The 72,089-nt window shown below is 32.3% G+C and overlaps 8 protein-coding genes and 1 pseudogene across 8 annotated transcripts; 5 read left to right on the top strand and 4 right to left on the bottom strand.

Annotated features, from left to right (window-relative positions):
• The first annotated feature begins 7,772 nt into the window (after positions 1-7,772).
• LOC140955871 (1-aminocyclopropane-1-carboxylate oxidase homolog 1-like) lies at positions 7,773-8,417 on the top strand. The gene has a single exon (XM_073411030.1). It carries the CDS (start codon positions 7,839-7,841, stop codon positions 8,415-8,417), a length of 579 nt encoding a protein of 192 aa, XP_073267131.1. The 5' UTR covers positions 7,773-7,838.
• Positions 8,418-8,555: 138 nt separating this feature from the next.
• On the top strand, positions 8,556-11,384 carry LOC118057118 (1-aminocyclopropane-1-carboxylate oxidase homolog 1-like; annotated as a pseudogene).
• Positions 11,385-18,001: 6,617 nt separating this feature from the next.
• Positions 18,002-20,626, top strand: LOC118057126 (CASP-like protein 5B3). The gene is made up of 3 exons (XM_035069615.2): positions 18,002-18,647; positions 20,061-20,193; positions 20,312-20,626. Exons 1-3 carry the CDS (start codon positions 18,517-18,519, stop codon positions 20,504-20,506), a joined length of 459 nt encoding a protein of 152 aa, XP_034925506.1. The 5' UTR covers positions 18,002-18,516; the 3' UTR covers positions 20,507-20,626.
• A 2,916-nt stretch (positions 20,627-23,542) lies between these two features.
• Positions 23,543-28,646, top strand: LOC118057136 (WAT1-related protein At5g07050). Its single transcript, XM_035069628.2, has 8 exons — positions 23,543-23,625; positions 26,384-26,646; positions 26,729-26,791; positions 26,922-27,038; positions 27,161-27,395; positions 27,523-27,681; positions 27,781-27,932; positions 28,199-28,646. The coding sequence occupies exons 2-8, from the start codon at positions 26,441-26,443 to the stop codon at positions 28,377-28,379; spliced, it is 1,113 nt and encodes a 370-aa protein (XP_034925519.1). The 5' UTR covers positions 23,543-23,625; positions 26,384-26,440; the 3' UTR covers positions 28,380-28,646.
• Positions 28,647-28,958: 312 nt separating this feature from the next.
• Positions 28,959-32,248, bottom strand: LOC118057141 (transcription factor bHLH104). Its single transcript, XM_035069641.2, has 5 exons — positions 32,057-32,248; positions 31,699-31,773; positions 30,620-30,697; positions 30,200-30,362; positions 28,959-29,483 (listed from the first exon to the last, which is right to left on the bottom strand). Exons 1-5 carry the CDS (start codon positions 32,143-32,145, stop codon positions 29,235-29,237), a joined length of 654 nt encoding a protein of 217 aa, XP_034925532.1. The 5' UTR covers positions 32,146-32,248; the 3' UTR covers positions 28,959-29,234.
• A 554-nt stretch (positions 32,249-32,802) lies between these two features.
• Positions 32,803-36,060, bottom strand: LOC118057148 (electron transfer flavoprotein subunit beta, mitochondrial). Its single transcript, XM_035069654.2, has 5 exons — positions 35,856-36,060; positions 35,472-35,756; positions 35,298-35,378; positions 33,638-33,732; positions 32,803-33,117 (listed from the first exon to the last, which is right to left on the bottom strand). Exons 1-5 carry the CDS (start codon positions 35,922-35,924, stop codon positions 32,892-32,894), a joined length of 756 nt encoding a protein of 251 aa, XP_034925545.1. The 5' UTR covers positions 35,925-36,060; the 3' UTR covers positions 32,803-32,891.
• A 4,288-nt stretch (positions 36,061-40,348) lies between these two features.
• LOC118057154 (RING-H2 finger protein ATL16) lies at positions 40,349-41,781 on the bottom strand. Its single transcript, XM_035069665.2, has one exon. The coding sequence runs from the start codon at positions 41,540-41,542 to the stop codon at positions 40,475-40,477; it is 1,068 nt and encodes a 355-aa protein (XP_034925556.1). The 5' UTR covers positions 41,543-41,781; the 3' UTR covers positions 40,349-40,474.
• A 16,069-nt stretch (positions 41,782-57,850) lies between these two features.
• Positions 57,851-58,267, top strand: LOC118057173 (ethylene-responsive transcription factor ERF096). The gene has a single exon (XM_035069676.2). It carries the CDS (start codon positions 57,851-57,853, stop codon positions 58,265-58,267), a length of 417 nt encoding a protein of 138 aa, XP_034925567.2.
• Positions 58,268-61,519: 3,252 nt separating this feature from the next.
• Positions 61,520-62,499, bottom strand: LOC118057183 (ethylene-responsive transcription factor ERF098-like). Its single transcript, XM_035069684.1, has one exon. The coding sequence runs from the start codon at positions 62,335-62,337 to the stop codon at positions 61,891-61,893; it is 447 nt and encodes a 148-aa protein (XP_034925575.1). The 5' UTR covers positions 62,338-62,499; the 3' UTR covers positions 61,520-61,890.
• Between the last annotated feature and the right edge of the window lie 9,590 nt (positions 62,500-72,089).

A 72,089-nucleotide genomic window follows, 5' to 3' on the forward strand; every position in this document is an offset into this window, starting at 1 on the left:
GCGAATTCAAGGTATAACGGGTTAACTTGATTTGAAGGGTTAAACCAATTAATTCATATTTTTTTTCTTTTTCTTCATTAGTTTGTTTTTCTTTTTAACTAATCTATTTAATTATCATACTTTTATGACACGACTTTGCAGTCAAATTCACGTCCAATGTAATTGGGTTTGGTATTGCTGTCCAGACACTTTTATGCTAAGAGTTAACCAAAGTTTATTGTTATTATTAATATTATAAATATTACTCTTGGATTAAGTTGCAACTAAATCTAAAACTTTTGGGTATAACTTTATAAAAAAAACTAACACTTTTAGATTTTAATTATTTTTAAAATATAAAAAATAATTAACCCGTCATATGGCGTTTAATTCAATTCGAGGACGGTCAAGGTGGAGTTGACAGATCGATGTCTCAAAACTGACAGTTGCATGTGGTGACACCTGTGAATAGATGCTTCTCGATAATGCGGTGAGCATTGGCTAGCACGTGTTCTTATATCTGTATATCATATTTTATTCAGGATGGTAGTGGTTTCGGTCAACGGTTCTGATTTGTGGGGAGACATGGTTTGATTTTCTGTGATCAATGCTGATTTCTTACTTAAAACGAACATCTGATTTAAGATCGAAATAATTATTTCTCAGAAAGGAAATTTTCTCCTCTAAACTAAAAGTTCTCTTTGTCGAGCTATAAATTAAACTTTTTTTTTGCCCTTCCGTGAATATTGTAGGAACGATAGGTGTCACAAAAGATAATGCACTTGACCCTATTTGTTTTTAGTTTTACTTTTGCGATACGACTCTCAAGTTTTAAGGAAAATATCAATTTAATCTTGGAGAAATTTCTGGTGATATATTAGTATGATTTAATTTCGCTTGGAAACTAATTTCTGAACACTCAAATTATTTGAAATAATTTGTGAAAAAGGAAATGAATTTAATATTTTTTAAAATAAATGTATTTTTAAAACATATAAAATACAGGCAGCTAGCAACAACTGAATACTCGCCACTTGTGCTTTGGGAAGTGGGCGTAATTAAAACTAGTAGAATAGATTAAGGCATATCGTATGGAAATGGGCATAATTAAAAAATGTTGAATTGATTTAAGCAATATCGCTAGGAGGAAAATGAAAAGGCAGCGTCAAGGCTTGTGCTCTGGGAAATGGGCATAATAAAAAATTGCGGAATTGATTCTGACACTTGCAAATATTTTCGTCGTTATTATCCTAGAAGACTTGTTTTATTATTATTATTATTATTAATGTTATTATCTCAATTAGTTTATGGATATTTTAATTAATTTTATAAATTTTAAAAGTTAATAATTATATAAATTTTAAATAACATAAAATTTATAAAACTCAAACGGATTCATCTCTAGCCATTAATCGGGGTAAGATTGCCCTCTGTTATGTTAGGGTCTGCATATTTGTATATGAGAAACTGAGTGCATTTCCTTTCCTTTTACTTAATGGAAAGCAATAACAAGAGCCAGCTTGTTGATGCCATGGAGAAAGGGATAAATTTGCGGGAACACATGAAAATTATGGAGTTCAATTGTTCTGGAAAAGTGCTAGTAGATTGGCACTGATGCTGGTGGGCAGTGGACGGTGGCAGCATCATTAGGTCAGATCGCTCTCCATGCTGGTAGGGGCGACGGCCATGAGTTGAGCTCTAGAAATTGCGCTGGTATGGTGTTGAAGCTTCCACTAAAATTTGGCTGTCCATTCCTTTGTGTTTTTTAACTTGTGATTTACTTTGCTGTCTCATTAATTCTATGGTGTGGCAACATATGTAGCTCGTGGATGATACCTTAACATTATTGACATTATTATGCTGTTGCGAGGTAGAGGAAGGCCTGATGCTTTGGGTTCAAAATAATGCTAGCAAGGCTCGGTACATTAATTATACGATGTAAATTCTTTCAGAATTAATTCGTACTGCATGGTTGTTATAATTGCTCTGTTGGATCATTTGATGGAAGATTTTTCCAGTTATTTTTATGGAAGATTTATCGGTTTATATGGTTTTAGTTTGGGTATAAATAGCTAACGAATATCTAATTAATATCAGATAGATACTCGAAACTCATTCTAGTAGGGTTTGTTTTATACCTAATAGGGGGGGACGGAGAATGGATCAATGAGAAAGAAGACTCAACAAATCTAGCGAAATCTTTTTTGACGATTGATCTCCAGCCAATAATTTATTGAATACCTTTTATATATATATATATATATATATTATTATTAAGTAATATACTAAAAGGCGGAGAAAACTACTGTAGCTTTCCCACACCTTTTACTTATTTTATTATTAATATATTATTTTAATATAATTATTATATTATATTATATTTTTTATAACTAAAAGGATGTTTTTTACTTATTTTATTATTAATATTTTTTATAATTAAAAGGCGTGGGGAAACAAGTGTAGCTTCTCCACGCCACTACTGTAACTTCCCCATGCCTTTTACTTATTTTATTATTAATATATTATATTAATATAATTATTATATTATATCATATTATAACATATATTAACATTTTTTTTTTATTTTTTAATTTTAATATTTTTTTTGTTTGAATTAGTTTTATTAATGTTAATTTTGTTTACTTAGATATCAGATTTTTATGACATGGATCTCGGGTTTTGATGGCTTAACCTGGTTTAATGGGTTAACCCATAATTTTTTTTTAATTAATTTTTTTTGTTTAGTTTAGTTTGTTAATGTTAAATTTCTTTATATTTAATTATGACTTTCATGACACGTATCCCGGACTTGACGGGTTAAACCAATTAATTATAGGTAAACCCGTCAATTTTTTTTTTTCTATCTAGTTATCAAACTTTTATGACGTAGATCCCAGATTTGATGGCTTAACCTGGTTTGACGGGCTAACTCAAAATTATTTTTCTTTTTAATTAACTTTTTTTTTCATTTAGTATAGTTTGTTAATGTTAAATTTCTTTCTATTTAATTATCAGACTTTCATGACATGTATCCCGGGCTTGACAGGTTAACTTGGTTTGACGGGTTAACCCGCCAATTTTTTTCTATTTAGTTATCAAACTTTTATGACGCGGATCTCAGGTTTGACGAGTTAACCTGATTTAAAGGGTTAACCCAGTTAATTCAAATTTTTTTCTTTTTCTTCATTAGTTTTTTTTCTTCCTATTGGTTTTTTTTCTTTGATTTTTTTCTTTTTAATTAATCTATTTAATTATCACGCTTTTATGACACGACCTTATAGTCAAACTCACATCCAATGCTCTTGGGTTCGGTGTTGCAACCAGACTCATTTAAACTTAAGTCATGTAAGTTTAATATTTTTATTAATATTATAAATGTTATTTTATGGTCAAACGCTGCAGTTAAATTCATGATTCTTGAGTATAACTTTGAAGAAAAGACTTTAACACTTTTAATTTTTTTTTTTAATATTTTTTATGTTAAAAAAAATTAACTCGTGGCATCGTGTAGGTTTATGTAACTAGTATATATATAAAGCAAGTAGATGACTAGCAATGTTATTTTTTTTTCTCCTCCTCGGATTATTGCGTTTAAAAGTGAAGTGTCCTTTTTAGGTGATTACTAGGTTACGAGTTCACACTAAATTATGAGGTTTTATATATATATATATATATATATATATATATAGAAAATAATGTTTAAGTGATGCAAATATATATTTTTAAAATAATATCATATAATAATTTGAGTTATAACACCGACTAAAATTATTAAGTTGATTTTATTTTAATTAAGATAATAAAATAAAAGATAATGATATTAACTGGATAAATATTTTTTTTAAAAAAGATATCAATATCTTAAAAAAATAGGAGCATGAAATTGGATTAAAAGGAATAAAAAATTGGGCTGAGCCAACAAATGGTGACGAACATAACAAGAAAAAAAGAAATTAACTACACAAAAAGATCTAAAATAAAAAATGATAATTAAAATAATGAGGAAAAAGATCAAAATAAAATAAATAAATTAAAGGACATCTATTTTTTTATAGGAGTATTATATTGGAAAGAGAAATAAATAAAAGAAAAAGAAAAAAGAAAAAAAAGAATGAGTAAAAAATTAAAAAAAAAACAACACAACATAAACTTAGTTTGAAATGTGAGATTAAAAACCAATAAAACTTTTATAAAAGAATTAAGAGGAAAAAAATCCAAAGAATAAGAAACAAATAAAAAAAATAATATATATAAAAATTTAAATAAAAAAGGGCAAAGGATAAAAAAAAGAAATTAAAAGAAAAAATGATACATTTTTTTTGTTGAAGGTTAAATTGAAGAGAAAAAAAACTCCAAATAAAAAACAATCGAAGACCAAATTGAAAATAATAACTCAGGACAAACTTTGTTTGAATGGTAAAATTGAAAAAAAAAAACTTATATAAAGGATTAAGTATAAAAAGAAAAAAGAAAAAAAAAAGAACCAAATTGAAAAGCATAATGTATTATAAATTGGAATTGAATGATTAAATTGAAAAGAAACATACCGTACTAAATGGTAGGTGAAAGAAGAAGAAGAGCCCTCCCTTCTTTAATTTATTAGGGCCCGGTTGTTTCTGTATTTTAAAAAATATTTTTAAAAATTTATTTTTTTTTTATTTTTTTTATTAATTTTAAATTAATATATTTTTAATATTTTAAAATTATTTTAATATACTGATGTCAAAAATAATTTTTAAAATATAAAAAAAATTATTAACATATATTTTAATATAAAAATTTATTTAAAAAATAACTACAACGTTATGAGACAAGCTCTAAACTGCTTGAGGCCTGATCAGTGAAGTGGACAATTTGCCTGTTAAAGAATCAATAATGAGGATTTGGGTTGAGTATTGTCTCTCTCTCCTCCATTATTCCTGGCGTTTTAAATGTGGAGTTTTTGTAAGGCAGGTCTGTGTCCAAGGATCCAATCTTGTGGTTGAGATTTGAAAACATATATATTTTTTTTATTTTAACAAAAAACTCTTAAAATCTAAAAAGATACGGTTTTGCACCATATCTTTAAAGACAACCGACACTTTACTTAGGCCATGTTTGTTTCTCGGAAAGTAGTTTTCGGGAAACTATTTTACAAACTTTCCTATATTTGTTTGTTATTAAAAAAGTCGGTCAACGGAAAACACTATCCGGTCAAAGAAAAATTTGACTTGATTTTCAGGAAAGTATTTTTTCTTTAGTTGTGTTTGTTTTCCGGAAAGTGGTTTCCGGGAAATTACTTTCCAAACTTTCTTGTGTTTGTTTGCCAGTAGGAAAGTTGGTTAATGGAAAACACTTTCCAGTAAAAAGAAAATTTGGCTTGGTTTTCAGGAAAGTGTTTTCCTGAAAAATTTGGGGGGAAAACACTTTCTGGAAGTTGTGAAAAAATTAGAAATGTTATTATTTGCTGATTATATTAAATTTAATCCTCAAACTTTTGATTGGTATATATATTTTGTTTTGAATATTTATTTTTTCAATTTCATCTCTTAAAATTTTATTTTTATATTAACTTTGATCTTTATTTTTATAATTGCTATTTGCTATTTGCTTTTTCCTTATCATATTTTTATTAAAAAAATTTATCTATCAAATTTGGTCCTCAATTCTTTTGATTGTTACTTATTTTATTTGAAATAATTTATGAAATGTTGATTATTATTATTTTAATTTCTTCATCTTTCATTTTTTTTAAAAAATTTTAGATTTGATCTTTATTATTTTGATTATTATTTATTTTATTTGAGATAATTTATGAAATTATATATTTTTTTTTCAATTTCATCTCATTCAACTTTTTAATTTGTAAGATTTGTTCCTCATTATTTTAATAAGCTATGTATGAATTTAGGATATAATAAAAAAAAATTCATCATTATAAATACTTTTTAGATTTCATTTTTTTATTGTAAGTGATTAAATATTTTATATATATTAGATAAACTTGAAAAAAAATTAATTCATTAATAAATTATTTTCCAGTTCATTTTTCAATAACACAACCAAAACACTAGAAAGTGTTTTCCAGTTCATTCTCCATAATACTGCCAAACATCAAAAAAATACTTTTCTGGAATTCACTTTTTTTTTTCCGGAATTCACTTTTTTAAAAGGAAACAACTTTCCTGTAAACAAACGGAGCTTAAATTTTGTAATAGTCTCTCTCTCTGGACCCCTGTATGACTGAGTGGATCGTACCATTATAATGAATTGCAATCCCGTACACTTTGTTTTTTTTGACAGCCTTGTTTCACCTTTTTCTTTCCCCTCTTACGAGAAAAACACGGAAATTAATTTGTAGAATTAAAGTTTAGATTTAGTTGTGAAATAATATTAGTTTTATGGATTTCTAATTCTAATATCAAATGATTTAATCTCAATATTCATTTGAAAAAAAACAACAGAGGATGAACGCTGGATTTAAAATTAAAGGTGACAACACCAGTCCAATCCATATATATATATATATATATATATATATATATATATATATATATATTATATATTCGAGATGTTTCATGGTATTTGAAAAAATAAATGACATAAAACACTCGTCTGTTTTGTACAACTTAAGATCTTATTTCATGCCATTCAAGATAAGTTGATGCAGGTTCATTATATTAATTAAAGTATACGTGTTTTTTCTTAAAAAAATAAATCATTACTCTACTTATAACATTGATTATATTGGATCCAACTATTAATTATTTATGTTTATATCTTGTTGCTTAGAATTTATGAAAATTTAATTTATTAATTGAATAACACATTTTTCCTCTTTAGGTAAACTTTTTTATATATCTTTTAAGTAATTCAACTATGCATTTAACACTATATAAATATTCTAACGTTGTGTATTAATTTAATAATTACAAGTGGCAAATATTTATTTTTTAAGTAATGAAGTACTGTATACAGCTTGAGGTAATGGATTTGTCAAAGATAATTTTAATATAAAAAAATTATGTTATCTATCATAATACTAATTTCAAAACGATTTGGTATAAGAACGAAAAAGATATTTTTATTCAAAACCATCTCTTTTTAGTTTTTTTATTTATAATTCAATCACCATTTTTTAATTTCTTTTAGAATATCCAACTATGAATACTTCAAGCAAGAGTCACGATATATATATATATAACTTGTTATAATGTTAAAAAAGTATTATCTAAAAATAGACTAAAAATACTTATCTATAAATATAAATTAAATTTTTTTTCATGAATTTTTACATTGAAATAAATACATAATTATTTATACAAGATAGATAAATAAAAAATATTCAAATTTCTAATCTAATAAATAGATTTAATGAAATATCAACCCCCTTCGATGATTCAAATGAATACGTAAGATTATTGTATAATGAGATTAAATCATTTGATAATTGGAAATTCATAAAACCAAAATTTTTTCAAAAATAAATTACAACTTTAATTCTACAAACTTAACCGAAAGCACATCTGCTCAGTAATCACAACTCTCACACCATGTTGGAGTAATTAATCTCAATAAATACTATCTTCATTGCAACTCATACTTGATTTTTTTAATCATTGAGTTTACTTTTTTTTTTTTTTTCTTTACGTTAGGCATTGGATTTTCTTAATACATGAGAGTTCAGACCACGTGCTTAAAAACACCAACAAGATTCACTATTATTTATGCCCTACTCTGGCACCATTACAAGCATCCCATCTGCTTCTGCTAACGCTCAATAGTCCTGGTGGCTGTGCCTCTTCTCCATCTTCTCAAACCATTTCTACTGTACCTGCTTTCACATACAAGGAAAAAAAAGGAACGAGAGGAAAAGAGAAATGGCGGCATACCAAATTCAAGCAGAAAATGATTCTGATTATGACAGGCAACGCGAGTTCAAGGCTTTTGATGACACAAAAGCCGGCGTAAAGGGGCTTGTGGATGCTGGAGTGACAAAGATTCCCCGAATGTTCATCCACGAGCAATGCGTCAAGCTTGACGATGCCCCTGCTTTTCATGAACCCTACTTCAGCATTCCAGTCATCGACTTTGAAGGCTGGAATGACGACGAAACTCGACGACGCAACGTAATTCAGAGACTTGGAAGTGCTTGCAAGAAGTGGGGTTTCTTTCAGATGGTTAATCATGGAATTCCAAGGAGCATGCTAGAGGAGATAATTGATGGGATACATAGATTTCACCATCAGGATGTTGAAGTAAAGAAGGAGTTATATTCTCGCGATTACACCCGGAAAGTGCTATACAATTCCAATTTTGATCTGTACCAAGTACCTGCAGCTAGTTGGAGAGATACTTTGACATGTGTAATGGCACCCAGCCCTCCAAATCCTGAAGAATTGCCTCCAGTATGCAGGTATGTGGAAAGGAGAGCCGCTATACAAATTCCTGACGAGTGAAATTTAGCATTGTTTTATCTTTTCTCTGTCAGACTTTGCTGTTTTTCTTATTGCATAGTTTAAGTGATAACAAGAACAAATTAACACCAGTTAATTAATTAATACAGGGATATACTCATTGATTACTCGAAAAGAATAATGACACTGGGGAACAGCCTGTTTGAATTGTTATCCGAAGCGCTGGGGCTCGAACCCAATCATCTCAAGGACATTGGTTGTGCAGAGGGACTCTATGTTCTGGGTCATTGCTACCCAGCATGTCCTGAACCGGAACTGACCATGGGCACCACAAAACATGCTGACAGTGGTTTCCTCACCTTGCTTCTACAAGATCAGATCGGTGGCCTCCAAGTTCTCCATGAAAATCAATGGATCAACGTGACCCCCATGCCAGGAGCTCTAGTGGTGAACGTGGGAGATTTGTTTCAGGCAAGTTCATGATACAACATCGATCCATTTTTACATTATTGAACGAACGCGCTTGATATATATTCCGTGAACATAAAAATTGCAACAACTGGTTCAAATGTTATAACAGTTGTTTTTTGCAATCTTCTGTGCAGCTAATCTCCAATGACAAATTTGTTAGCGCAACTCACAGAGTGGTAGCGAGAAATGTCGGTCCAAGAACTTCGGTGGCATGCTTTTTCAGGCAACATCTTTTGCCTGAGACCTTAAGGCTGTATGGACCGATCAAGGAGTTACTTTCCGAAGAAAATCCTCCAGTCTACAGGGAAACCACTGTGAAGGACTTGCTTGCACGCAAACACTTGAATGGCAACGATGGGGTCTCCAGATTATACCATTTGAAGATACTAAGTTAGTCTCTAAAATGAGGGAAGAATATAATAATCCATGGGACCTCAGTATCGTTATAGATACGTCGTCCAATAATGAATAAAAAAGCAAAATCTCAGATGCTTTTTTGTAAGACCGAATTGGTAGCCTCCAATGGAGCGAAGCTATAATGATATTTGTCTTTCTAAACTTGGAGAACTCATGATATTCTTGACGTGGAGCTTCCAACGCTCAACAGAACATAATGGAGGATTATATATTTTGCAATGGAGCATGCTTTCGTAGCTAATTGACCGATTATGTAAATCATTGATTTTATCTATATAAAATATATTTATCATTAATATATTTTTTTAATATTTAATTAATTTGATTAATAAATATAATATTAGATTAATAAATCTAAAATAAAGATAAAATTTATAGAACAAAAATATTTTGCATAGAAAAAAAAATATTGTTCTTAAATATTCTTAGTCCATATTTTATTAAAATTAAATATTAATTAGAGTTGTTGAGACTATTATATATTATATTTTTTTTTTTTGAAAGGAGACAACAACTCTTATAAACTGAGGTATGAAGGAATACATAAAACTAATATATAAATGCTTGTTAGATGACATATATATTGTATTGATCTACTAGAGAATTTGATACGGAAAGATCATTTATGTTCATGGAAAGAATCATGTAATAGTTATGTAAGTGGTATTTAAACTTGAAATAATTAAGTTATCTTATATAAAAAGTGTTATGTCATGATCATGACCACATGCTATCATAATCAAAGATAAAAAACAAGCAAATATCATATATATAACATAAATTATATGAAGAAATTTAAATAATAAAGAGAGGATTCATCACCCTTTATGAATTAGAGAAAATATTTTATTTGTTCTCAAATAATATTAACTGTGAATTATTAATCAAGGTGGAATTAATTTTAGAAAAAATTTCAAAATCTTATTTAAAGAATTAATGTTTATAATATTAAGAACTAACATGATATGACAAAGTAGATATAATATGTAAATCAAAACATTCATGATGAAAGATAATAATTACATTAAATAACTAATTATTAAAATGTAAATCAAACTACTTCCTACTTTCTTATTATTTTAGAAATTATAATATATTATCAGACATTGCAATTGATTTATGCAATTCATGCATTCTGTCGATAATCTTAATATTCTGCAAACAAGTTCATGGCTGTACATTATGCCACCATTAACCTGAGGTTTTTCTTGTATAATCTGCTTAAATTTTGGACAATTGATTGATTGTAGTTAAAATTATCAATCAATTTGCAAAGAGAAGCAAGTATATACATAACAAATCAAATATTAATTACAAAATATTAGACAGCTATATCATGGTGAGGGATTTAATTGTGATTGCCTTTTTTTCGCAGATCCAACTACCGGCATTTCGGCAACCTACGACCGGTAACAAGAAATCTGATCGTTTGATGAATCAAAATCCAGCGTTAAAGCCCTCGTCGATGCTGGCATCACCAAAGTGCCGAGATTATTCATCGGACACCGGAGGATTTCCGTGGGCGAACTAAATTCCGGTGAAAGGACGAATACCCAGTTCATTGTCCCTGTCATATACCTTAAAACATGGAGCGCTAGAGAGCTGATGCGGTGGCCGGAGTCATGCAGGCAGCGAAGGAGGGGGTTCTCCCAGGTGGGGATCCATGGAGTGGAAATATGGTATTGGAGGGGATGTTAGAGGAGGTGCGCGGGTTCCACGAGCAACCAACGGAGGTAAAGGAGGAGCACTATAGCAGAGAGATGAAGAGGAAGGTGAAGTATGTTAGTAATCTTGATTTGTGCAAGTCAAAATATGGTAATTGGAGAGAGACTTTGTTTCGTGTTATGGGACCTGACCCACTTTTTCCTCAAGAGTTGCCTCTAGTTTGCTGGTTAGTTCATACCTGATACTGAACTAGCCAGCATGTATTTAGTGTTCGATTTTTCTTTTATTGTTGTTGTTGTTTGTGTGATTTTATTGTCCCTCTACTATTTGACTCCTGCTTTGCCTTAATGCACTGCTTGAAAGTGTTCATTTACATCTTTTGGGTTGGAATTCAAATCTTAAATCTATGTTCTGCATGATTTGATGCAATACAAAATTATCAAATCACAGAAATGGACGGACCTCATCCAAGCATTGTAATGTGTTTTTCTTTTGAATTTGCAGAGATATAACTATGGAGTACTCGAACGAAGCTTGCAGATTAGCTGCAACTTTGTTTGAGTTACAATCTGAGGCACCTGGACTCAAGCCTGACAACCTCAGAGGGATGGATTGTGCGAAAGGACATGCTCTCCTGAGCCACTATTACCCGGCATGCCCGTAGCCAGAGTTGACTATGGGCACCAGCAAGCATTCTGACCCTGATTTCCTCACCTTCCTACTTCAAGACTAAAGCTGTTGACTCCCAAGTTTTTCATAGACAAATGTTCCTCCTGTTCATGGAGCTCTTGTAGTGAACATTGTAGATCTTTTACAAGCAAGCACTGGTTAAATTTGAATTAAAATCCCTTTAATTTTGCCTCTTATCTGTATTTTGCATCAATCTGCAAATTCAAATTGGCATGAGTGAAGCATCTATGCTAACTTTTATGAAGCACTTTGCATTTTTACTTAGTTGAATCACCATGAGTGTTGCTTATAGAAGCCAACAAGCTAAGTCATATCTGCTAAGTAAACTTTATTTCAAAGGACTCTTGTGAAATAGCAGCTTATATCTACTCACAAGTTCGAAAGTGTAGAGCACAGACTATCTGTGGCTTGCTTTTGCACTCCTCTCCTCTACCCATCATCAAGAATGTATGGTCCAATCAAGGCATTGCTATCGGGAGAAAACCCCCCTATATATCTACTGTGAAAGGCTTTATTTCCTTTTATGATTCAAAAGGACTGGATGGGAATTCTGCCCTTCCACACCTCAAGCTGTGAGGGTAGCCACAAAATCACTAGAATATTGGCTTTCCTTGCGGTTCTCGTTGAATGTTCAATTACCATTTCACATAAGGTGTGGAAAAGTCCAAGGAATACAAGTATGCTGCAAGCTTTTTTATTATATCTCATTCTGTCAATAAAATTAGATATAATATTATCTTGAAAAGTCTAATATTCAATTTTATTATATCTCATTTTTGAACTGCAATAAAATTAAATAAAATATTATCAAAAATAAAATCAACAAAATGAGATATAATACAAAAGCTTTCAGCAGTATACGAAAGCTTGCAGCATACTTGTATTCCTTGGACTTCTCAATTCATATTAAATAAAATATTATCAAGAATAAAATTGATTTGATATTATAGTGCGAGTGAATTTAATTCACTCTACACTAGTTTTTCAAGAAAAAAAATATTGTTTACATGACAATGCGAGTAATTTTTTTTTATTTATTTACGTGGGTGTTCGGGCCAGCTTGCGCGTACCACGACTAATCCCATGGCCCACTGAACATCTTGCAAACCCAGTGAGCATATAAGGCACCACGGGGGTGACAGACGTGTACAATGAGGTTTAATTCACCTGGTGCAGAAAAAGAGAACAAGCCCCTTCCACCGCTAAACCAAGACCTCAAGTGCACAATGCGAGTAAATTTAATTCACTCTAAACTAGTTTTTTTTTAAAATATATACAAAAAATAAACATACTGGAAAAAAAACTGTTCACGCGAACAGTGCAAGTGAATTGCACTGTTCCCGTGAATAGTGCAAATAGTGCAATTCATTTGCATTGTTCACGTAAACTATGCAATCACTTGCACACTTCACATGAACAGTGCAAGTGAATTGCATTGTGCACGTAAACGCTAAAATTCAAAAAGCAACTAAGAGTTACTTCGTTAAAATCACGTGCAAAACTTGAATTATCATGAGCCTCATCAAAATTAAATTTTATTTTTTATATAACCAAACATGTTTGCTGTTGTTGCATTAAACGTCGAAGCAACCACGCAAACAAATGGTTTGTGAATTCACGTACTCTTTCTTTGTAAGCATCTGTGGTGTCGATTGGAATAATGCATCCCCGGTTTTGAACATTATGATACTGTGTATTCAATTCTACTAGCTTTTCATAGGGCAGGCGTTAGGATAATGACATCGAAATTCTCATTAAAGTGCCTTTGCTTTGCATCAATTGGCTGTCTTCTTGGATTTTAGCAGGCTTAGCTGGGCTTCCTTTGTATGTAATCTCCCATGTCATAGGTCTGGTCGGGCATGTTCAGCAAAGATTCATGATGGACGATACTGTTTCTCGTAATCAGCACGAGCTGTGTCGAATTTCAGATAAGAAACCCAACATTCCTCGGTAATGCTTTGTACCTATGTCATATTATCTGTTTCTCCTTGTGGCAGATCAGATTCATAAGAATCCATTGAAATAAATGCATATTCGAGGACAACATACTACATTGGTCTCTGTTTTTAGATTGAAGGCGGTATTCATTAATTCATGTAAGCCCTCGTGCGTAGATCTCCTCTCCTCAATGCTAGTTTTCCCAAGAAAATCATTTCCTTTCATGAAAAACCAGGTTTTTTTTTATGTATGCTGCAGATGGGGCAGTGGTAGAGGTTCAACCTTCTCTACGAATTGAACCTGGCGGCATCTCTTGCGTATGCAAGAGGCAGCTACCAGTACGCGCTAGCTAGTTCTTTTGGTACCTTCTGCACATTTTTGTTAATCCCTGAACAAGAGTCATAATGAAGCTGCAATCACAAATTTATTTTCAAGCAATGTATTACATAAGATAGCTAACTCTTCTTATTAACTCAATGTGTTCATGTTCTCTTTAACGTTGTTGACATGTCGATGAGATTGAAACTCATCCTTGGTTAAAAAAACTTCCAAGATTTGATTGAACCCAAGAAAAAACAAAACCCAGTGTTTAGCCTTGAAACATGAAACAATTGTCAAATATACAGGTAGCACTGCGAAAAAAAAAAAAAAAAAAGATTTAGAAGGCTGTGATCTCGACTCAGATGGCTTTTTCACTCATGCGATATTCCTCATCCACGGATCTTCGGGCTTCCAACTTTTTTTTATGTTTACACCTTTAAAACATGTTGGAACTAATTTTGAAATCAATAGTTTTTCTAAGTGCATGGAAAACTATTGAAGATATATATTTTTTTTAATTTTTTTTTGAATTATCTTAAATTAAAATAAATATATGTTTAGACTATTATAAATCTAAGTCTAGATTTATTACGTCGGGATAACTATTAAAGATATATTTATATTTTAAATCTCTTTAATTATCCTAAGCTAATATTAATATGTGTTCAGAGTAATATTTATATAAATGAGTTTGCCTTTTATGGGTCATGTCATAAAAGCCTTTCATAAAACATCTATATGACAACTAAAAAATATAATTTATTGCTTTAGCAACCTAAAATTTCTTTGATATCTTCTTGGTTTTGAACATGTTTCTCCTCATATTAAAGATTTTTTATTCTTTTTCTCCACAACGTCATTTTTTGTGGAGATCTATCATGAGTCTTCACGAAAAATCATTAAAACTCATTTGAACAAAATTCACCTTCTACCAATTCTAAGTGATTTCATAGAATAATCACTTTTTTTTTCAACTAATGCGCTTTAAACATTTTAAGATAACTAAATATATTAGACTTTTTTTTTAAGAGGCATATTCATGTTCTTCCACTATAATCATCAATAAAAAGTAGAAAATACAAAATTTTACCAAATGAGCATTATTGAATAGGATCACATATGCCTATATGCATCTCTTGTAGGGGTTGGTTTGCTCTAAATGTAAACTCTTTTGGAAAGCTTTTGCAGGATTGTTTGCCACATCATTCACAATTTGGATGTTTAATAGGTGATAGACCTTTCAACATCTTTTTTTTGTGTGTAATTATCTTTAAGCTATCAAAGTTTATATGCACAAGTCTTATATGTCAAAGTCAGGTGTCATATTTAACATATGCCTTTAAGCATTTAGGTATCCATCTCCATAATCATAGTTTCATGAGTATCAAGTAATGTCAGCGTACGATATTTCATCTTAATTTCATAATACTTCTCTAATAATTGTCCTAAATTCCATATACTACTTTTTATAATTTGAGATATAATAAACATCACCAATAAATTGATAATTGCCGTTTTTCATTTGATGGAAATCTTTGAATAATCTTCAAATATGACATTACCTCTAAATGATTCATCAAGCTTCATAAACTTGTTTTTGTCTCCACATATGTAATTAATAGCTCCATTGTCTAGATATCACATGATTTTTTTTTAGTTTTTTTTTGTTCATCATGGACTAGTAATACGATGGCTTTTTGCTCCTTTTCCACCGCTAGATTGTCATTCTCTTCAACTCTTTTGGTTATATTCTCATAATCCTTGGCATAATGACCTAGTCTTTGAGAATTATTACACTTAATTTTTGTTTTGTAAAACCTAGGTCTTGGATTGCTACCATTAGTGGAACCTATTGACCAATTGGCTTCATTTAGTTGACTGGTTGACCTTTTAAGGTTGTCTCAACCTTCTCTTTCAAATCTGTCTCTTCCTCTGCCGCGTCCACATCCTTCACCTCATTAGGTATATCCAGAGTTATCTTGTTTTTATTTCGTAAAGAATTTTGAGAAGAGTGCTTGTGCACCTATGTCTTCTTAAATTTTGTTGACTCTTTCTTTATGGGCTTGTAGTTTTCTCATGAGAATTTAAATTGTCAAAAAAATCCATATTATGTGATTCCTCTACTGCAACAATCACATAATGGAATTTCTTTTGCAATGAGTGTAGGATTTTTTCTACCACACGTGTTTCTTCCATTGTCTCCTCATATCTCTTCATTTGATTGTATATAGCCAATACTTTAGTAAAGTAATCCAAAATACTCTCTAATTTAAGTATATATAATTTTTCAAAGTCACCTTGTAACTTTTGTAAGCGTATATTTTTTACATTAACAGCTTCTTAGTTTGATTGTTGCAAAACTTATCATGCTTACCTGATAACGATTGCATTAGCTATCATCTCAAAAGTGATATCATTTAGACATTGATAAATGATTATGAATGCTTATTCATCATTTCTTTGTGTTTTTTGCATTGTTTCCCTTTGAGATGAAGTAAATATTACTCCTTTTATAAACTCTTCAAAATCTTTTTTCAATCATTTCCTACACATCTTATGAATTTAGCCAGGTTTTCACACTAATACTTCAAATTTCATAATTATTTTTTATCAAACATGAAAATTGTAGTGGGAAGTTTGTGTTGGGTTGCCAAACAATTAGAACCGTTTGCTAGGTTTCCTTCACTTGGTCGATACGTTGAACCATTTGCCTGGGATGAGTGGAAAATCGAGCTGCTTGGTATTTTTTCAGTAATTGTCATCTTCAGAATGTCGACTGACAGGGACGTGGGAAATGTTTATGAAAATGCAAACTGATCAACTAAAAAGGATGCTTAAGGACCAGCTAAGAAACTAAAAGAATGATTAATTGCCAGTTACATGATAACAGAGTTTTTACCAAACCAAATGAAGACACCTTTTCATTTTTTCTTCCTCTTTTAAACAAAACCAAACTCAGCTCCATGTAATAATTAAAACTGCTTTACAAAACCCACGCAGAAAAAAACAATATAAAATAAATAAATAAATAAATAAAGCACGTAAAATTTAACATTTAAAGTGGTTTGACAAATCTTATTTCACAAAAAAAACATTACTATAAAAAAATAAAAAATACAGGGATTACTATCACTAATTAATCACCCCTCTAAAATCTTCATGACTATACATCACTATTAATGTCCGTTTTGATGTTTTAAAAATATTTTTGAATATATTTTTTTATTTTTATTTTAAATTAATAATTTTTTGATATTTTCAGATTATTTTGATGCGCTAATATCAAAAATAATTTTTTGAAAATAAAAAGATATTATTTTAATATATTTTTAAATAAAAAATACTTTAAAAAACTACTTAACTGTACTTGTAAATAAACTTTAAGACTGCAATTAAAAAAAAAAAAAAATGAAAGAAAAGGCTGCAGGAATAAAGAGGAGAGACTATTTATGAAAGAGCCCCTCTGTCCATTGCTTCTCTTGTAATTCAAGATATGTTATCTTTATCTTCTAATGATTAAAAACAAAGTTAAACCTTGATGATAGCTTAGGTGATAATTTATTTATTTTTTTGCAATAATTTAATTTTACTTTATTCATTTTCAACAGTACTACACTTCAATCCGCTCTTCATTTAAATCAATTCACAAATCCGTTAAACGCAAATATTATGAAAAATTTGTCAAGTTTAAAATCTAAACAGAGTGAAATAAAGAAAGTTAATATTAAAAAAAATTGAATCAATTTTTAAAATTCTTGTAACTCTGACTTTACATGGGATCTAGATTTTCTTATTTTCTATTTTTCTTGAAATCTACCTTTAATTTCGATTCAATGTTTCAAAAACTTTCAGCTTAAAACAAGTTTTTTTTCTTACTGTTTTTTTTTAAAAAATAAATCTAAGTAATCTTTGTAATTGAGAGTTTTAAAAGGACACTCTTAACAAATTTGGATGAAGTATGAGTTTGGAGCTTGTGTTTTTTTAAAAAAGTTTTTTTTTTATAAAAATAATATTATTTTTAAATAAAAAATATTTTAAATATAAAATACTAATTAGAATTCCATACTCGCGCAAAGTGTAGAATTGAAAACGTTAAATAACATATTGATAATGGACAACATTGACGGGGATCCTAAAAATGGAGGGTAGTTTTTTGGTAGTTAATTCACAAAGAAAAGCGTACAATCATCCTGCTGGTAGCTGAAGCAAGCAAGCAAATCAAGTTTGACTTGGTGTGGGAATTGAGTAGCGGTTTTTTTAGTAATTAACATTTTATGACCGTGATGATCATCATCATAACATGTCAAGCCTCCATTGCCCTTTCTTCCATACCTGTTCCCATTTTAATAATCTCTTTTGTTCCATGTCCTCTGCGATCTTTCCCTCTCTCCTTTTGTTCCCCATCCGTTTCCTGCACTGTATTTTCACCGTCCTTTTTACTCCCCCACACCTAATTCTTTACTCAATTTCAGTTTCTGGGTCTCAGATATTTTACATTTTCTTTCTTGATATCCTCTCCTCTGTAAAATTTTAAAGGTCCTTTCTTTCTTTGGTTTCTTGATGGTTTGAGGAGATGGGTGTTTCCGTTTACCCGTCAAGAGGTTAGAAATTGTTGAGATTGGTGGGCAACCAAAAAATAATGAGGGATTTTGCTGGGACTCCGGGGACTTTGACTGGGCTTGCTTTGAGGCTTTCGCAGTGTGTTTTTGCAGCTGGCTCCATTACTGCCATGACCACCACTACAAGCTTCTTCGATTTCACTGCTTTCTGGTATTATATCATTATTCGCTCTTTCCCAATTCAGATCGTTCTTTCCGTGACTTTATTTCTGAGTTGCTATTTGATATATTTTCATTACGTGTAGTTTTTAATTAATTAGGATTGGAATTTACCATTTCGCATTTGAGATTTTTCTAGAAAATAGATGATTGCATTAGAAGAACTTGATGCATTCCACATGTAGCAAAAATCCAGGATTCTGTGATTTAATTAATTGCCTTTGCATCTATAATTTGGCGTTATTACAACGTTGCTCTCTTGATGATCTTTTGTTGCTAATTGTCTGCAAGATGTTTGTTCTGATAGTTATGAATTGAATATCAGACTGGCATCGAATTCATTGCTTGTTTGTTATCAATGGCTTCTGCTGGAGAGTAAACCTCCTTTCCTGTTTACCGTTAACAAAATGAATGAATTGGATGCTGCACTGAAGCTCTGGCTGAAAGTCTCAAAACTTAGTTTGAAAATTCCATGCTGGTGATTTATTTCCCTAAAGAAAAGTTCGCTGCATCTATGACTGCCTTTGGAAATTATTGAATTCTTGAAACATGCCTAAGCTACATCATTTTGCATTCTTGAACGTAAGCTTTAATGGTTCACACGGTCCTGACAATGATATGATGATGATAAGACTCTGAAGAAAAAAGTGGAAGCTACATTTCATAGGGAAATGCTTCTTTGGACTTGTTGGCTTGGCAAGCATCACATCGAACTTATGTAGCAAAAACTGAAAATGGATTGTGAAGAGTTATAATTTTTTATTTATTGAACTGTTCTGGACTTGGAGCAAAAGATTTTGATTCAAACAGTGAGTAGCCATGATTTTCAGAAATTTAAATGAATAATTTTAATGACAGATCAGTGCTCCGACTTAAAATACATACTCTACAGAGTTGAATTTTAGTCAGAGAATTGATGGTGCTCTTTGTGAAGAGGCCTTCGTTTGGACTGCATATGTTATAGTTGACTCATATTGGCACCTCTCAGTTTACCTTATATAAAACACCTTGAGAGCCCTCGTTCCTTCTCTGCTGTTCCTTTGTTCTTGCAATGCTTTCGAGTTTTACTTGCCTTGTGTTATTTCAATAACATATTTTCTGTGGTGCTTAGTTTACTTCGTACTGGTGCTGTCTTTATATAAACTTGTCACCTGCTATTTTTAAGTTCCCACAGTGAATTTGTCTCTATGCCGTACCTGTTGTTCAACAATATTTAGGCCAACCTGTGTTATGATTAGCCTTAAGCCATGGATTATTTTTGAACTCTCTGTAATAACAGCATCTTCTGTGAGGAAAATGGTTAAACAACATATTATGTATTTTTGGTTTGATAAACGGATCATTCACTTGACGCACAGGGCTTAACTTGTTGGTGATTCCCAGTGTTTTCTCCTTGTTCATGCAGCTACCTCATCGCTTCAATGGGTTTGCAAGTCATCTGGAGCTTTGGACTAGCACTATTGGATGCATATGCTTTGGTGAAAAAGAAGGCCCTCCACAACACTGTCTTGCTCAGCCTTTTTGTCGTTGGAGACTGGGTCAGCCTCTATATAACATTTTTATTGTTCTTGAAAGCTTATATCACTAATTCTAGATCAGTCCCGTCCTCATATGATTGTCATCTGACAGTGCAAATTTGTGAAATTTTGTATACAGGTGACTGCAATATTGTCTCTTGCGGCCGCTTCAGCTTCGGCAGGCATCACAGTGCTCTACTTCCATGACTTGGGGAGTTGTGGTTTTGTGGGGGAGTGCCAAAAATACCAAATGTCAGTTGCATTAGCATTTTTTAGCTGGATAACTATTGCAGTATCATCTCTAATTATGCTTTGGCTATTGGCTGCAGGTTAGACTGTAGTGTATAAACACGGATAAAATGCATTTGTTTCCTGTCTCATAGAAATTTTGATTTCTTTACCGTGTCAATACAAAAGAAAACAAGAAGAATATCGTTATGATTTTCAAAACTCACTTTGATTTTCTTTACCAAGTGAAATCGCCTGCATGCCCAGCGCAAAAAGAAATTGTAGAGAGATTGACAGTGAGTTTGAGAAACGTCTTAATTGTCAATCAACTCACTGAATTTCCTCATCTGTCCGCCCGCTCCTCGATCGCTCAGAATTATGTCCAAGTTTACTAACTATATAAGAAAAAAAACACGGTGTTTTTTAAAAATATCATTTTTATATATATTTTTTAAATTAATTTAATATATATCTTTACTGTAAAGTTAGAATCGAAGCGCCTCGTTTCAGCAACTAGTTTGCAATGGGCGACAATGGTTCTCATTGTATATTGGTGATTTAAGCATTGAAAACATGTGCAACTGTATGATTTTGCTATCCATTAGAGGGAAAACTCATCATGAAAACTAGCACGTGGGGCATAACGTGCCATGTGTATTATAAGGAGAAAGAATATGCCATATTATAATTATGTTTTGTTTCAATTATAATTTTAAAAGTGTTATAACACACTTCATAGATTTTTAGGTTCGGTCAGGTTATAGAGTTAAAATTATGTGGTTTTAATTATAATTTTAAAAGTGTTATAATACACTTTATAGTTTTGCTTAAATCTTTAAATGTCGGCTAGGCAACTAGCTAGGACAATAGAGGGGGCATATCCAAACATGAGTCTCCAGGATCTTTGACATCCCTGACTTTGGGCCATAACCTTCAGGATAGTAACGCAGAGAAGTTGGCGGCAGTAATAGTTTGTGGTCACGAGGGGCATCAACAAGGACAGTTGCGGCAGCATAATTGCCGATCATACTGATAGGATAATAGCTACCATTGATTCCGTGAACCCCACGTTCATGTATTCTTTTCTTTTTTCATCTTTTTCCTGAGAATGCCTAGTTGTTTTTAGTTGTCCTTTCTTCTTTTTTCGAGTTTCCCCCAGCTTTAAACTAATTTTAGATAGAAAAAATTGAAAAATCAATTAAATTATTTTTTTTTTAAAAAAAAAAGTTGAACCATGAAAAAAAATCAATTAAATCAATTAAAATTTAAAAAAAATGACCGATTTGGTTTGATTTTGGTTTTATAAGTCTGAAAATTGAAAAAACCAAATCAAATTAAAAAAAAAAAAAAAAACTTAGTTAAAATCGGAAAAAAAACCAAGCTAAATTGATTTTTTTTCTTAAAAAAAAAAACTGAAATCGAAATTGCAGTTTGAAACCAACCCCTGTTTTAGAATGCCCAGCCCCTGCAGGATTGTCTTTGTTTGGGATTTAACCAAAAAAATAAAGATAAAAAGATAAGATTAAACATTAAGGGTGTAATTAAACATTAAGCAATAGAGCGTTAAGAGTGTGAGAGAGAGAAAAAGTTGAAGGGTTTAATATTTCTTTTATGATACCAGAATTTTATTTTTTTTATTAAAAATATATATTCGGTAAATATTTATAGTTTAAAGATGGTCTGATAAGTATGTAAAAACCAAGCACCGTGACTATGTCAGTATTACCCATTAACATTTATTTATTTAAATAACCGAAGACGACCTAAGAATAAAAAAAGATTTTTTTTTTTTTCCAAATTAGTTACGTTGACACGTGCTTATGGTGCATGACTAGCAAGAAACCATGCCAGTGGCTTGCCTTCTCCAATATTATACCATCACACGGTTTCGATGGCCCTCTTTCTCCGGGATGAGCTGTCGATGGAAGAAGAAAGAAGAAAGGCTCTCCGACTTTTCGGAATCGATGGAACTGTTTTCAGTTACATGCATACCTCACCAAGAGCAAATCTTACTGAGAAATATATCAGTAGTCACTGTCAGTAGATAAAGATGATGCACGGGAAGCATTTGTGTTTGGTACTGTTTTAGTTGTTGTGGTTGTGGTTTAAAAAAAGTTGTTTTATAAAAAGTGTTTTTAGTTGAGTTTGGTTTGAGAAAATAGGTGTTTGGTTAAAACTGTGGTTGAAATTGAAGTTGAAAAAAAAATAATTTAATGTGTTTGGTTAAGAATACTTTTAAAATTGAGGTCATAAAATAATTTTAAAAATATATATTAGTACTTATGATTTTTAATTTAAATATTGTGGATTTAACTATTGCTATTATATTATGAAATAAATCATACTTTATATAAAATATAATTTTTATTATTCCATGAAACCATTTATAATTCCATTACGTACGAGATTCATCCAACAAAAACTACAGTTTTCATAATATTTTTAGCATGTAATAAAATTAGATAAAATATTATCATGTATAAAATTAACTCTAAACTAATTTTAAAAAAAAAATATTAAAAAATTAACACACAAAAAAAAAAAAAACACAGGCAGTGAACAGTGCAAGAGAATTGCACTGTTCACTATTTCTTGAGTGAACATTGCAACCCCCAGCACTGTTCATGTCAAAAAAATACTGTTCATGTAATTACACTGTTCATTGAACAGTATAATTACATGAACAGTAGAGAAAAAGCATGAATTAGTTGCTTTTCATTTCTCGTGTTAGAAACGCAGATTTTAAATGGAGCTCATGAACAATAAAATACTTTAATCAAACGGCTGCGCGCTGCGTTTTATTTAAAACGCAGCCGCAGCCGCATACGCATACCCATAACGTATCTTGAAATCTGAGAAACAGTGACGACAGCAACGTTTAAGCTTTTTTGCCACGTGATGGCCATCCATGGATGACACGCACTCACACAGTAACCAGCACCACCACTTTGCTTCTTGTTGCTTTTGGCACCAACTATTTTCCTATATAAATGTACAGGCTTCTTGTCTAGTTTTCACTCCTCTTTTCAACTCAATTCAAGGTAATAGTAGTCTTGATTCTTTTCAAGGTATGCAAATTTCTAGTTTTTCTCCGTTTTTGCAACTTTTACGATGTCTTTCTGATGTTATTGTTGGTTTTTTTGTAGATTTTACATCCAAGATTATAGCTGTTGAACGTCTACAAGGAGCATCATCCTCTACCCTCACACCCTGCAATAGTGTACTGTAAGTACAGTTAATTAATGGCTGGATTCGAACCTTTTTTCCAAGGGAGCCTAAGTATTAAATTGATATTTGGACAGTATTTTCTTTTGTTAGAAAGAAAAGAAAATTCTAATTAAATCGAATTGAAAAAAAAAAAGAAAAGATGAATTCTATTGATTTTGATATTAAAGAAATCATATAAAAAGAAGAAGAAGAAGCTGAAGGAATCATAACTGATTGGAGAGAGAGAGAGAGACATTCATGTTTTTTATGATGCGTTTGGAATGCGGTTTGTATCGTGTTCCCAACAAATTTGAATTTTTTTTTGTTAAAATTTAATGTGGTTTGTATTTTTTGTATTGTTTTGATGTGCTGATGTGAAAAATAATTTTTTTAAAAATAAAAAAATATCATTAACATGTATTTTAACAATGAAAAAATTATTTAAAAAATAACCATTATTATACTACCACACATGCTCTTAGAGAGACGTAGAATATGGCCTTTGAGGATGCGTTCGGGGGCTACATGGCTAGGGGGCATCCTGTCCGATTAAGGGGTTGTTGACGTGTTGGGGGTCAAATTGATGGTATCGTGCCTGGGAATATTAGGCCAGCAGGGAATCCTAGTCCAGTCTAGATCATTCGCATCAGAGAAAGCTTTGAAACCTTCTTTAGCTTATATCTATACTAGGCCAAATATGCGATAGTGTTTATGAATCCGGTCCAATAGCATTAAGCTTCAAATCCTCGGGATAAAAGAGTCTTTAAGAGAGTGATAAAGATTATTGTTTTAAATGTTTTTTATTTAAAAATATATTAAAATAATATTTATTAAAAAATTATTTTGATATCATTACATTAAAATATCTAAATATATATATAAAAAATATTAATTAAAAAAAAAGATTTTTAAAAAGATAAAATACAAAAAAAATCTAAAATAAAAAATTTGCACTTCTAATAACTAAAGGTTTTGTTTTCATGTAACCCAACTGCGAGGGTATTGACTAATATCTATCAAAGAGACCCGGGAAAAATAAAAGTAAATATATGAGCTAATTGCTTGACATCCTTGATTTTATTTTTAGATTAATATGAATATTTGGAGATTAATTTAAACGTATTTTGACTAAATCCCACAGCTTTGAAATTAACGATTGTATAAATCTCCAATAACCTAAGGTTTGTGAAACTTGAATTGATGAATCTTAAAAAACAAACTCAAGATTTAACCATTTAAGCTACACTCTTCTTGTTACATCCTCCAAGATTTTAACATAAAAAAATGGTGACAAGTGACTGTTATTTCAAATCTATTATATGACTACTTGTTAAAAGGTATGGTTACACGTACATGTCTAAAGCCTAGAAGTTAGTTTTGTTTTTAAAATAAGCCTCTATAGATGATACTTAGAACTTATATGCCATCTAGGCCTAGGACTCCTAACCAATGAAAACCCCACAGTCAAATAGGTTTTGAAGCTGCTAGAGCACTTAACCCATGTTTTAACAGACATGCCAATTGTGATGTTAGCTCAAATCCCTTATATGACTGGCCCTTCACGGATTATTGTTCAACGTTTGTACTCATAGCCCTAAGAATATGGATCTTGTCTTGAAAATGCGTCTCTTAAGAAAAGTAGGCAATTAGGTATCTTAAGAGGTGGTGGTATATTGGATTTATAAATTGCTTAGATCCTCTACTTCTAACTAATGTGGAATATAGGTAAATATCAATGAGCTTGTTGGTATTTATGCACCAGGTAATCGTAAGAAGAATTTTAGTTGATGGCATATAGTAGGCAAGAAAGAAAAAAGGCGTAAGCAAACAAGAATATTACAAATGCTATCGAGAACCAAATTAAAGCTTTCACTTTGTTCTAACATTCCACAACGTCCTTTTTTTCCCACAAGAATCATTCTATGGCGCAACCCTTCTAATTTGGTATAAAAACATGAATGATTTCCCAAGTAGCATGAAATCCGACTAGTGATGACCAAGATGCTTAATTTTAAGAGCGAAAGGAATAAGAATTGCTCCATATTTTTATCCTCTTCTCATAAAGATTTTACTTACTAGGGGCAGAGACGATTTTTTTATTGTACCACTCGTAGAAAGATAAGAACCAATATCACGCGAAGCTTTTTGTGTTTAATTTATTCTGGTTGTAAAGTTTGGATGCAAAGTGTCTTGCTATAAGATTAGTTTATTGATTAACAAGTCCAGTTCATATAGAAAATAAAAAGGGAGGTTTAATTTTAAGTGTTAATCAACATGAAGTTTATAATATTTGTCTTGCTATATAATTTTGTTTACTGACAAAATAAAGTTCCTGTAAATGTAATTGTATATCAGGATCAATGCAATATGATATACATAAAGAAGAAAACGAAAAAGAAAGGGGAAGGAAAAGCATAAATTCTGTAAAGGACTTAAAAAATGTTCTCTGGGATTAGGTTAATTACCATTACAAAAGCTAACAGAAGACTCCTCAGGATGTTTTATTAATTTCAATAAGCAACTGAAGTGACATTTAACCAACCAAAGTACCTGACACAAATCAATGAGTTCCGTGTACTAATTGCTGAAATGGGCAACCATGCAAGAGAATATTCCTTCTTTATCTTCCAAATCGAAAACATGAAATCAGGGAATCACCAGCACACCAGAGAGCATTTAATCAAGAACATGATACTAACAGCAACATGCGACAAGAATCAAATTAAAACAAACACTCCCATTATCTTCTATATCTACGTGTAATGTGTTCTTTCAGACTTCAGCGTGTGAAGAAGAAGAAGAAGAGGAAGAGGAGGGCTCGGAAAGAAAGCCAATGGCATCGACTGCAAGCAATAATGGGGGCTTCTGCACAAGGTTCAAGCCACATATTCTGATGGTTCTTGCACAGATTGGCTATACTTTCCTATACTTTATCACTGAAGCATCCTTCAACCATGGAATGAATCCTAATGTGTACATAACTTACCGACACATTGTATCCGGTGTGGTGATGTTTCCTTTTGCCTATTTCCTTGAAAGGTACTTAATTTAAATGTTGATAGTTATGATTGACTTGTATGAACGTTTCGCGTGCATGAATACTAATCTGTCTCTCCTGCAGAAAACAAAGGCCGAAGTTGACGATAGCTCTTTTCGTAGAGATATTCATTCTCTCTCTCCTGGGGTAAGAACAGACATACATGTAAGACTTATATAAGCATCTGTATAACAAATGAAGGAAGTTGAAAAAAAAAAATTAAAACAAAGAAGAAGAATTATAGAGACTTGAGCAAAGTGACTTTTGATGATTGCAGGGTGGGTTTAACTCTGAACATGTATTTTGTAAGTATGAGATACACCTCTCCAACTTTCGTTGCGTCAATGGTCAACACCATCGCTTCTTTGACATTCGTAATTGCAGTTGTACTCAGGTAAGTAGCAGTAATAATTATAATTTAGAAAGCTGAAAGTACCTGAACAGTTACTCTTCCTAAGAAATCCAGCTAGTACTATATATAGTGAGTTATTCTAAATATTAGTGAACTTTAAGCAGGTTGGAGGTTCTTGATCTTCGAAATCCTCGTGGGATAGCAAAAGTTCTTGGGACTCTGGTTTCCTTGGCTGGTGTAACGACTATGACATTATATAGAGGTCCTATCATGAAACAACTATGGCATCCTCTAATCCATATTCAAGGATCGACTGGAAATAACCATGAGAGCTGGTTAAAGGGTTCAATTCTTACTGTTGCAAGCTGCATAACATGGTCCATTTGGTATATTATGCAGGTCTGACGCAAACTCAAACTGCAGTTCACTAAGTAATTATAAGTCAGAAAAGAAACATATAATTTCGTATTGACGAATATGGGGTGTTTTATCCTGAATGAGTAGCTAATTTTCCTTAAAAACGCAGGCTTTTACTTTGAAAAGGTATCCTGCGCAACTTTCACTGACTACATGGATGAGCTTTGTGGGGGCTGCTCAATCAGCCGTCTTCACAGCGATTGTACAACATAAGAGAGCTGCTTGGACAATCGGATTTGATATCGACTTCTGGTCAATTGTCTATGGTGTAAGTGCCATGTGCATCAGAGTTGGTCAACAGTAGTTACGTGCTTATATATGTTAAGAGTATTCCTGACAGTATCTTATTGTGGATCATATACGGCAGGGAATAGTGGTCTCTGGTTTAATAATCTTCTTTCAACTGTGGTGCACGGAAGAAAAAGGACCAGTCTTTGTGACCATGTTCAATCCCCTCTCTACAATCTTAGTGGCAATTCTGGCGTACTTTGTTCTAGGTGAAAAACTTTACTTGGGCAGGTAATTATCTTGAAAGTTACATCCCTTTACATATAAAACTCAAACTGATACTATAATCCATTTGGGGTATTTATTTTTGTGTATTGTCATGTCTGACGAATTCCTGAAATGCATTATATTATTTCCCATAAACCTAACCAGCACGCAGTTATGAAGTTTCAAGTCTTAGTAATAAAAGGGGGCAAAGGAAAGCAGATTTAAATTAATGAACTGAACCATATTAAGTGACTGGAAAGATGACCTAGATGTTTATGTGGCTTGTACAGCATACTGGGCGCTGTTATTGTCATCATTGGCTTGTATTTGCTATTGTGGGGCAAAGAAGAAGATCAACAAGTTCACAGCAAAGAAGAAGAACAATCCCGGTTGGCTTACGATGAGCAAAAGGAACTTGCGATACAGGTAGTTACTTCAACTGAAAGTAAATTATCAGCAGGCGGACCTTAAGCTCCAAATTGATTATCATACACCATGACCATTGTAATGCATAGCCCCTTTCAAATTCCAGTGTTGTGGCATAAAGAGAAATGCTCAAGTGTAAGAACATGCTGGGCAATAATCGAGTCCACAAGGAAATTTTATACATGTTTCCTAGTATTTAAATGAAAAAAAAAAAAAAAAGAGTTTCCTGTACATGTACTCATTATCGACCTCTCCTTCAGATACAAGAGAAGATCTGATTGTAATGTGAATAATATTCCCATGTTAAAATGAGCATCTTATTTCCCCCTTGGAGGACAAAAAATCAACTTGAATAAAAATGGGGATAAAGGGTCAAGATCACACCACATTGAGTTCCTTATGCTTGCTGGCATGACAACAGAATATTCCCTAATTCGCTTGCGGGCAGGACAACAGAATATTCCCAAATTCGTCTACAAAAGTTCCAAACCATACAATAAATCAGTGTGCAAAGACGAGCTCCTCAGCAGGAAGCTCTTAAATACCGGTTCATTAATAGAAAGGTCGGTGCAAAAAATAAATTGTTTAGTATATCTCAAGCTTCTGTGGCAGGAGCATTACCAAGATTGGCAAACCGTAGGAAAGATAATCAATAGCTCCTGGAAAAATCAAAATGCTAACATACAAATTACACGGTGGAGATAAAATGATTTACTCCAGAAAATACTTGCAATCTAGCTACCTTCCTAACAATCTCCAGCAATACACTTGCCAATAATTTGAATTATCAAAATAAGGTATAATGCATAGCAAGTTATATTTACATGTGCGACAACATGTTAAGAAAATTCTAGCATATAGCATCTGAAAGTTATCAGGATATTGAAGAGCAGAAAAGAATTATGCAGCAGGTGGCCTGAGCTCATGATCACGCGATGTATCACAAGCAGCTGGAGGTAAATATCGCCACATTGGCATCAGACCATAACTGGGAAAGACTGGCATCTTGTTTGCTGCAGCATGATAGGCTGCTGGATAGGTTGGCACGAACCTAGGAGGTGGAACAGCCACAGCTCTCGATTGTTGCTCCATCTTTTCTTTATCTGCCTTGAGCGTCAGTTTCTCTTCACGGAGTTCAGTCTTTTCAGCCTGTTGCAGGGGAAAATTAGAAAGCCATTCTCAGAAGATCTATAGGAATAAATTTCAGGTGTGACGCGAAGAAGATTCAAATGCATCATTCACCTTAAATATAAATTGAACTTAAAAACCAAGAATATATAGACAAGGTATTAAGAATTAGCAACTATATCTAGCGTGTGCCTCTTTTGGCAACCATTTCCTTTATTATTACAAAAAGAAGCAGCTAGATTGTCCACCATAAAGGAAATTTCATAGCAGAATAACTAGACTCCAGTTTCCAATGGACTACTTTCAGCAGGTGATGAATAGAAAGAGACATTTCAGCCGACTGCCCCTTCAGAGTTTACAATGCAAAGCCAGCAATTTAAAAGGAGAAACTACATAAAACATTAGCAGCTTCTAATAAGAAGAAAATATAGTACTAACTGAATTCTGCCAATATTTCATAATCCTCAGTAGATCATGATATAACTAACCTACTAATAGGGCTGCCACTCCCAGAGAATGGAATTTGGAAATAAATACATTTCAATTACTAAGACTTAAAAGAATCAAAAGAAAATTCTGCAAACAATACTAGGAATAGATAATCCAATAGTGTCAGATTCTTCAGGTTTCTGAACTATCATATTATATTCAAATAAAGGGATCGTACTCCCATTCAATGCAGAAACTGCAGAAGGAATAGTAGTAGTTGTAGTTAAATGTGTGTTGAAAGTGACTACCTTCAGACTTTTGATTTCTTCTAGAAGCTTTTCATTAGTTTCTTTGAGCTCCTGAGCCTCAGCTTTAAGCTGGTTCAAAACTCTAATAGCATCATCTAGGATGGCTGGTTTGTCAGTTTTGGCTTGTCTTCCAGGTTCCAAAATAGAGCTCAAATCTTGAAACCTGCAATCATGAGGAAAATCTGTTCTTCAAAATATTACTTACTGTTATCTCCATTCTACAAAAAGGAGAAAATTTGTTGTGAAAGCTCTGACAACAGCAGTACATCAGTAGTATCCAATTCATCAAATTGAAAACATTTCAATAGCATGCTCTTTCGGATGTGAGTTGCATTTTCTAATGTAGTAGCTTAAACTGATATATTCAGAACCAAATAAATTCACAGCATAAACATATATCGGATTGAACAAGATGCATGCCTGTCATTCAATCTATCCCTGCGCAACTTCTCGCGGCAAGCTTTGGTCCCTGCTCTGCTACATGAATCACCGCGTCCCCTATATATCATTGGCAGAAACAGGATAACATGAAAAGAACATCTCGTTCCTACAAAAGTAGAAAAATACCAAACAAGAAAATGGAAGACACATGTACTAATCTGTTGGTTAAATTAAGAACACCCAATCCTAAAGCACAGTGTCATTTACCTGCAGATTTTTATTATTGCAACATTTTAGATCAACAAACAAAAGTGCTGTGGGAAATGAAGCAACATATCTACATTGACTAATATTATAGTGCTTTAGACAAAAACAAGAATATCACAAGGGGGAAAATAAGTAATACAGCTAGATGATTGTACTTAAACCACTAGAACTACAGGCTCCACAAGGTTAAGAAGAATTTTGAGCAACCACAGATTGATACAAGCACAAGTAAACAAGTGCCAAAATTTCCAAGAATTTTATTACTTACATTTCTCAATGTCTGATTCAGTTAGAAGCCAATTTTTAAGAGATTTTTGCAGTGGATAAATAAGTTAGAAAGCATATCAAAATTTTAAAAAAGGGGATCATCAAAGACAAGAGAGCAGGTTATTCCTATTGCTGAGATAGTTTAAGGTACTCCCTCAATGTAATTGAGTTTCAACCTAGTCAATTCAGTGGTCCCAAAAGAAAACAGAAATGTCAAGTGAGCGGTGTTCATTTTCGAAGACATTAGTGCAGACTAATCCTATTGTTGAGATAGTTTAAGGTACTCCCCTCAACAAAATTGAGTTTCAACCTAATCAATTCAGCAGTCCCAAAAGAAGAAAGAAATGCCAAAATGTGCGGTGTTCATTTCATCAGCCAAACTTCTCTAGCTGAAATAATTCCTCTAAGACACGCATTAGAAGTAGCACACATTTGTATAACTTTATTCAAGATGAATATGTTATACATAAATCAGCAAAAACAACAAAAGGATGATCCATGACCTATTCAAAAGAATTGCATTCAATTTCAATTCCGAGTATGAGTGGAACTTCAAATTTAAGAGCACGCGAGCAAATCAATACCTCTTCCGCGAACATTCTCTTTCTTGTGTGACAACACTGGATAAAAAATCATTATCCACAACACCACCATGACCGCTGCAAATACCATAATAAAACATCAGAATCCAGCAGCTATCACACATCTCCTTTCTATACAATTTCACACCTTTAACTGCAGAAATTACTAACTTTTTTCAGCACTGGCAAATCCCTAACAGATTTATTCATATTATAAAACCCCCAATTATTATTATTTTTCCTAAAAGAAAAATGCTAACCCTAATGCACCCTCATAAAATTTTGCGATAAAAAAAGCGCTGCATAGAAACTTGAAATTGACAAAATAAAAAAATGAAGAAAAAAGATGGATGAAAAATACCTGTTGGTGAGAGAATTATCGGGGCCCAATAATATACCCAGGAGATCCAAGTAACTTTCGTCTCCCTCAATCTCATCTATTGTTTCCATCCCCCTTTTTCTTTATTTATTTTTGTGTCTAACGATAAAAAAAATGCAGGAGAGGGAAATTATGACTTCTTAAAAAAATTAGTATTAGTCTGTTAGGACTTGGGATTTAAAGAATCTCGATGATCAGGGACTTATTGTTAGTGAACGTCCAGTAGATTTGTACCGCGTGGAAGGTATCGTCACTCATAATGGGTCTGCACGCCGCCGCGTCCTTTTTAGACTTGTACTTTAAAAATATATTTGGTATAGAAAATATTAAATTTTTTGTTTTAATATTTAATATATTTTTAAGTAAAATTTATTTTTTAAAAAAAAAAAAAAAAAACATCCACTATAATACCAAACACTCTATTATATTCATGTTTAAAATTTTTTAAAATATTTTTTATTTTTTATATTAATATTTTAAAATTATCAATTTAATATTTTTTTTAAATTCCACAGCATTTCTATACACATATTTTTCTCCAACCATATCCCTTTAATGCCCCCCTACCCTATTATTTACAGATCAGCAATACTTATTTTCCACTCCCTGAAAATAGAAAAGGTTAGCTAGTAGAAAGAATGCCGAGCTTAGCTAATCAATCCGCCCATCCATGATGCTATCAAGAGAACGATACATGGATGGAAACTCATCCTGGAGGACTGCCAGAATTAATTCTTCAAAAGGAAACGAAGACCAGTTGCCCCACCGAGCTCGAATTTATTAAAGTGAGAGAAATTTATAATTTTTGTGTACAATGTTAAATGACATGAGCCTCGTTTCGAAGCTTATCAATCAACTCATCTATAGAAGAAATAAGAACCCCTGCTTTTCTCTTTGGAGGTTCCGTGACTTCAACAACCTCTATATCGGATTTAACCTCCACGTTCAATTCTTGTGGAGTGTACTTCTTGATGACCTTTGATTTTGCTTTCATGATGTTGGGCAGTGTCGCGTACCTTGGTTGGTTCAGTCTCAAATCAGTGCTGCATGGAAGGAACAAACAAGAGGTGAATCCGAAACCATCTCATCGCCGATAAGACATTCAGATAAAAACACACAGCCCTTTACCGCAATGCACAAAAAAAAATAAAAAAATCCCAACTCTGACACAAAAAATTGATTCTAGCGAGCTCTGCAAAGATAAGTGGCATCATTAATATCAGCTCGGACAAGCATTCAAGTTACAAACCAAGTTCTAACGCCGAAAAAGGGGTTAAAGCTGACAAATTCAAGAGCAGCAAACTGCTTGATGCTACTAAATATAAGATGTGATAATCTTGGCCCTCTTAGTCTTGTGTAGTAGTTTATGAGAATTATTTAGTATTTTTGTAGTTAGTTTAACTAGGAAGTAGTATCATTAGTTTTTTAGGGTTGTAAGTTGATCAGTTGACAATTTCCCCCCTGCTACAGCAACCACTAAACTATCTCGACAAGACCTTCATGAGTAAATACAAACTCAATCACGTGAAACAAGTGAAAACGATTGAATGAATATGAACTCACGTAATCACTGCAGGTAGGTCTAAGCATAAAGTCTCAAGACCACCATCCACTTCTCTTTCTACAGTAGCTACCTGTTTCTCCGTGTCGAGCAAGACCTGCCAGATAACAGCAGTAAGTCACATGAAAAATGATGAGAGAGAGAGTAACAGAATAGGTACAGAAGATTGATTGTACAAAATTAACCAACGACAAGCAATAATAACAAAATATGTAAGCCCCTCAGCTTTGGAATACAAAATCCGTATTTATGACCTATTCGACCCCACCCTTCTACCACCTAGGCCTCAACAGGCGGCTCAAGACATATGAAGCCTTATGAAGAGAACAGGAAAGAAAAATGTCAAGAAGCTGCTTGAATGCACAGAAATTCAAATGATTTTTTTCTCTTCAAATCCACGCAAGTTCGCGTAGAACAATATGAAAATGATACAGAACAGACGAGGGTTCCACCGGTAAAATGAAGCACACAAAAGGACTTGAATCCTAACTTAAAAGGCTGAGGCCATCTGTATACATTACACAGCAATAATTCTTAGCTGTGATCTTAATTCACAGGAAAACAAATTTAACAGCTGAATGGAACAAAGATAGCAGTCAACAGCCAAAGTCATAATTAATTTAGCAAGATGTAATTTAGATTTTGGTGCATTTATGCATCCTACATAGAAATGGACAAATAAAGTGAGAAGTGTTTTTAGATTAAGACAACTAATGCTTCAAAAACCTTGTCAAAGACATTATTTCAAGCAAGCAAACTACCTTGCCAATGGCTTGCAGAAAGTTTAGAATCCTTAATTTCTTACAATGTGGGAGGACTGTGATCAACATAATTTACTAAGTATCACAAATTTCTCCGATTGCATGTTAGTGGTTTTGTATAAGATCTAAGATGACACTTCTGTCGTCAGAAGTTTCAACAATCAATACACCAACTGTCGAAGCTGAATACTAATTAATAAAGTCAAAGAGGTATGCTTCAAAATCTTGTCTTAACTCTATAGCTCAGTGCCTTCTCAACCATTTTCTCCTCATAAGCATTGCCTCTGAACTATGATATGCCTCACTTACTGTTTCACTATTTGCAGTGCCAATGAATAAAGTCACATGAGATGCTTCAAAATCTTATCTCAGCAATTAGAGTGATGCCTTCTCAACCATTTCCTCCTCGTAAGCATTTCCTATGAAGAAAAACATGCCTAGCTGGTTCTTTCACTACTTGCTTAAACGTCTTGTGTCAATCAAAATAAGAGATACATGCTTGACTCTTGTTATTGAACTTACTCTACTCATTCATATACCTATATTGTATCACAGATGCATCCTGTGTTAAACCTATGTAAATGTAAACCTCTGAAAGGAATTCCTCTCAACTAATCATATTTAGAGATATTGAACCACGCTATTCTGGAAACTTTTTGGTAACAGGTAAGCATGCAACCCCTACATCCAAAGCATAAACTCTAATGCTAACCAGCTCACTTAGCAGAAATTCACTATTCTAAGTTTCTTGAGCTTTGAGAGTCTTGCCTCCTACGTCCAATTACTAGAAACATCAATATACACTGCATATGGGACCTTATTAGTTCTTCAAAAAAAAAAAAACAGAATTACTTACAATAAGGGATCTTAATTGGAATGTGATGACATCAATTTAACTAACCTTTGAAGCAAATGTTCCCTGAGGCCAACCTAGCAACCCTGCCACCATTTGACCGGTTTGGTTGCAATCATCATCAATAGCCTACACAAAATCTTAGTTAAAGGAAAAACAAAAAAGAGCCCAGAAAACAGAAAAGCCATCAGAGTATTTCAAAACCCGGATAAAAGAAGCAACCTGTTTGCCCAAAATAATGAGTCCAGGCTTCTCGACCTCCACTAGAGCCTTCAAAAGCTTAGCCACGGTAAGAGGAAACAAAGCAGCTGTGGACTCTACATGAATCCCTCTATCAGCCCCCATAGCAAGACCTGTCCGCAGCGTATCAACGCACTGGGTTGGGCCCATACTTACAGCGACAACCTCGGATGCCAATCCAGACTGCTTGATTCGAAGCGCCTCCTCTAAAGCTATCTCGCAAAACGGGTTCATCGACATCTTCACATTTTGGGTCTCAACTCCACTCTATTTCCAAAATTAAAAGGAATTTGTTTTTGAGTTATCTTAAATTAAATTTACTGCTGGTTAATGATAGTGATTGCCATGGTGGTTTTGTTTTCTAACCTTGTCTGATTTGACTCTGATCTTCACGGCGTAATCAACGACTCTCTTTATTGCTACCATTATCTTCATGGTGGGTGTTTTCTTCGCAGTCCTCTCTCCGGGATCGATGTGCCCTGCAGATTGAGATGCAGGCAATAAGCTCAGGCTTAAGCCTTCGGAAATGGATAGGATGGTGAGAGGTGGCACTCTTAGAATTTCTGAGTTGCAACTTAGTCCTTGTAGTTTAAATACATAAATTAATCAAACCTTTTGATTTAAGCAAATTATAAAATTAATTTCGATATTTTGATAAGTTATATAGAAAATCATGCTACATTACTCTTTAATTCACGAAAAATGTGACCTATAATGATAATTATCACTTAAATTTCTTAATTCATTTAATTTCAATCCTAAGATAGTTTTGGTCTCGAATTATAAAGACGGAGTGAAGAGGTATCAAAATCATCAATCCTACACCTTCCTTTATTATCATGTAATTTTTTTTTTTTATCTCGTCTTTATCTTGCTAGCAGACTAAAATAAGTGTATTTATCGTGACATGGGAGGATGGTGGTCTCTTTTGTGCATGCGTGGAAAGCGGCTGCCGCCTGTTCCAAAATATTTTTTTTAATATATTAATATTAAAAATATAATAAAATAAAATTATTTAAAAGTAATTTTAAATAAAAATTATTTTAAAAAAAAAATCACTCCCATTAATTTTATTTTTTTTTTGTTAAAGTTTAGATAAAAGTCACGCTATGAATTAAATAAAAATTAGGATATCTTATATATATATGAAAAAATGTTGGTGAAATAAAAGTAAATAAAGACTAATTTATAATTTCTGAAATACGAGGGTCTAATTAATTTGTTTTATTTATTTTGAGATTAGATAGATATCAAACAAATAATTTATGAACTTGGGCCCTTCTTTATTAATGGGTTGGGCTCTACATCTATTCCTGGAGGCCAATCCATGTATTGAAAGTGGCCCGAATAAATTTTAATTCGTAGAATTGAGCCAGACTCTGGGCTCCCGGTACAGGTGGGCTGGGTTTTGTTCTCATGGACATTTGCCCTCCTCCCCGCCGAGTCTGCAAGTGAAAGCAGAAAGGGAAATGGGATTCTGGTCGATGCACTGTTTGTTTGCAAGAAAATTGTTTGTTTTTGAAAAGTAAATTTTGAAAAAAATGAATTTTTGGAAAACAAATTTCAGAAAAGTATTTTCTGATGTTTGGCAGTGTTATCAAAAATGAACTGGAAAACACTTTCTAGTATTTGTTTATATTATGGAAAATAAATTGGAAAATAATTTATTAATGAATTAATTTTTTTTTAAGTTTATCTAATATATATAAAATATTTTATCACTTACAATAAAAAAATGAAATCTAAAAAGTATAATGATGAATTTTTTTTATTATATCCTATATTCATACATAGCTTATTTTATAAAATATAAATATACATGTCATATAATATTATAGAGATATAACCTTGTGAATTTTTTCATAAATAAAACCTATTAATATATTTTTTTTTCAATTTTAAAATCTTGATATGTTTGTTAGTCCCTTTTTTAATATTTTTTAATATGCATTTGACAAGTGATTATTAGTCCCTTTTTTTTTAATAAGTATTGTGTAGAGGATAAAATATTACATTTAGGTTAACAACTATTTTAATTTTAATTTTCCGTCACTGAGAACTAATTAAATTTAATTTGGAAAAAAAAATGTCGTGTCCACCAATTCCCTTCATCTTATTCACCAATTCCTCCAATCCCTATAATCACGTGATGACAGTACACATTTTGTCAACAAAGGAAAGGAAAGTGTTTTCCTTAGAATAAGGAAAGGAAAACACTTTCCTGGCATAAAGTGTATTTTTTTTCTTTGACTGAATTCAGTTTCCTTTGTCTAATTTTTTTTATATTTGCCAAACATGAAAAAATAGAGAAAATGATTTCTAGAAAAATGAATTCCTGAAAACAAATAAGGCACAAATATTCATCATTAAAGTATTACTATAACATCAGGTTGAGAAGTAAAATTCTAATAAATTTCTTATCTTTTTTTCAGACCGAGTGGAAAATGCAAAACCTAATTTTGATGTATAAAAGATAGTTTGAAAATATTAACAACGAGGAGGGGAAATCACTTCTCCCCTCCTTGAGATCATTGTTTTATTATTTTTTTTAATTTTTAATATTTAATTTTATTATTTAACACTTAATTTATTAAAAATCAAATTTTATAATTTAATTTAATATTCTTCAATCAACTTATTTTATATCACAATATTAGTTCAAATTTGATGAGTTAATTCAGTTGATTTTAATTTTTTTTAATTAATTGTTTTTATTTCATCATTCAACGATTGATTGGGAATTAAGTTTTACTGATTTTTTTTTATAAAGTTATTTTAGTTTCATAACTCGAATCACAGACTCGGTAGGCTAAACAATTGACTCAAGCTATTTTTTATTCTTTTTTTTTTTAATTATTTCTATTTGAATTCCATCATTTTACTTTGGGTTGATAAGGAATTGAGCTTCGTAAATTGTTTTGGTTTACTTTTTATGAGGTTATCATGGTTTAATAATCCGGATCACGTGTTTGGTCAATTAACTCTTGTAACTTTTTATGATTTAAATTATCTCAATCTCATAACTTGGGTCATGGATTTAACAGATTATCCTAGATTGACTAAGATCAATTCAATATATTCTTGTCTCAATATTTTAAAAAAAATATTTTTTAAAATATTTTTTTAATCAGACTACGTTTTCATTGGTTGTTTATGTTGTTTTTAAATCCACAAAGTCGATTAGATTACATGAAATAAATTCTCACATAATTTAATTTATTTTTTTCTATTAGAAATTAAAACAGGTTGGTAATGCCTGAATATTTTTTTTATATATTATAAAAAATCTAATTTGATTTGTTGCGCGGGTTAATAATATAGTGATTACTATAGAACTGCAATGGCAATTTCATATTCATTAGATTTCGCAACATCCCACGGGTGCCTCAAGAGTGTCAAAGATATGCTATCTCTGCCCATACATAGAAGCACATGGCTCAGGAAAATCGAAAGCCATAATATCATCAGATAGAAGAGAACCAATGTTATTGTAATATTTATCAAGTCAGTGATTGTGTCTGCTGAGAATAAAACCAGAGAAAAACAAGAAATGAAGATGTGGGTTTTGTAGTTAGACTGTCAGAGAAATCAGGGACCAATCTATGGCCCTGGCTTTAGAATATTATGCACATTTCTGCAGCTAGCGAGACATGGATCATGTTTCTGATACCTTGAAGTTGCTGCAACTTCTTTGTCACTTGGCGATGGACTAGTGGAAGCTCTCACAATCCAGCATTATGACAGTTTTCCCTGTAACGAAAGCGTAAGCCTATTCAAAGTTCAAACAATGCATCAAATTGTTGTCTCTTATCTTGAAATGAAGAGCATCGATGTTATGTATCTTCAGATTTTCTGCACAACTTCAAAATCCAGCTGTTTGAATTCGAGAAAACTAATGCTAATCGTGCAGAAAGATTCTCTGTTACTTCCGAGAAATTATCAAATACATTAGCAGGATGCATTATTCTACATGGTAAGTTCGGAGAGATGATTTGGGAAGAATATGATAAAATTAGGATATGCATTCAAAAAACAAGAAATGGAGATGGCGAGTTTATGGTGAAGGCTAGTGTCCTTAAGCTTGAGCATTCAAAATATTCATTCGACCAACCTCTCGACATTTTATATATATATAAAAATTCACCTCTACATTTGCCTAACATTATTGGAGACATGCGCATAAACAGATGATTCCTACAGGTTGGAAGTAGGTGTTGTTGAGGAGCAACAAGAACAATGACCAAACAGCGTAGCTTCCCCCCTGCACCAATATTCGAGATACTAATGACTCGAGAAGTTGGTGGCTGTTGTCATAATTATCTCAATCGAAAAGGACTCTTCTCTACCTCCTAAATCAATGGAAGGGGACCTTGATTTGCAATTCTATAATCCTTCTCGTTTACTTTTCTTGTTCTTTTGTAAGCTTTTCCATCCACCAAAACTAATATGATCGATGCCCTCTGTGATTCTCTCGATCGAAGAGGACCCTCCCTAGCTAACTCCTAATTCAATGCAAGGGGACCTCCCACCTCTCCCTCACTTTTGTAGCTTTTTTTATTCTTTTAAATATTTGTAAAGAGCTCTCCCTCTACTTGAGACAACCCATGCTTTACCATTGTCGTTCTCGGACACTATAATGTCACTTCCGGTCCTATATTTATAGCTTGTTTAGTACGGTAATAAACTTAATAGCTTGATATTCAAGCTTGAAAAGGAAAGACAGAGCATAATACGAGCATAAAAAAAAAGAGGTAGTTTAAGCAATGATGCTTATTAGTCATGGCTGTTATTCGAGCCCTTCAAAAAACACTGGGCAAAGGCACTGGCACTAAAAATCAAATAAAATTAGAATTTGATATTTCAATTGAATACTTTTTTACGTCACAAATCCTATGCCTTTTAACACATGTAATTAAAATCCCTATATCTTTAAAATGAAAAACCAAAAACTACAAGGAAAATAATCAATCTAAAATACTTTGACTTTACGACTCCAAGTAAACAGGTAAGACTGTATTGCTTCTGGATCCTCTACCGTGACCAAAAGAAAAGAAAGTTCTTCTGGCTCTACCACTACAACCTTCAACCGGACTGCCCTCGGTTACTTGCCTGCTCTGCTGCACTATCTCTTGAATAGATAAATAAAGCTGCCAATCTGCTGACGAGTCCATTGAAAAAGACCTTCTGATGGGTTGAATCAATCCGAATTGATCATCTTTTCCTCTAGTATCAATGCACTCATCTCCCATGCTTGTAACCTTATTAAACTTCCTTGATTTCTTGTGACCGACTCTCTGCTGTATCGTCTTCGGCGAAGGACTAATTGAACGTGCTGATAACTCTCCTGAATTCAATCTTTCATGTGCTGCAAGCAATGTTTGATCTGTGGAGCTGTGATTACTTAACTCGATGACAACGTAATCTTCATCTCCGCCCATGAGACTTCCACTGTAAGGATTTGGATCTTGGGGTGAAGAGCTTGGAGCAATAACATAATCAATTGGGAATCTTGTGGTGCTCGAAATGCTTGTTCTACAGAGTGGGCAATTAGCATTGCTTTGAAGCCAAACATCAATGCAATCAATATGAAAAACATGGTTACAATTTGGTAAATTTCTTAGCTTCTCGGCTTCTTGAAACTCGTTCAAGCAAACTGCACACTCGCAGGAGCTTCTTTCGCCAAGGTTACTGAAACTGTTCCCTTCTTTCTTGAACTTGAATACTGGGATTGACCTTATCACTGACTCGTCGAGTCCACGCGACACGATTGCAGCAGGAGAGTAGGCCATCAAAGGGTCTTCGTGATTTCCATTTCTTGATAGGGAGAACCGCCTTAGAAGATCGATACGGTGCCAATTCAGACAGCATTTGATGACAAAGATGTAATAGCTTACTAGCAAGAAAGCCGTGGCCAAAATTCCTATTATGGCAATGGCTATAATTGGGAAGCTTGTATCTGAAGAATGAGTACGAGGTCCAAAAACCGATGAGCCACCAGGACTTGTCATTGGTGGAAGAGATTGAGAGCCATAGCTTTTGCTTACAAGATCCATGAAATGGATGCGCTAAGCAGAGATGGCAAACCAACTGGCTCGTTTAGATCTTGAATATGATACACAACAACATTCAAATTAGTTATGGTAACGAACAAGGTCGAACCAAACTCAATTCATGAACTTGAAACCCAAAGAAATTCGAGGTGATAAAGAAGAAAGATTTGAAAAGGGACATCAATACGTGAGGTCTCAGGAAAGATGGAAGAACATGGAGAAGAGGGACACGGGAGAGAAAATCAAGGTGGCATAAGTGGTATAAATGAGGGAAGGTGTTACATGGGGACATGAAAGCCTTGAAATTCAATGAAATTGTGCCTGAAATTATTATATTTTTTTTTATTTTAAAACAGAAAGTCTGAGCTAAGAGTACGTAGTTGGTGAATTTCTCTCTTGTTCCCACGGGAGAGAGTGTCTCGATTATTGTACCATTAGTTCTTAGTAACCATTATGTCTGGTGAGCTAATTAATTAATAAATCTAATGTAAATAATAAAAGATGAGAGTGGAGGCTGTAAAGAATGGGCAGCTATCCACCGTCCAAGTGATCTGGTGGGGGGGCCTAACAAACACTATTCCTGGCCGTACTTGAACTTGCAGTTGAAAATGAATGTAAATACCACACCACATCTGAATCCGATCAGGATGGCCAAGCGACCAAGACCTTTCACCTCTCGAAATGTACCGGTAATTTTATTTTTATTTTTTCACTCAAGTCTTGTTATTTAATTATCTTTTATTTCATTTAGTTCCGAAGAAAAAAAAAATCGTTAGTAAGATCCTAGGATTTATCTAAAATACGTAAGGGTTGAACCTTACAAAATATGGATGAGAATTAAAAATAGTAAATGATTTCACACTTCGTCTCATAGTCTCATATTAATAGAGCATTATAATTGAACTATGTTTTTTAAAAAATAAATAGTTTTAAATTGTTATTTTTTTTATTTTTTAATTGTTTTTGATATGTTTGATATTAAATAAAAGTTTATATATATATATATATATATATATATATATATATATATATATTTCTAAAAAAATAATTTTTATCACAACTCGCAGATACTATGCTTGAAATATATTTTGAGGTTGAAAGCATTTTATTTATATTTTTTTTTGGATGATTTTAATATAAAAATATTAGAGGTTAGAATCAAATATGATTTTTTTTATAAAAAAATAATTTTACAAAAACACTTAGAAAATATTACCAACACACCTAAGCCTCTCACGCAAATGGAAAAAATCAATTATCCTTAATTAATTTCATTTTTTCAACAACTGATTTTTTTTAATTGTTTGCGGTCTTTGACCGAGTGAATATGAGTTCTATGAAATGATTAATCATGTTTTTTATTTTAAGGAGATTGACAACATGTAAGAGAGAAAAATACATGTATCGGGATTGCAAATACATGAATAGTTATTATATGGGAGTGTAGTCTAAGTAAAAATTAGCTAAAATTTAAATTTTTTTTTTTAAAATAATTTTTTATATTTATATTATTTCAATATCAAAAAAAAATTAAAAGAACACATATTAAAAATAATATGGTATGACACAGAAAGGCCATGTGAATTGTAAGTGACAAGTCACTGTCAAAGATGCGATGCAAATAATGTTAGTGGTAAAAGGTTGGCGATGAAATGAGTATAGTTGCGACATTGATTCGTTCTAGATTAGTTATCTACTAAGAGTGGGTATATGAATGTGATAGAGATCGGGGTTGGTACATGAAGTCTATTAAAAAAAAAAAAAAAAAAAAACCTAGTTTCCGTAGGTGAAATTTGAGCATAAATTTCTTAAACCTAACCTCAATCTCAACTTATGCTTCATTCTCAACCACATTCTAAATAGATAGTCCCTGTTATACCATGAGTTTATTTAATTTTTTTTACAATATAAAAAAACATGCTAAAACAATGCAATAATTTTTTAAAAAAGAAAAAAAAAAGAATCTAAAACTCGAATGATTAACTAGATTGAGTTTAATAAGTTTGGATAATTTAATAGCACAAATAAAAAATTACAACAATATTAAATAAATATAAAAAAATTGACAACAAAAAAAGGTAAAAAAGATTGACTCGAGCCCATTCGAGCTAGCACACTGAATACAAGACTTGGTTGTAACATCAAGATAACTTTGTCGAAACCAAATTAAATAAAATCATGAAATTCAATTATCAAACAACTCAATATTGTTGAAGGATAAAATTGAAAAAAAAAACATAAAAATCAATTCTCAATCAATCAAATGTTGAATGATGAAATTGAAAAAAAAAAATCAATTTTAAAAAATAAAATGTAGAAGGATTTTATTTAATAACGAAGAAAAAATTAAATGAGAATGTGGTAGCCCTGTAGAAGCAAAATGAAAAAAAAAAATCCAAAGCTCAATTTATGTCGATTAAAATATTAAAGGACAAAATTAAAAAAAAAATAATCCAAAAAAGGTAAAAAAAAATGAACTGACCCCCTAAGTCATCATGTAAAATATGTGAATCCGTTATGATACCTAGGTAACCCCATCAAAAATAAATGGAATAAAAACATGAAGTTTAATCATAAAAAATAAAAAAATTAATGTCGAGGGGCTAAATAATCTGAATCATTTCAAAAATTAGTGAAAATCCAATTGAAAGCAAAAATAAATAATAATAACATAATTCAATCTTTAATTAAATAAATGTTAAATGATGAAATTGGAAAAACATGAGCTTAAAAAAAAAAAAAAACAACAAGTAAACCCGAGAAAATATCCCAAACTAGGATTAATTTTTTAAATTTATAGCCCATGAAATCTTAGTGATGGACTCAATTAAGAAGCTTAATTCTCAACTAATTTAATGCCGGAGGATGAATTTAAAAAAAATATCAATTTAAAAAATATTACGGGTTAAAAAAAAATCAAAAGAATGAGAATAAAATCATGTAGGAAAAAAAATCAAAAGATGATGAAATCATAAAAAAAAAATATATATTCTAACAAAATAGATAACGATATGAAGAATATGGACTAATTCTTATAAATGAAAAAAAATAGAAATTTTATGAAATTTTATGAAAAAAAAAATCAATTCTCAATCAATCAAATGTTGAATGATGAAATTAGAAATTTTTTTTAATTTTATACATTATTTCAAACAAAAAAATAGTAATCAAAAGAACACAAATGAAATTTAAAAAAAAATTGAAAAACTGCTTTGAAAAATTAAAAGGTCATACGCTAAAATCAAGAAAAAAAAAGAGAAAAAATTTGTTAATGTCAAATGAATATCGGTTGGTCACACAAACCTCTTAGAAATAGAGGCGTCACCAAGATGATTCAAATGTCATATAAAAAGCCGTTGTTATAATGTTGGATGACACCTTACATGTCATTTAAATAACGATGACATCTCCTAGACTTGTGAGCTATTTTTTTAAGAAAAATTATTTAATATTTATTAAAATATCAAATTGCCTTTCACATTGTAGCCCCAAAAAAAAAAAAGCCCATAAACTTCAACTTATTTTTTTTCTTTAAAGGGTAATTTAGCTATTTCATTATATTTAAAAAAATGTGAAAAAGATCAATTTGTCCAAGTCAATTTGATAATGAGCAATGGATCATATGTAAAAGACTGTATTACCTTTAACAGTTAGTTGATTTTGTTTGAGAATAGAAAAAATAATTATTATACTATTCTAATCCACAATGTAATGCGTCTAAGGTTACAATGGTTTATTGATCATTTTTAGTTTTTTTTTTTTTTTAATTTTTCAAATGAAAAGGTAATGGTTTTTTCATCAAGTGGAAAAAACCATATTATCTCTAATATCTAGTTGATTTTGTTTGAAAATGAAAAAAATAGTTATTGTACTATTTCAATCTGCACTACAATGTGTCTAAGGTCACAATGATTTGTTGATCGTTTTTAGCTTTTTTTTTTTAATTTTCAAATGATAAATTAATGTTTTTTCATCTTGCTCTAATAATCCGGTTTCTATTCCTGGTGCTAATAATATAATTGTAATGTTATTTCTCAATCTTACTCGATTTTTTATTCTCAGGAACACAAATAAAAATAAACAACAAACTAAAATATTTTATACATTACTCTTCATGTAAGAAAAAACTTGTACTCTTGAGAGCAATAATTAATGGAAGAGTTTCAGAAAAACTATTAGGTTCCTCTCTATCTTCCATTTTAGAATTCTCTCCGGATGATTTTATTTAAAATCAAAGAAGTACTTATGAGAGAATATAACTCTTTTCTAAAAAGACACAATTTTATTTTAAATAGAGTTTTAACACGTACGTAGTACACTCAACTTTTTATTTATCACACACACGACTTTCTGTTCACTCCAACAGTTAATTTTTATCTTGAACAGTACACTTCATCAAATGCCCACCAGCTAGAAACATGATCATTTGTTTCTTCTTCTTTTTCCTGTTCTTTCGAGAATTCTCATCATGCCTATGGTGATGAGTTAACAAATGAACTCGGTGAATTATATCAGCTCATATTCTAATCAAACCAACGTTATTTAATCAAACGAACCAACCAATTAACGAGTAATTAACAAGATTCGTGGGCAGTACACGAGCTTTCCTTTTTGAATGGTAATAATTCAAAAGAAACTTGACTTTTCATACACTCATGATCCATTCTCAATCTTCTTAAAGAAAAAAAGTCTCCACAGCCCACATGCAAGCCACCATCATGAACAATATTGTTCACCTTCCATTGACTGCAAAATACGTACAGATTGCTTATATAATGGTCACTAGAGTTTTACATGATCGTTAACTTCAGGACTTGTGAAATTAGTTGAGGTGCGCGCAAATTAACCCGAATACCCACGTTAAACTAAAAAAAATACGTACAAATTACACGTTTATCTTATCAGAATATATCAGATTGAAGAATGAAGATATATATCAGAATGAAGATCAACATTATCAGAATGAAGATCAAGTCCTTCATGGTTGAACTTCCATATATTCAGCAACAACTAAACTTATCTTTATCTTTCCCTGTAACTTATCCTTCTCTGTAACTTATCTTTCCTTGTAATCAGGCTTGAATTAGTTTCTCGTAGACCTATATGTACAGCGTGATTGATTAATAAAAGGGTGAAACAACATTGTAGAAAACAATTCTTCTATCATGGTATCAGAGCTGCCCAATTCTACTCTTCATTAGCTCCTCCTTCTTCTGTCACAAACTGTCGATCTTCTTGCTCAAAACAAAACATGACCACACAAATTGACTCAGCAACTACTTTTTCTTCTTCCACCCCTCCTCACCAAGAGGTTTCTCTTATAACAATAAATACCACCGCACAAACACCTCTCAAACTCACATCCACAAACTACCTTTCCTGGAAACTCCAGTTTGAAACCTTATTCATTGGATATGATCTCATTGGCTACATTGATGGATCAACACCCTGCCCTCCCAACACCATTATCATAGACACAGTCACCATGCCAAATCCCTCTCATAAACTTTGGATACGACAGGATAAGCTTCTGCTTAATGCCTTGATAGGATCCATTTCTCCAACCATTATTCCTTTTATTGCCTGTGCAAAAACAGCTCAAGAAGCATGGAATATCCTTGCCAGCACGTATGCCAAACCTTCACGTGGGCGTATCAAACAAGTTAAACACCAGCTCAAACATCCATCCAAAGGCTCTCGATCTGTCACTGAATTTCTTCACTCTGTCAAAGCCAGTGCTGATGAACTGGCTATATTAGGTGCACCCATGGATCCAGAAGACATTACTGATACAATTCTGGATGGTCTTGATGATGACTATAAGGAACTTGTTCGTGCAGTCCAAGCACGTGACACTTCTATTTCCTTTGATGAGCTCCATGAAAAGCTTCTTTCTTTTGAAGCCATATCCCTCTCCCATGCTACACCACTTCCCATAACTGCCAATCCTATTCAAAGGACTTTTACTCCCTGGCGTGGCTCTCGACCACCCTTCCCCTTTCGCCCTTCTTCTTCATCTCCTTCCAATTCTCAATATTGGCGTTCTTCCCCTGCCTCCACTTTCAGGCCCCACTTCAACTCAAACACTCGCCCTGCCTATCGTCCCACACGTCCTCCCCAGCGTCCATATCAAGGATTTTGCCAAATATGTGGCATTCAAGGTCACACAGCCAAACGTTGCCCTTCATTTCAGCTAATACCAACCAATGCAACAAATATTGACCCTTCAACAGCACACAACTCATCCTCCTCTTGGCAGCCACGTGTGAACTATGTTGCAAACAATTCATCCACCACTCCAGCATGGTTGCTTGACAGTGGAGCCTCTCACCATGTGACAGCAGATTTGGACAATTTATCTTTGCACTCTCCTTACCGTGGATCTGATGATGTTATGATAGGCGATGGTACCAATCTTCCAATTACACACACCGGTTCTTCATTCCTTTCCTCTCCTACCTCATCCTTTACATTGTCTAATGTTCTTTGTGTGCCCACAATGAAAAAAAATTTGATTTCTGTTTATCAGTTTTGTATCTCTAACAATGTTTCTGTTGAGTTCTTACCATCCTTGTTCCTTGTGAAGGATCTTCAGACGGGGGCAATTCTCTTTCAAGGCAGTGTTAAAGATGGAGTGTATGAATGGCCGGCTTCCATAACCCAGTCTCCACCCCTACTAGCTTTCTCCACCACGAAAACCACATGCACCACCTGGCATAGTCGCTTAGGACATCCAGCATTTCCTATTCTGAAACACATTCTCACGCGTTCTGATTTAGAATCATCTTTGTCCATCACCTCTGATTTTTCATGTAATGCATGTCTTTGCAATAAAAGTCATAAGTTGCCATTCTCTAGTTCCTCTCTTACATCCACACATCCCCTGCAAATTGTTTTCTCCGATGTTTGGACTTCTCCCATTCTATCTTCTGATGGATTCAAATACTATGTTATCTTTGTTGATCACTTTACCAAGTATGTCTGGTATTATCCCCTTAAACGCAAATCTGATGTTCATGAAGTCTTCACCCGTTACAAAGTCATTGTAGAAAATTACTTCAACCACCGCATTATCACTCTCTACACTGACAATGGGGGAGAGTATCTAAGTCTCAGAAATTTTCTTTCAACAGCCGGGATTACTCATATGACCACACCACCTCATACCCCTGAAATAAATGGCTATTCTGAACGCAGGCACCGTCACATTGTTGAGACTGGCCTCACGCTACTCTCACATGCATCTCTTCCCTTGACATTTTGGAATCATGCCTTTAGTGCTGCTGTTTACCTCATTAATAGACTGCCTACTCCAACTCTAAATCTCACCAGTCCATTTGAATTAATCTTCAAGACTGCACCCAACTATTCCAAGTTAAAAAGTTTCGGTTGTTTATGCTATCCATGGATTCGTCCATATTCATCACACAAATTAGATCCTAAATCCAAACCGTGTGTCTTCCTTGGATATTCGTTATCTCAAAATGCATATCTTTGTTTTGATCCATCTACTTCCAAAACTTTTGTCTCTCGTCATGTCAAGTTTGTCGAATCTATCTTTCCTTATGCTAATCTCCAAAGCACACTTCCACGTCCATCTTCCACTACAGCAGTGTCATGGTTGCCACCAGTTCTTACAGTATCTGTCCCCCTACCATCCCAGCTGCCATCTTACACTCCAGCTGTACCTGCACCAGAATTGCCTCCAGCTGCTGCTTCTTCACTTACAACTTCATCAGTTGCATCTTCAGCACCTCCCTCCCCTGCTACACATCAAGAATCCCCCCCACCTCCTCGTCATTCCATGACTACCCGTGCCAAAAATAATATCCTCAAACCGATTCAAAAACTAAACCTTCACACCCAGTTCATTCCTTCCCCAAAATCAGAACCTTCCACTGTTGCTCAAGCTCTTAAAGATCCTGACTGGAGAAGTGCTATGTCAGACGAATATAATGCTCTTGTTAACAATGGAACATGGGAACTTGTTGCTCCAACACATGTTCACAACCTTGTAGGCTGTAAATGGATATTTCGCATCAAGCACAATCCTGATGGCTCTGTTAACAGGTTCAAAGCACGCCTTGTAGCCAAAGGCTTCCATCAAAGACCGGGTGTGGATTATCTGGAGACCTTCAGTCCAGTCATTAAGCCCACCACTATTCGCCTTGTGCTCAGTATTGCCGTTGCAAATCGTTGGTCTCTTCGCCAGCTCGACATCAACAATGCATTCCTCCAAGGTACCTTAGCAGAAACCGTATACATGGTTCAGCCACCTGGCTTCATTGACGCTGATAATCCAACACATGTGTGCAAACTTCACAAAGCTATCTACGGCCTCAAACAAGCTCCAAGAGCTTGGTATCAGGAGCTGCGTACATTTCTCCTGGCATCTGGTTTCAAAAATTCCTATTCTGATACTTCTCTGTTCATCCTACAACTTGGCACCAAATTGTTATATCTTTTAGTGTATGTAGATGATATTATATTAACAGGTAATGATGCAGACCTTGTATCACAGTTTGTTACTTGTCTAGCCAAAAGGTTTTCCCTCAAAGATCTCGGCAATCTATCCTATTTCCTTGGTGTAGAAGTCATTCCTCAGGGGCAAGGCATTCTTCTCTCCCAACGTCGATATATCACAGAGCTGCTTGCCAAAACACATATGGAAATGTCTAAACCAGTCCTTACTCCACTGCCAACCGACTCATCGTCGCTTACATTATCCTCAGGATCACTTCTATCAGACCCTACTGAGTACAGAGCAGTGGTAGGCAGCCTTCAATACTTATCTCTCACTCGACCGGACATTTCTTTTGCTGTTAACAGAATGTCACAGTTCATGCATGCCCCAACTGATGAGCACTGGAATTGTGTTAAAAGAATTTTACGTTATCTATGTGGCACATCAAATGAAGGCCTTCTCCTCAAACACAGCTCTCCACTCTCCTTGCATGCTTTCTCTGACTCGCTTCAAGCCTTCTCGGACGCAGACTGGGCAGGTAACAAAGATGACTACACTTCTACTAGTGCGCACCTTGTTTATCTTGGCAATAATCTTATTTCCTGGAGCTCGAAGAAACAACAAACTGTAGCCAGGTCCTCTACTGAAGTGGAATATAGATCAGTTGCTGCGACTGCAGCTGAACTGTGTTGGATTCGTTCCTTACTCTCCGATCTTTGTGTTAACTTGCTTCACACTCCAGTAATCTACTGTGATAATATTGGAGCGACACAATTAAGTTCCAATCCTGTCTTTCATTCCAGAATGAAGCATGTAGCCATTGACTATCACTTTATCCGTGATCAAGTGCAAACTGGTGTTCTACGTGTCGCGCACGTCTCCTCAGCCGATCAGCTTGCTGATCTTCTCACAAAGCCTCTGCCTCGTTCTCGCTTTCAGACTTTACGTAGCAAGATTGGCCTCTCAAGTCGTGGCCTATCTTGAGGGGGCATATCAGAATATATCAGATTGAAGAATGAAGATATATATCAGAATGAAGATCAACATTATCAGAATGAAGATCAAGTCCTTCATGGTTGAACTTCCATATATTCAGCAACAACTAAACTTATCTTTATCTTTCCCTGTAACTTATCCTTCTCTGTAACTTATCTTTCCTTGTAATCAGGCTTGAATTAGTTTCTCGTAGACCTATATGTACAGCGTGATTGATTAATAAAAGGGTGAAACAACATTGTAGAAAACAATTCTTCTATCATATCTAACATTGCATGTACTTCAACTAATTCAAATGGGGATCTTTAGATTTTCGAGTGGGTCACAAAGACAGGACCTTTTTGTCAACAAATTAGAGGGCTGATATCATCACCAGTGAGCTAGGGGAGTCAACAATCCATGCTTGCGTGTTGACAATTGTAGAAAGATCACAAAGGCCAGTCATAAAATGAGTCTTCAACTTCAAAGAACGTGAATTCTATGGTCAAAGTTTGTAGCCCCTGACGAAAGAAACTTCGGCTACCTTTTTCTAGTTCTTTCCAACGTTCTGTTCGTATCAACCTGGACGTCTCAGTAGAAAACCAAACGATAAAGGCTCTTTTTTGTTTAAGAAAAGAATGTTTTCCTCGGTAACCAAGCAGAATTGATCACGCTTGACGGTGGGGCGGGTAAGACCTTGTGCAGATGAGTCCCCTTGCGTGACATGTTTTTTCTTCATGTGGCTGCAAGAGTTCAAATTCATGTCTAGATTCTTGGTTAGATTTTCCTGATTAATTTCTTGATGGTTTTCTCTCTTTGTTGTGACAGTGGAAGCGCATTCAACACCGCTAGGAATTTGTGCATGTTTGGTAATTTCAGGTAACCTTGTTCTGCAAGTCAGTCCCTTGGAATTCGCAAGGATGCTAGGCCAGCCCGAAGACCCAAAAAGGAAAAATCAGGTTTTTTACAATGTGGTGGTACCAATTTGTCAGGTTTTTTCTTTTTTCTTTCTTTATTTATTTATTTATTTTTAATACAGCTGAAGTTATATGTGTCAGTTGACTCTTCCTGTCTGTTATATTTGTTCTTCTAAAATCGAAAAATATTTATTTACTTGTGACTGAAAATGGCTCTCACAAGATATAATTATGTAGCCAGAGACTCAGTGCCCTTTGTTTACCACGATGGACAAAATCCCGGGGATCATATCACGTGGGTGCTTGCGTTGCAGGGCTGCAGTCACGTGATTGCAAGCGAAATTGTTTTTGCAAGCTAGCGATAACGCTTCCAGTCCTTCCTTCTTTCGGTTCTGCCAGTTCTCGAATTTTACCACTTTACCACAAAAGGATGGGACGGCACGTGGTTACACGTGCTCTGCATAGAAGCCGTCCAAGCAATCGTTAAAGGAGTGTAGCTCAATTCTCACAGATCAGTCAACTCCGTCAAAATTCAAAGGTTGACAGATGAGGACAGTTGATTCTTTGGTTGAAGTCTCCTGTATTTTCTTTCTTTGACCTAAACAAGTTTACAGAGTAAACAACGGCTCCTACCACTCCAACTCTTATCCGATCGTCTATTATTACCTTCTTTTTTATCAATTGCTTATGTGAGTGACGTTTGAACTATATTTACGTTATATATGCGAATTAATTGGTTTTATTTTTTTAAGTGTGCTAGCATATATATAGAGTGAGAGTTTAAGTTTGTGCATCTTATGTGTAGGAAAAGAACTGCAATTAAATTTCTTTCTAATTAAATTCCTAAGCAATCATCCTATGTTAATAAAACAAATATTTGTCAATAAATAATCAGTCAAAATTATAGCAATCTCTATTTTAAAAAAAGTTGTAACACAAGTTCAATCTTTTAGAAGGTTTTATCTTTGCGATTCCGATCCAAATTGAAAATAGTCCAGGTTCAGCATGCTTGGAAATATCCTTGGGTTTTTTTTTTTTTTTAAGAAAAAACATTTTTATTACCGTATTTAAAAGGGTGAAAATCTTAGATGATAATGTAAAAAATTCTCCCACTTGCTAATCAAATATTGTAATTATAATGTAACGAGGTGGCACTAAAATATTGACACGTCGTCTTGGTAATGAAATGAACAAATATTTTCATATAAACAAATACTTCTTCCGTCCCAGATTAAGTAATGTTTGAATAAAATGATAGATTATTTTTTTCAATTATAAAAGATATTCTTTCCATCAGAATAATATATTTTTAAAATCTTATGAATTCGAAAAGATTATATTTTTTAAAATAAATCATAATTATTCCAAGCGTGAAAAGAATTGTGGATCCCAGGCTCACACACAAATTTTATCAAGTTATAATTGGACTGGATATAAATCCCTAAACCGGATAAAAAAGGCCTTTAAACAAGCAAGTACATAATTAAGTGTTTTAGGCCCATAAAAAACATAGATTGGTTAGCGAATGGACCAGCCCATAGTGCAAAATAACCACAAGCCTCTCGAGGAAAGATGCAACTTGAAAGCCAGCGTGGCAAGCTATCCGAATCCCCACGTGGCAAGATATCTGAATCACCACGTGGCAAGCTATCCAATGAAGCACGTGGCAAGCTATCCGACCATTCAACTGTTTGCTCCGTGCAATCATCCATTTCGCAAATTATTATTTTAGATTCATACGTCATTCATAATTCTGAAGACGTTGATAGCGAACTCAGCAACGGTATTTAGCAAGATCGTTTTTCCTTTTTATCTAATTTTAAAAAAAATATTTGCAAAATCTCACTAAAAAGCCCACCAGTTCCTCTACTATTTTTAGTTTGTGTTTAGAATTATAATAATAATTGATTTTTAAAATATTTTTTATTTTAAAATATATTAAAATAATTTTTTTTTATTTTTCAAAAATTATTTTTGACATCAGCATATTAAAATAATATAAACATATAAAAATAATATTAATTTTAAAAATTTTAAAATTAAAAAAAAATAATTTTTTTTAAAATACTTCGGTATAATAAACACTCCCTTAATAATGTTCCCAATCAGGCCTACGATTTCATAGCTTCTCCAGATCAATTAATTATTTAGCTGAACTAACGCCTCTTTAACTAAGAAAATTTGGAAAGCAACAATTCTATTTGAAACATGCATTTTCATTTTTAATTTGTTAGCCTGAGAGCTAACTAGTATTATGCTCGAGCGATATTTTGTAATAATTCTCTAAATATGTTTTTATCTGATTATGCGATGATATTTATTTTGAATATTTTATCTATAATAAATATTCATAAAAAATTCAATGATCTAAATTCCAAGAAAAAAATTATATTTTTCTTGTTAAAATTCTTATTATTACAAGTATTTTTGTTATTTTGATGAAGTAATATATTTTTTATTAATAAAAGCTTATTGAAATTAAAATAAATATATGCCAAAACTCAAGTGATTTCAATTAAGGAACAGAAAAATGCATTTCTTTAGTTAAATTTTATTTTTCTATTCAATAATTTCTTTTTAAATTCGAAAACAGATGCCAAACCATATGGTTATTTTTTTAAGTAAATTAATAGCGAGCTGGATAAGGTAGGCATGGTCATCGATGACAAAAGTAAACCCTCGTGCTCACAATTTTGCACCCATTATGACAAAGTATAAAGTGGAGGAACATAAGGGCGGTGCCAACATTGGCATGGTACATTTTAAAAATGGTCATCAGCTAAACAGTACTGACTAACTATTTTTATAATGTTTTTGGAAACGCGTTTTAAATATTTATAATTTATTTTGTTTATAATTAATATTTTATATTTTTAAATTATTTTGATATATTGATATTAAAAATAAAAATTTTTATTTTAATATATTTATGAGTAAATATTTTAAACTTACTAAATTTCCAAACAAACCTTTCAAGAAGTAAGAGCACTGTAGATAATAATAGAGACAAAATACGGTGCAATGCTGACAGTTTACGATTCAAGTAGCCACAAAGTCAAACAAGATGATCTGTTGCTTGTAGAAATTGGCATAAAGTGCTGCTATAGTCATGATATATGTGACGAAATTACCCCGCTAAATGATTTGGATCTTTTAACCACCTTATAAAAATTATTCTTCTTTGCTTTGTTGACATTGAAAATCGTCGAGCCTTGGCGAGTACACATGGAGACCTGGTTCAAGATCACGTGGTGCTCGGTGGTTTACGGAATAGTGAAGAAGAGTCGAACACGCGGATTTTTTTGTTGCTCAAAAAACATTGACAAAAAAAAAAAAAAAAAACATAAACCCTCAGAATTGTCTGATCGCCTTTTTTCTTTATTGGTGATTATCAATTCTCCAATCATCTAACTTTCGAACAACCTTTGGGTAATTCAGATGAAAAATTTGTCACCTAATTACACTGATTCTTTTTAATTGATATATATTATTTTTAATAAAAAAACATTTTTTAATTGACCAATTATAATTTTATAATTCAAGTCATAATTTTAATAAGTTAATTAAGATTGTTCTAGATTAACTTAACATGTTATCATCTTAATATTTTAAAATTAAATTATATTTTAATCAATTTGTTTTTAGACTTGCTAAATTGATCAAGTTACATCAAATCAATCAAATCAATTTACGTATAGTTTAATTAATATATATTATTTTCAATAAAAAAAATATTTTTTAATTGATCAATTATGGTTTGTGACTCAAATCTTGGTTTTTTACAAGTTAATTGAGATTGAGTTGTACTAATCCAATATACTATTATTTTAATATTTTAAAAAATATATTATCTTAAATTTTTAAATTAAATTATATTTTAACTGATTATCTAATTTTTTTTTACGCGTCAAAGCAATTGAGTTACAATGAATCAATTTACGCATAGTTTATTTATTCTTTTCATTAAAAAAAACTTGAGAAACACTGAGATACTTTTTTAACATTTAAAAAAAAAAAAAAAATTTAAACCACGACATAACACAAAACTACATCTTGACCAAAGTTTCCTAAAAAAGTGTACGTTTTGCCGGTAATTTCCACATCCATTGAACTCAGTTTATTCTGTTCTTACATTCAATAATTCTTCAGAGTCCCTTGACAGGGTTAGACGGGCCCCAGTCGGGCGATACTGTCAATATCTAAAGCCATCCATTAGTGGTTGCTTGAAAACCCAAAACAACTACGGTGTATCAGAATCATTACCGTTTAGAAGTTAAAGGAAACAGGCGATCTCGCAAAAGTAATTTCCTTCTTTTTCCGGCCTCTCCATGTCAAAAACATAATACCATAAAACAATAATATCATCACGGGAAAGCAGGAGATCTGGCAAAAGCGAGGAGAATTTGCAATTCGTTGTGCACTGAATCATTTCGAGATTAAGTCAATCGATTCTCGCGGCTGCATACAATGGACAAGATCAGCGCTGTTAGCTGGGAGAGTTCGACGAACCAAGATGCAGAGCCATGATACTCTAATCCAGATGGAGCTTTCATCCTTTCATGACCACTCCAGGGGTTCAGTGCGTTAGCTTACTGCCTAGCTGAGAACTTTCTGGCATGCCGATTCTTGCACTATCACGAATCATATCGAAAATCCATTTTTTTATGCAAGGCACAACGTCATGGATGTATTATATTTTGGGTAATTTTTTTAATATGATATCAAAATTTTTTAAAACAATTAATTTTTTTATTTTTTATTTGAAATTAATATTTTTTTTATATTTTTAAATTATTTAATTTTGTCAAAAATAATTTTTTAAAAATAAAATAATATTAGTTTAATATATTTCCAAAAATAATTTTTCATAGTATACCCTCAAACATGTTCTAAGCTTTAAGTCAGGAAATTAGATTTGATCATTCTTTTCTTCAGTTAAAAGTTCGATTTTTCTAACTATTCAACTTCAACTTCAAGTTTTGGATAGGATAAGGGAGTCGACATGAAACCTTCTTGCAAGTGGACGATAGATGAATCGACGGCGGAGGAGGAGGAAGGTGTGAGACCCTCAACCTTACGACAACGTGACATCACACTCGTGCCGACCAATGCCTAACGAAGCGAATTAAAGCTGTCGTTCTCCTATTATCTGTCTAGAATATCGAACGCCATTAATCAACAAAATTAAAGCAGAAACCAATATTTCTTTCACGTCCCTTGTTTTTCGTTGCAGTCATTTTCATATTTTTTAAACTCTTAAGAAAGCACAAAACTGGAATCCAAGCCATGTTTCTTGGGATATTTACTTTGCAACGTAGCGTACGTCTCACTGATCACCTTCTTCTTCATAAAAATAACAATCATAGACTGAGACTTTAATATATAAGAAAATTGAAATTTATATACATTGATTCTCTTAAATATTCTTTCTTGGTGGCGTAGATAGAAAAATTCATCTCTTCTCCGGTGGGAACCAACAAAGGAACCAAAGCCAAAAAAGAACAGCAATGATGAAACAAGTGACGTCATCAGTGATATGCACAAACCTGTGACATCTACGTAACAGTGACAGAATCCCCTCCCCCCTCCCTTTTTTTTTTTCTTTTTTCTTTTTTGTGTGCTTATTTTCCATCACTAACAAGTAGCAAACGAGCTGACAAAAGGTTAAAAAGAATATTGAAAAGGGAGTCCTCGACTCCAAAGCCATCACCTTGACCATCCAGGTACATTGGATGAAAACTGTCTATGTAGAACTTCGTGGTCTACACGTGTGAATAAAAATGAACCATTAGATTATCCACGTGGGCAAATATTATTTACCTCCAAATCCTCTTCCAAACCTAGCTTTTTTCCACCCGTATAAATGTTATTTCCAGGAAAACTTTAGCCATGCAAAAAAACACACAGATCATACCAGAAACAAAAGCAGAAAATAACCAACATAACCGATCGATCATGGATGGGGACAGGACAAAGAGCAAGGATGGAGGAGGACAGGTCAAGTATAGAGGTGTCCGGAAGAGGCCATGGGGCAAATTCGCGGCGGAGATACGAGATTCAACCAGGCACGGAGCGAGGGTGTGGCTGGGGACGTTTGACACGGCGGAGGAGGCAGCAAGAGCATATGACAGAGCAGCTTATGCAATGAGAGGGCACTTGGCCATTCTCAATTTTTCTAACGAGTATCCCAATATGGCCGGCCATGCAAGTGTTGGTTCCAGTAGTTCCACTCCTCATTTCTCTTCTGGTAATTCAGGTTCTTCTTCCTCTTCACCATCAATGCTGCGAGAAGTTTTCGAGTTCGAATGCTTGGATGATAAGCTGCTCGAGGAGATGCTTGAGCAAGAAGAGAAAAAGAGTAAGAAAAATTAAAAATGTGATGCTGACATATATATGTATTTTATCACGGCATGAGCAGTCTCTTTAGTACTGCATTTCTCTGTTCCCCGATAGAATCAGAAAATAAAATGTTGTCTGTGACTAGCTAATTATGAAGTAATGTTCAATATAGCCGGCTGTGAGACTGGAGATCATATCGTAAGACACCATGAAATAAAGTGTAAACATTAATCACGTTGATGATCAAATGATCAATATGAAATTACTGCAGAGAAACGTGAAGATTAAGAGCACTCCTTGTCAAAATCTATTTTCTTTTTTCCAATTTCCCAACCGGCTACTTGTAAGCCTATGGGCTTGACAGTTTATTGTTCCAACTTGATTACATTTGATTAATGGAATAAATATGCATATGCATTCGTTCGAGAAGAGATTGCTAGAAAATTCTACCATTCTAGAAGGCATACACTGTCAAATAAAAAAACGTATTCTAGCTTCCCAAGGTTTTCCGGCAGCTCATGTTTTTAGCCTGGATTAGTCGTGAGCTCAATTAAACTTAAGGCATAAGCCCATATAATAATTAGTAAAAGGCCCAAAATGTTCCAGCTAACTAAGTGTTAATTAGCCCACATAAAGAGCCAGAAAGAAAACCGAAGGTGGATACGCCCTCGCATTCACAACTTTGTCAGATCCTGCTATGTTAAAGTTTGTTTGGTAATATGATTGTAGTTATTTTTTTAAAAAATATTTTATATATGTTAATAAAAAAAATTTTATTTTTAAAAAATTTATTTTTAATATCAGTATATTAAAATGATTTGAAAATACTATAAACATATTAATTTGAAATTAATAAAAAATAAAAAAAATAAAAAATTTTCAAATATTTTTAAAATGCACAAATACTGCCTTATCTAACATCCAAAAAGTTACTTCGAGTGGTAAGAGAAAAAATTCTCTCGGCGGGAAATTGATGTTTATGTTCTGTTATTGGCTTCTCCTTGTTTTTTCTATTTTTGGGATCGTTCTGCTATCTCGAATAAATTATCCAAAATCACAATAACATTTTAATTTCAATATTATATTTAAAATAAAAATTAAAAAATCAGTATAAAACTTAAATTTCAATACATGAGTGTCAAGATAAAAAAAAAATAACAATTACAAAATGATTTCAATTAATGGTACTAAAAATCATAAAGGGCAGCAATCCGTGATGTAGCAGATAGTGAGATGGTAATAATATAGGGTGATAACAATAATATATTTTAAAAAAAATTAATGTCACCACCATGAAAGGTGATGGTGACGGTGAAAAAAAAGTGATGGGCGCAGTGGAAGGGCGGTGGATTTCGGTGATAATGATGATGCAAAAGTAATATTGGTAATAGTAATATATTTCATGGAAAAAATATGTTATCATCTTGGTTAATGATTATGTTCATAATGATTGATCATTGACAGAAATGATTAATACAAAATAAATAGAAATAATATATGATTCTTTAAAAAAATTATTCTCGTTTCTTATTTAATATTAATATGTGTGTCTGGAATATTTTATGACTATTTAAATATGATAGTAGTTTGTTTTAATTTTTATTGTAATAATATGTGCATATAAAATTTATATTTTAGACATAATTCAAAGGGAGGCTCGGCATTTTCAGCAACCATTACTTGGTTCTTAAAAAAAAAAAAAAAAAAAAAAAAAACTGAAATGGTAATTACCAACCCAAATTAGTGTCTAACCAAAAACCAGAAATGTTTAGTGGGGATTCCGCCATCAGGAGTTAGCTTTAATTATACAGATACAGAAATAGGATCATTTACAGTGACCTACACTCCACCACTTGGAGTTTTTTCCCACGTTTTAGCATAATGATAAAATTTATTTCTCAAACTAGCAAAATAAAAATAAAAAAGAAAGTATTTTTTATTCTAGTATAGAAACAGTAGTCAAGTATGTAATACATGCTCAGCCTATACAGACACGCATTTCCTATATAAGTATCCACATGTCATGTATTTACTATTTAGTACATACGCGACCACCTAGTTAATTATTTGAAGACAATTTCCCCTCTTTTTTCTTCTCCCTTTATTTCTTACTCCCCTACTTCTTCTCCCTTCTCCTGAAGCCGCTCTCAACTCATCGCAACTCATCTCTCTCCCCTCGACAAAAGATTCTCTCTCTCTCTCTCTCTCTCTCTCCATAATTAGAGACCTCACCCCTCTCTTTCCGCGGAGCCGATACATAATCCGAATAATTATGAGTCTCATGCTTCAAGATATAATAGATTGGTATATATGGATAAGTTTTTTTTAACATATAATTTTTTTATTTATTTATATCTTATAAATGATAATATAATTTTTTCTGGAATATTAGGCGAGTGTCTTACCTGCAAATTATGTATTCTCTATATAATATTACTCCCAGATAATTTTACTAAGTAAGATGCCATCACGACATCTTGATATCTTTTGCTTTGCCCTACAATTTCAAAAGAACAGCCAGCTCTAAATTACAAGATGCGGAATATTGTAAGAAGAATTTTCGTTTGATAATGATCACCAAGAATCCATTTTTTTTCTTAGATTTTATTGCTAGTTGCTAATTATATATACTTGTAGTCTTGAGATTTTATGTATTTGATAAGAACATCTTTTGAGATTAACATTTTCTCTTTCAAGCTGGAACTCGAACCTGAATCTTAATCTCCTCAACTATATACATGCAATTTCAACAAAATCTAAGTGTATATTCCATTCTTTATGGCTTCAATATTTTTTATTGAGTTGAATTTTTACACAAAGCTAATATCATCTTGAAACAAATCGTTGCATGATCCGTATATAATCAGCAATTTATCTTATCCTTATATTCTTATTTTCCGATTCTAGATAACATTTGATATAAAGAAGAAGAGATTTGCTTTATTCGGATTCTGAATAAATCTACCAGAGTTTTTATATAGCAAAATACAAATTCGGCCTGGGCCCCTAGCTCTCTCTGCATCATGCCCGCATCAATATAAATTTCACCATCTTGTTTCATTATAGAAACTAAGCTAAACTGTTGCAATGTCGCTTCGTCTCTTTAATTTCGCATTTCATGTATGAGCAAGATTAATTGATCTTTACCTGTCAAACTAACCAGCTGCCAATATACTATACAAATTTGGTCCCGGTTTGATATATAGGATTTCCCAAGATTTGTATGAATGAAATAACTTCTTCTGTTAAAAAAAAAGGAGAGGAAATGTAGCTGAGGCTACAAGGTTAGAAACAACAATGCGATTAATTTAAATTACAATAAGTAGGCTCGTGACTAAACGGTCCATGCATGGGCGATGTCTTCCTTAGCTGAAGAAGAGCCGGGAGCCATGAGTGAGCAGTTTAACATATTTGTGAATCGAAGGGCAACGTACGTAGGATTACATGTAGAGTTCAAAAATCTCACCAACTAACTAATTCAGGTATGTTATTTCTCCCTAACAGTTGGGTAACTCAGACATCCTAACAATCGTATCCGTCTTGCGTGAGTGAGAACTTGTAATATGAAAATCATAGAGGTTCTCCTTGAAAAAAATCCTGAAAAAGCTTAAACCAAGAACAAAAAGGAAAGTTCATAGCATAGAAAGAACTAAAACTCAATCTTGCCGCCGCTTCTTCTTCTCCTCTTCTGTTTCAAGAAGCTCCTCCAAAATCTTATCATCCAAGCACTCAAACTCGATAACTTGGTTTCCATGTCCGGCACCTGATGAGCTTCCCCTCTCAAAAGTCTGAGTTGCACCAACATTACTGCAAGATGGTGAGTATGATCGAGGACGAGGAGAAAACTCCGTCACTTGAGAGATATAATCACTAGGAAAGTTGAGGACTGCAAGATGACGTCTCAAGTTAAATGCAGCTTTATCATAAGCGCGAGCTGCCTCTTCTGCCGTATCAAATGTCCCTAGCCATAACCTTCCTCCTTGCCTTGACGGGTCTCGTATCTCCGCCGCAAATTTTCCCCAAGGTCTCCTTCGAACACCCCGGTATCGAACCTCTCCTCTCCCTTTCTCCTCATTTCCCTTCCCTTTATTAGGCTCTTCCATGGCCTTGCTTGCTTTGTGTGCGAGCGGGCTAGTACTGGACTGCCTTCCTTCTTTCTCTTGCTTTCAAATTTGTTTGCTTTCGATGTTGGCGGTATACCAGCCATGTAATTTGCCGAAAGCCTATATAAATGGATTTTGGAGTTGAGGTGCTATCTGACGACAGACGTTTGAATTTTCCAGGACGTGAATTGACCAGATCTATATTTAGAGTTTTAAAAATAAAAGAAAAGGGAAAAACATAAAACAAACCTCTCAGCTTCTAGGAAGGTTCTCTCATCGAGAATTCTATAAATTCGATTGTTCGACCTTTCCTCTGATGGAATTCTAAAAGCTTAATGAATCGCTTTCTACAGATAAGCATTTTTTTTAATGTTGTTCTGATTCTTGACTTTAATCTGATTTGTTTGCAAGAATAAAATTTCCATGCACAGTGTACGGCAAAAGCAGCACTGCAGGTCGTTCCTGTGTTTTGTTATTATTTTTCCGCATGGTGATATTTTAGGAAATTAAGTTCACCTGTCCCCCAAGGTTGATGACAAGATTGATTTACACGTGTATAATTTAATTTATTAGAATTTTAAATTTGGTTTTAAAAATTTTAAATTTAAATCTCATAAATTTTAGAATTAATAAAAATTTACTTGATTGTTAATTTTAGAACTCATAAAATTAGTTAAGATACATGTAAATTGTCCTGAACATCCATGTTAATAAAAAAAAAACTATTAATCAAGACTTAAATATGTTCATGAATTAAATTTATATAAAAAAAATGTTAATTTGAAAGGTATTGAAAGGATACACAATATAAAATCTTCATAAAATAAATTTATTTAATATATAATAAAAAAAATTATTTTATAAAATAAAACTTAATAATAAATTTAATAGTTATACATGCATGTGTTAGATGAAGGACTTAAAAAGTATGAATATAATTTGTTTTAAAAAATCCTTGAAATATATTATGTCTATAAGAAATTTTATGAGATTTTATAAACATGTCAAAGTTTAATAATTCTGTTTCATTTACAGGTTCATTAAACAAATTAAACAAGCCCGAGTTGCTCTATATTGAGGGACAAATTTGTTCTTTCTAATTTGTTCAAGTTTTTGACAGGCTGGCTTGCTGCCGCATGCTCTCCCATGGTTACATCATATAATCATATATTCCTTTACTTTTTATGATTTCCTAAAACGTGCTCCTAAGTAAGGCTTATATTTTAAATATTCGGTTAATTTTATTTTTTTTGTTTTAGCAATATTATTTATTTATTTTTAGTTAGAGTGGCTGGTAACTTATACTTGATGTCATAACTCATTTTTGAATTATTCCCTAAATTTATCTTTTTCCTTGTAAAAATAATAATAATAAAACAATAATAACAAGAAAACTGACAATTTAATAAAAGATGACTAAGGTTCCAGATATATACAAAAGAATCAAGATGGAGTTTTGGATAAAATTTGAAGCCTAATAATATATCATTGTACTAAGACTAGAAAGATAATGCAAATTCAATGTTAAATTAAATGATTTTTGGACATATCAGCATAAAAATTAACTCCATGGATATAATTAGATTTTTAATAAGCCAATTTGATTTAATCATTGACCAAATTAAGAGTTTAATTATATTTAAGAATTAATTTGAGTCTAATTAAAAGATTTAATTAGGTGCAAAAACGTAATTATACTTTTAATTGGTCAAATTAATTTTATTATGAACTTAATTGGTGAAAATTAAGATTGGGAGCCCAATTTGGTTTTAATTGAGAATATTGAAATTTTAGAGGACCAAACTTAATTTTTACAAAGTCAATGGATTGAAATCAGGGGGGAAATTACAAAAAAATTGGAAGTTTAAGGTCGATTAAAAGGTTAAATTAAAAAAATTCACAGCCAATGATCTTTTTTAAAAAAATGCTAAACTTCGAGAACTTAATTCGGTTGAATACAGAGGTAAAATTCAAGAAATTAAAAGTTTAATTGTCAATTTACATAAATCCAAGACAAAAGATCACAATAAAAAAGGCGTTGAAATTTAGGGTTGATATTGAAGTTTGATAAGGGTAAAATTGCATAAAATTAAAAACTTGGGGTGAATTAGAGATGCAATTAAAAGAAATCAAAAGTTGAGACTCGAGAGACTAAATTGAATTTTGATCAAATTCTTAAATGAAAACCCTTGAAGCCAAAACAATGCAATTTTATTTTAAATGAAATGACGTGTTTTGACCAAACAGTAACAAACAAACAAAAAAACCAAACAACAAGGTGGCAGGTCCGTCATTTGACACCATACACGTCATGACACCTAGTGCCTATTAGGCCAAGGTGAATAGAGTGTTATTTAATGAGAGAAAAATATTCCTTACACAAATATTAATACAATGAAAATATATTAGGTTTTTTAAAGAATTTTTATACATCAAAGATGTATATGATTTAAAATGTTGTTAAATCAATGAAAGTTGAGCTATCCTTTAAGCTAAGCACATGAGTGTTGAGCTCTTTTTTTAGGCTAAGTTCATGGAATTGGGCTATTCTTAAAGTTAAAACCTCGAGGGTTGTGTTCTTTTATTAGACTGAGTCTATAGTAATAGGTTCTTTTTTTAATACTGAACTTATGATGGTTGGACTATTTTTCTTGGCTAACTCAATGTTATCAAACTCTTTTTTTAGGCTAAGCCTATAATAATAGATTCTTTTTTCTAAACTGAGTACATAAAAGATTAAATCCAAATATATTATCCAAGACTATGAGTGTTTGAACATTCAAATTTTTTCTTAGACCATTAAATTTAGCTTAGAAAACAACTACTATTCAGCTTCACATCCGTGTCCTTAAAGGCAAGTACAATATTATTGTCTTGTTGGGTCAGCAGCCATAACATCACTAATCTCCTAGAAATGCACACACGCCTTATAACGAATTGGTGAGGTGAGATGCTTCTTAATCACCACATATTCAATTGGCTCAAGACATCCTACAGAGGAGGAATCTTTAAACATGTTAGTGTCAACAATAACTTTATAATTTATATATTCGACATTATAATCTAAAAGAATAAATCTATTCCCTCATGGTTTGTTTTATATGAAACCAAATCTGAAAATTCCCTTGTAATGATTTGTGACAACCACGAGAATTCTCTTCCATTTAATTTGATCTCCACCGCATGTTTCTTCTCCTTCTTTGCCGACCTCTCTTCTCAAACTCTGCTGGTTGTTAGGTATCGTTTGTTTTTATATTTTAAAAATATTTTTAAATATTTTTTTTATTTACTTTAAATTAATATTTTTTTTAGTATTTTTAAATTATTTTGATAAGTGTATAACAAAAATAATCTTTTAAAAATAAAAAATATTATTTTAATATATTTTTGAATAAAAAACACTTTAAAAAATAACCACAACTACACTTTCAAACTGCCACGAAATCATCATCAAGCCAATCTATGAGTTCTAAGTGCTCAAATCTCTATTAAAATAAAATATAATCCTAGGATAATTACCTATTTACTAAAAAGTAAATTGTATACTTAAGTGCTAAAAAATCTTAACAGTTAAAGAACTCCGATAAAAAAATTTAAAGCAAAAATCATGTAATATGTGTCCCACGTCAATGAAAATACATGGGGAGCTAAATTGTTTTTCAAGAAAATGGGTTGATGATGAATGCCTTTAGAGAAAAAAGGATCGAACAGGAAGCTCATAGGAATAATATCGTGAATAAATAAGAGATTTATTTTTCAGAAAATAAAGAGATGATTTTTTATATATAAATTTAAATATTCAGGGACTGTTTGAAAATTATAAATTAGATTTGGAATTTACTATACCGGACAAGAATGAAAGGTGTGAATGATATAAGAGTTAGGATTAAAGTATGACAATAAACTAAAAGACAAACAATATTGCAATATTTTTATGACTGAAATGAGATTATAAAGAAATAATACCATATTTTTTATTAGTATTATTAATATGGGTGTCCGGGTTAGCTTGTGTACATCTTGACTAATCTCACGGATATTTAAATTAACGACTATGTAAGCCTTTAGTGGTTATTATATTAACAACCATAGGGTTCAAAGTGTAAGACTATAGGGAAAACAAATATTTTGATCCCAAACTCCTACCACTAAACTACCTATTAGATGATTAGATCATATCATCTTATTGTTTCATTGTGTCATGCCAATATTTTATTTATTACAAAGAGATTGACGACCTCTGGGCCATCGGAAGGTTGATTTTTATACTTAAACAAACCATTAATTTCTAGTAGCGGAGGGAAATAAAAGAACAGGGACTAAATTTGCCATAAAAAAAAAACACTTGGGTGGTTGGAAGGTTTAATAAATGTATGAAGTGTGTTTTATTTGAAAAAAATACTAAATTAATATTTATTTTTTATTTTTTTAATATTATTAATTTTAAAAATTAAATTAGAAATTAATATATTTTTAAACAAAAAATATTTTTTAAAATTACTATATGAAAAAAAATACATCTATTTTGCTAAACCCATTCTTTACAAGGGTTAGTGTTGGGCCCATTTGATCTTCAACATTAAGCCATGCTAGATTTAAAATGTTCAGGAGAGTCTACTGATGCGGGACGAAAAGAATTTGTCACGGGACTTCCTTCCTCGATTATTTCAAATGTTACCTTTATGAAAAGAATTTGCCATATTAATTTTGAGATTTAAGGAAAATTATATCAATTAAGCAAGGGCTTTACCAGGTAATTAGTGATGGTCTTAGGATCTTTATTTTATATTATTGCTTTCGATTCTAGGTATTATCAGGGCTTTAATTTTCTATTTAAATTTATATAATGACCTCATGGTTGAAGACCTTGACGAAAAAAATTTGTGATTGTCTTTTTTTTATTTCTATAATGATAAAAATTTATTTTAAAATTATTTTCTACTTTCCCTGTCTCTTGCTAGACTGGGTTTTTGAAATCTCGTATGTTATGTATTTTATGGTGAATTCAATAATCTCTATTTCAAGACCACGCAGGCTTCTTCTTGTGCAAATCTCTCCCCTGGGGAATGTCAACTACTGCATTGACAATAGGATTGGTGCCCGTGGTTGGGATATTAAGGATTTAAATCCCTTTCTTATTCATAATTACTAATTTTAAATGTAATATTGAAATTAAAACGGCATTCCTAATATTCCTTGTGGCGTTCCAATTTATTCAATTCTTATAAATTCTAAATTTTCGTTCATGATGTTCAAATGACATCATTAATGGTTAATAACTAAATTAACATCCATGTATTTTTTTTCTTTCTTTTTAAGAGATCTTGAATTCAAACCACTTTTTAACATGTATAAAAAAAAGTTCAAACTAATATATTATTTTTTGTTTTAACTTGTCAATGGATTATTTTAATTCAAAAATCAAGTTGTTAATTCAAAAGTTTTAAAGAGAAGTTTAAAAATATAATTTATATTATTTTTTAAATACATCCCTTCAAGTAAAAACTCTTTGAGTTTGAAACTTCTATAGACCCATCACTACCTTATCGATTTTTTTTTTTAATATTGAGCTGGTTGATAATTTTTTTTTGTAATTTGTTTTCTCTTTATTAACAGAAAAGTCAAATCATGTAGCAAAAAACTAAATCATATGAGAAAAATATTGTAATTTTTCTCACAAAATAATGGGGATTGCTACAACTTATTCTATTCAATCTCTAAGTTTTTAATTATTAAAACAATTTTTTTCTCTCATGAATATTAACTCCATTACACTTTTAATTTTTATAATTTATCTAGTATTGGTTTGCAAGTATAACATCATCAAACATATTTGTTCTATAAACTCGCAGCAACGCGGGCATGCAATCTAGTTTCTATATGAAAGATACTCTTCTTCAAAATAGTAACCAATACATAGGTAAGATTGCAAATATAAGAAAGATGGTGACCAATCTGTTAGTTGGATTCCATGAAGAATAATTTATAAAGGTCACTAGTGAAAAGAAAGTGGGAGCTTCGAATCTAGTCATTCTAATTCCATTTCACAATTAGCAGCAGCATCACCCTTGAAAGAATTGACACAAATCATAATCATATCTTGACTGCTAACACTAGTAAAAATAAGTTTGATGAACACAATAATGATTCTTCCCTTTTCTTTCCTTTTCTTTTATCTTTTCTTTTTGTTGTTTCTGAACACTTATAAGGGAATAATAGTGTTGTTTTTATATTTATACACGTTTGAAATAACTCTTATCCGAGATCAAGCCTAAAGTCGAATGATCTTTCTGATCACTAGCACCTCGACGGATCTCTTGGAGCTACTACCGAAATGTTTCTTCAATATTCCAATTTAAAATGATATAATTTTCCAAGTAAAAAAAAAAAGTCAACGTCGCATGGAAGTAACAAGGCCAAGAGGCGATCGAAGACCGTTCAGAGGTGAAGATTAAGTGGGTATTTGTTTACACAGTAGCTTCTGCTTTTAAAGCTAACCGCGTAAACCAAGTGTTTGGTAACGTAAGAAAAACAGTTTTTTATTTGGTGGGTCCCATAATTTTTTCCATCAAACCATGGTTTTGCAAAAGCAGCTGGGAGCTGCTTCTCTCCCGCTACTTCTTTTTATTTACCTGTGCACTGTTCGTAACAGTGTCTATTGCAGGTAATGACAGGTGAATTTAATTCACTTGTAATGCGAGAAGCATTAACCTGTCACTGTTGAATTTTTTCACTATTCACGCAAGCATAATTCATTGGACCGGTAAAAAATTTTAATTTTTTTAAAATTATGTTTTACTTAAAAAAAATAATATTTAATATTATTTAATAACACTACATAAATTAAAAGAATATCGTATGATGACGTAGTATTTGTGGAATTTGATCACAATTCTAATTTTATTTCTGATGATATTTTACCTGATTTTGTTGCACGCTCAAAAAACCATGGAACCTATATTCCTTATCGGATAAATTTTGTACGTAATGGAATTATAAATAGTTTAATGAAATAATAAATAATATTTTATATAAAGTATTATTTATTTCATGATGTAATAGGAGTAATTAATTCTACAATATTTAAATTTAAAATCATCAATATTAATATATATTTTTTTAAATTATTTTATAACCTCAATTTGAAAAGTATTTTTTTAACCAAACACATTAAACTACTTTTTCTTCAACCTCAATTTTAACCACAGTTTTAACCAAACACCTATTTTTTCAAACCAACCTCAACTAAAAATATTTTTTATAAAATAACTTTTTTCAAACCACAACCACAACCACAAAAACTATCCGCAATACCAAACACACTCTGGGAAAATTAGAAACGATGAGCGCTGGGCCAGCCCAACCCAACCAAATCTCGTCTTTTTCCACCCTCTCAAATCTGATGACCGGTCCTCCTAACCACTACTTTATTTATTCCAAGGAGCATCTTTTTTCTCGACACAACTTGAAAAAATTACATGAACAAGAATTCGAGAATTCCATGCCAATTTACTGTCGATATATGTGGTTTATGAGCACGAAGTAGGCAAATGGGAGAAGGGTAGAGAATAAAGCTACTAGTGTTCCCAACTTTTTTCTAGAACAATGTAAATCATTACCACAATTTTTATATTTATTGACGGAATTTTTTGTTGGTATTTGAACTACCATTTCATTGGTAATTAATTTATTAACAAAATCACTGATAAAATTCTGCTAATAAATCTTTCATCTGTAATTTTTTGTTCATCGGTTAGTCCGTTGTTAATAAAAAAAATATTATTATCGATGGATTTACTAATGGAAAAAGCGAGCAAAAAAAATTACCCGCTTCATTTCGTCAGTAATTCTCTCGGAAAAAATACCATATATAATTCTGTCAGTAATTATTTAAAAATATTTTTTTAAAAATCTATTTTACAAAACTATAAAATAATTAAATTAATATTAATCAACAATCTATAATGCTCAAAATTCTTGGAAAAAAGAAGAAGAAAATCATCTCAAACAAATTTGCAACAAATAAATAACACGAAAAAATAAATTCACCTAAACAAATTCATATGAAAAAAATTTAAAAATCCTATAAATAAATAATCTAAAAATTGATTTCATATGAAAAAAAAAACCTACAACAACATTCATACAATTATCAAGAACAAAAACAATTAAAAATAAAATAAAAAACAAATATAATGAAAAAAAGAAGAAATTTTTTTTACTTTAATGTAGTTGCAAGTGAAGCTAAGAAGAGAAAAAAAAAACAAATTCATAAAGTATATTGATTAAAAAAATTAAGAGGAAAAAATAAGAATGGAGAAGAAGATATACCTAGGCATGTTGGAGAAGAGAAGGAGTTGAGGAGAGAAGAGAGAAAGAAGAAGAAGACATACTTAGTATGGAGGAGAAGAGAAGAAGAAGAAGAACGAAGATGGATCGTTGTAAAATTAGGGATTCTAGACTTTTTATTGGACCGTTTTAGCGATGGATAATTAAATATTAATATTTTTAATCATTCTATCGGTGATTCCGTCTATAATATTAATTTAAATTTTGAAGTTAATAAATTTTTTTCAGAAACCGCCAAATAATACTAATGGATTTTCAATCCGTCGGTGATTTTTTCTAGAAAAAACAGTAATTAATAGTGTAGTTGAGAAGTAAATAGTTCAGAGCTCTCTGTAAAATATCAATGGAATGTATCGATGAAATTTATTCCATTGATAATTTTATTAGTAAAAATGGCACGTTATTATTTTTTTTATTTTATTTTAATTATTTTTTCACTATAATTTCCTCGGTAAATACTAAGATAATATTTTTATTGATCAAATCTATCAACAATTTACCAATAAAAATATTCCCTCAATATTTTTATTTTTATTTATTAATTTTTTGATAATGAATTGAACTTTACTAAAGAATTTGATCAAATTTAAAAACAAAACTTGGACTTGACTAGTCCCCCTTTCTTTTTTAACATGACTTGACTAATAATCAACTCTGTACAGAGAAAAGTAAGACGTGTGATGACTGGTGGCTCCAGATCTTTAATTAGTCCACGTGCATATTAAAAAAAATTGCTACACCTAGAGGCGGCGGGGCATATAATATAATTCTTCACCTCGACACGGTAATCCAATCGATTAATTTTCCAAGATTGATGATTAGCCGTTTGAGTGCCTGTGCATTTCTACTGGTATACAAAATTATAGACAATAATCAACCCTGATAAGATTAAAGATATGATTCCGCACTGATCGCCTAATTAATATTAGATTCATTGATCCCAGCCATAAAAAATGAAAAGTGTTCTTGTGTCATCGTCACAAGACAATGAAAAAAAGAGGTCGTAGCGCTGTGACATCTTTCTTCTGGCTTGTTTATCATGTGAACAACATAAAGGGTTTGAGGTTGATGGGGCTGGACTGAGTGTTTCAACATTGAACTCATCATGAACTCGCCACCGGAATGGACACGCACCTCCCAACTAGTTTTTCTGCACTATGGTTTTGACTCCATTAAAGCTAAACTTTTGATTGCAGCCTTGAAATGTTAGCTACTGTGATTTTTTTTTCCAGTTACTGGCATTATTTATATGCATTTTACAGGCCTGGTTGGAGAAGGCTCTGGCCTCGGTTCATGTACCAGTTACATCCTGAAACAGCGGGTTTTTGAATCTTTAAGGTGTAATTAATGCAGGACTTTTCCAATCTTATCTTTTTGCTGGTTGGATGATCTTACGTAATTTA

This window comes from Populus alba, chromosome 8 (assembly GCF_005239225.2).
Source record: "Populus alba chromosome 8, ASM523922v2, whole genome shotgun sequence".
In the NCBI taxonomy this organism is placed as follows: domain Eukaryota; kingdom Viridiplantae; phylum Streptophyta; class Magnoliopsida; order Malpighiales; family Salicaceae; genus Populus; species Populus alba.

Coding starts and splice junctions, on each gene's coding strand:
- LOC118057154 (XM_035069665.2), bottom strand. CDS start 41,542: ATGGATCTTGTAAGCAAAAGCTATGGCTCTCAATCTCTTCCACCAATG.
- LOC118057148 (XM_035069654.2), bottom strand. CDS start 35,924: ATGAAGATAATGGTAGCAATAAAGAGAGTCGTTGATTACGCCGTGAAG. Junction 35,379..35,471: donor TCATTATTTTGGGCAAACAG/GTTGCTTCTTTT, acceptor GATTTTGTGTAG/GCTATTGATGATGATTGCAA. Junction 33,118..33,637: donor GACCTACCTGCAGTGATTAC/GTGAGTTCATAT, acceptor CCTTCCATGCAG/CACTGATTTGAGACTGAACC.
- LOC118057126 (XM_035069615.2), top strand. CDS start 18,517: ATGAGGGATTTTGCTGGGACTCCGGGGACTTTGACTGGGCTTGCTTTG. Junction 18,648..20,060: donor TTCGATTTCACTGCTTTCTG/GTATTATATCAT, acceptor TTGTTCATGCAG/CTACCTCATCGCTTCAATGG. Junction 20,194..20,311: donor TTTTTGTCGTTGGAGACTGG/GTCAGCCTCTAT, acceptor TTTTGTATACAG/GTGACTGCAATATTGTCTCT.
- LOC118057141 (XM_035069641.2), bottom strand. CDS start 32,145: ATGGAAACAATAGATGAGATTGAGGGAGACGAAAGTTACTTGGATCTC. Junction 30,363..30,619: donor AGGGATAGATTGAATGACAG/GCATGCATCTTG, acceptor TCATGATTGCAG/GTTTCAAGATTTGAGCTCTA. Junction 29,484..30,199: donor AAGAAATCAAAAGTCTGAAG/GTAGTCACTTTC, acceptor CCCCTGCAACAG/GCTGAAAAGACTGAACTCCG.
- LOC140955871 (XM_073411030.1), top strand. CDS start 7,839: ATGGCGGCATACCAAATTCAAGCAGAAAATGATTCTGATTATGACAGG.
- LOC118057173 (XM_035069676.2), top strand. CDS start 57,851: ATGGATGGGGACAGGACAAAGAGCAAGGATGGAGGAGGACAGGTCAAG.
- LOC118057183 (XM_035069684.1), bottom strand. CDS start 62,337: ATGGAAGAGCCTAATAAAGGGAAGGGAAATGAGGAGAAAGGGAGAGGA.
- LOC118057136 (XM_035069628.2), top strand. CDS start 26,441: ATGGCATCGACTGCAAGCAATAATGGGGGCTTCTGCACAAGGTTCAAG. Junction 27,039..27,160: donor GTAATTGCAGTTGTACTCAG/GTAAGTAGCAGT, acceptor AACTTTAAGCAG/GTTGGAGGTTCTTGATCTTC. Junction 27,933..28,198: donor GAAAAACTTTACTTGGGCAG/GTAATTATCTTG, acceptor TGGCTTGTACAG/CATACTGGGCGCTGTTATTG.